Source organism: Peromyscus maniculatus, chromosome 23, assembly GCF_049852395.1.
Source record: "Peromyscus maniculatus bairdii isolate BWxNUB_F1_BW_parent chromosome 23, HU_Pman_BW_mat_3.1, whole genome shotgun sequence".
NCBI classification, from domain to species: Eukaryota; Metazoa; Chordata; class Mammalia; order Rodentia; family Cricetidae; genus Peromyscus; species Peromyscus maniculatus.
In genome coordinates this window covers 3,791,089-3,861,196 of record NC_134874.1, presented here as the reverse complement: position 1 = coordinate 3,861,196, position 70,108 = coordinate 3,791,089, and the positions used below count along the sequence as shown (strand labels likewise).

Sequence of the window (70,108 nt, the reverse complement as noted above, 5' to 3'; positions counted from 1 at the left end):
CAGGTCACAATGACCTTAGGGTTACTGTGGCTAAGGGCCCAGGTTCTGGACTCAGACAACCAGAACTTGGGCCAGAACTCCTCCTGACTGAGAGAACTCGACAGACTTTCACCTCGGTACCCTCCATTGTCCTCAGAGGAAGGGCAGTGCAGTTGGGCCCCGCCCCTGGGTTTCTTGTGGGAACTTGGAATCGGTACCCGGGAAAGGTCTAGAATCAGGTCAGGCACACAGGCATTGCCCACTAGATATTGTCTATTGTTTGTTTCTGACTTGTGCTTCCAGCCTCACGTCGCTATTAAAACTGTATTCATTGTCGGTGAGATGGGGTTGGTAAGGTGGCTCGGTGGTTAGGGTGCCTCCCACCAAGCCTGAGCTTGGTTTCTGGGACTCACATGGTAGAAGGAGAGAACTGATTCCCACAGCTTGTCCTCTGACCTCCATATGAGCATGGGTGAGCGTGTACACACACACACACACACACACACACACACACACACACACTATGAATATGGCATTTTAAAGACGATCAGTGCAGTTGAAAGCTGAGCGTCTCACACTATCCCCTCCCTTATCAGGTCCCCCGGGCAGTGTTTTGGAGAGTGCGCATGGTCTCTCTGTCTCTGTGCCATCACACACAGTTCCATAGCAGGCTGCCAGAGGGAAGTGCATGAGAAAGCTGCAATCATGTTCCCATTGAGGAGGAGACACAGGACGGGGAAGGGACACAGTGTGGACCTCTCTACTCTCTCTTTCTCTGTCCCCCAGCGCGTGTGTGTGTAGGTCAGAGGAGGATGCTGTCCTGCCTCTGTCCATCACTGCCTCACTCTCTTGAGACAGGGTCTCACTGAGCCCACATTTGCGCTTATCGGCGGAGTGGCCAGCAGCTCCTTCAGTCCTTCACCCCACACAGGACTGGGGCCGTGGGCTCCCACAGCTGGGCTTGGCTTCCTACCTGGGTGTTGGGATCTGATCCTCTGCTTGCCCGGCAAGGGCTCTGTCCCGCTGGGCATGCCCCGGCCCCTGATATGTGGGTGACATTTTAGGGGATTTTTCTATTGGACGGTTTAGGAGAGATGGAGCCAAGTGTGAGGAAGGAGGTCCAGGGGTCCCGCCCTTGAAGGGGACATGGGACTGTGGCCTGTTCCTGTCTTCTCTTTTGGCTCTCTCGCTGCCTGGAGGAGAACAGGCCTCCTCTGTGTTCCTGACACAGCGCTGTCTAGTCACAGACCCGAAGCAACAGAATCAGCTAACCAGGGACTCAGCCTGCGCCAAGCGCAAACCAACATTTCTTCCTTTTAACGTTGTTTACCTTAGGCGTTTGGTTGCAGTAACAGAAGGCTGGCTAACACAGAGGGACATTTGCCTTTTAGAAAATGATGGAGCCGGGTGGTGGTGGTGGTGGTGGTGCACGCCTTTAATCCCAACACTCGGGAGGCAGAGGCAGGCGGATCTCCGTGAGTCTGAGGCTAGCCTGGTCTACATAGAGTTCCAGGACAGGCTCCAAAGCTACACAAAGAAACCCTGTCTCGAAAAACCAAAAAAAAAAAAAAAAAAAAAAATTAAAATAAAATAAAAAAATAAAAGAAAGAAAGAAAGAAAGAAAGAAAGAAAGAAAGAAAGAAAGAAAGAAAGAAAGAAAATGGTGGTGAGAATTGAACCTAGGGCCTTACTAGGGGAGTGATCTACCACTGAGCTTTATTGCCAGCTATTGTGAGGCCCTCTTCCTGGGGAGACAAGAGCAAATGACTACTTACCCCAGAGAGGGAGCCCACGATAGACCAAAGTGTAGATACCACCAAAGTCCAACTTGGTGAACCACTGAGTTTTATTGGGGTTACTTACAGGAATATGGGTGAGGGACTCAAAGTCAGCTGCGTCACCAAAGGCCACCCCAGTGTGGGGTGACAGCTCACAAAGCTGGGAACCTGGCACAGTGTGCAGGTAGTGCACCAGGGCGGGAACGCCCTTTCCAGGCAGCTTGCTGGTCTGAAGGGGTCTCTTGGCAGACCTTACAGCTTAGGTAGCTTGGGGAAGGAGGAGAGGCCTAGCAAACCTGGTCAGTTCTGGGAACTTGTTAACCTCCTGATCTTAACCTCCTGTCATGTCTGAAGGTGCTTCCCTCCAAGATGGAAGGTTCTACTCTCAGAGGAAACCACTGAACCACTGCACCAGGGCCAGCTTTCTTTTTCTTAACTTCTTACTTTGAGGTCTTGTCTCACTAAATTGCCCAGGCTGACTTCTGAACTTCAGCTCACTCTGTAACCCAGGCTGCCCTTGAACTGTGATCCTCTTGCCTTGGCTTCCTGAGGGGCTGGGGTTACAGGCCTGCGGCACCATGTCTGTGGGAGGTTTCTCTTTTCTTTCTTTCTTTCTTTCTTTCTTTCTTTCTTTCTTTCTTTCTTTCTTTCTTTCTTTCTTTCTTTCTTTCTTTCTTTCTTTCTTTCTTTCTTCTCTTTCTTCTCTCTCTCTCTCTCTCTCTCTCTCTCTCTCTCTCTCTCTTCCTTCCTTCCTCCCTCCCTCCCTCCCTCTCTCCCTCCCTCCTTCCCTTCCTTCTTTCTCAATCTCTCCATCTCTCTCTTTCTTCTTCTTCTTCTTCTTTTTTTTTGAGACAGGATTTTTTGTGTGACTTTGGAGCCTGTTGGAACTCACTCTGTAGCCCAGGCTGGCCTCGAACTCACAGAGATCCGCTTGCCTCTGCCTCCTGAGTGCTGGGATTAAAGGCGTGCTCCACCACCGCTGCCGCCGCCACCACCCAGCAATTTTTTCCTTTTTTTGTTTTTGAGACAGAGTTTCTCTGGGTAGCCCTGGCTGTCCTAGAACTCTCTCTTCAGCCTAAGCCGGCCTTGAACTCACAGAGATCCACCTGCCTCTGCCTCCCCAGTGCTGGGATTAAAGGTGTATGCCACTGCTGCTGGGCTTCTGTGTGGGTGTGGGTTTTAAATTGTGAGCATTTTTTACTTAGTAGAACATAAAAACAAGGGTAGGATGGTTTGACAGGGATGACGGAAGTTCAGAAGGCTCCAAACTCAGAGCTGAGGGGTAGAGAGGCCAAGGCCAGAACAGAGGGCTTGAACAGAAGTGGGGAGTCCCTAGACAGGACGTTTATAGAGTTCATCCCGGGAGGTTCCCTAGAGCCGGAGTCTTTCTCTTTGCTCTGTCCAGGGGTCACCGTGTGACTCCCCCCTTCAGGGGACGGGGTGTAAAATTTCCGGTGTGAAAGCGCTCCAGCTTCAGAAGCCGGACTCCTCCAGTCGGTTGTGAGTGGCTCCGCCCCCTCCGGCCACGCCCCCCAAACCGCACCTCAGTTCTCTCTTTTGCACAGTGGAGAGAGAACTGAGCTTGAGGGTTGATGCCAGAACAGGAGAACGGGTGCAGCGTTAGATTGTGTGTGTGTGTGTGTGTGTGTGTGTGTGTGTGTGTGTGTGTGTGTGTGTACTTAACCACATATGTGGAGGCCAGAGGCTGACACTGGGTGTCTCCCTCTGCCATGGTTCATTTTATTATTTTTCAGTATGTAGCTCTCGTTGTGCTGGAACTCACTATGTAGACCAGACTGGCCTTGAGCTCACAGGCTGCCTCTGCCTCCTGACTGGTGGGATTAAAAGTGTGCACCACCACACCTGGCCTATTTTATTTAACGTTTTTGAAAGATTTAATTTTATTTCCTATGTATGTGTATGTGCAATATCTACAGAGGCCTGAAGAGGGCACCAACGCCCCCTACCCCCCCACGCCACCCCAGAACTGGAGTTCTAGGTGGTTGTGAGCTGCCATGTGGGGGCTGGGTCCTCTGAAGATCAGCTGGTGCTTTTAAGCGCCGAGTCTCTCTCAAGCCCCTCCACTTTATTAGATGTATTTTGAAAGATTTATTTTCATATGTGTGAGCATCTGCCTGTGTGCTCGTGTGATGTGAAGCATGAGTGTGTCTGGTGTCCAGAGGGGCCAGAGCAGGGCACTGCATCCTTCGTAACTGAAGATGCAGTGGTGAACCACCAAGCGGGTGCTAGGAACGGAAGGCAGGTCCTATGCAAGAGGCGCTGGTGGTCTTTTTTTTTTTTTTTTTTTTGGTGTAGCTGAGGATCGAACCCAGGGCCTTGCGCTTACTAGGCAAGCGCCCTACCACTGAGCTAAATCCCCAACCCCGGCACAAGTGGTCTTAACCACCGGGCCTCCTCCTCAGTGTCCCACCTCGGGGTTTTGTTTTTGTTTTGTTTTTTTCTTGTCTCTGCCCTAGCCGGTACGGGGTTACAGACACTGCTGCTCCCTGCCTTTTTATGTGGGGCCCGGGAGTCCCCACACTTCTACAGCAAGCCTGAACCCATGCCGCCCTTTCTGTGACCCTAACTGTTGAAGGAGTGAGCAGGAAGGAAGCTGGAGAAGGGTGAATAGTGAAGCCCGCAGGGAGGAGGGGATCAAGTTCCCCTCCACCTCGGAACCAGGCCCATCTCCCACTCTGTCTCCCAGTCTTTGCAAGGCTGTGCGGAAAAACTTGAGGTTCCTACAAGCCGCTGACAGAGGGTGCGGCGGATGGCTGGTGTGGCCTTAAGGAATATTTATTGAGCTCTTCCATGGGATCCTCCAGATTTCCTGGTCTCAAGGCGAAGAAGGAATTTTGTACCAGCCATTAATTTTGCAAACAAATACTCAGAACTGGTCAAAGCTCCAGGGACGGGGCTGGGATCTGAGGTTCTGTCTGGGCTCATGAGGCTCCTGCAGTTGGCATCTGGGACACCAAGCGGGAGGGAACTGAGGCTGTGGGGCTGGAGAAGGCAGGCTGGGGAGGCCCTAGAGTGGCCTGAACACCTAGTGGTCCAGGTTGAGAAAGGATGCAGTGCTCAGGCTTCGGGTTGGAGGCTGGAGTCACTGTCTGCCCCCCACCCCACACACACACCAGAACGGAGGCCTGCCCTCTTTGAATCAGAAGTCCTCACCTTTGACATGGAGGTCGAGTCAATGCTCAGAGCTGAGGTCTCTGGGTTGGTTAAGATGTGCTGGGCAGGGGAATGTGAAGACTGGGCCCTACAGGGACTCTCTCCTAGAAACTGGGTTCTATCTGCTATAGGATGTTGTGTGCATGCTAAGGTACACACGTCTGCTCACCAAGGCACACATGTGCACCCCCCTACACACACACACACACACACACACACACACACACACACACACACACACCTAGTTGCTGCCTGGTACACTCTGACAAAGTGTGGGAGAGCAGGGCTGTTTGGGCGGAAGAGGAAAAAAATGAGTTGCTGGACTCCTGGGTAGGGGAGTGGGGTCCCAGATGGCACGGTGTATAGAAGGCTCCCAGCCATTGGTTCACCTGCCAGTCCCATTCCAGGAGCTGGTGGAAGGCTCTGATGACTTGGTAACGTCGGTGGACTCTCAGTCCATGCTGTCTGCTCAGTGCCCTTTCCATCGTGGGTCCAAGTCTCAGAGTCTTCTCCAGAGCCCACACAGGCAACCTCACACCCATCTGCCCATTCACCCCCTCATACACTGATTCACCTTCCCACTCACCCATCTGCCCATGACCCTACTCACACACCTATGACCGTTCACCTGCCTCTGCACTAATTCATCCACTTGCTCACCTGTCCATTTACTCCTTACTCGCTATTTCCTTTTTCTTTCTTTCTTTCTTTCTTTCTTTCTTTCTTTCTTTCTTTCTTTCTTTCTTTCTTTCTTTCTTTCTTTCTTTCTTTCTTTCCCTTCCTTCCTTTCTTTCTTTCCCTCCCTCCCTCCCTCCCTCCCTCCCTCCCTCCCTCCCTCCCTCCCTCCCTCCCTCTTTCTTTCTTTCTTTCTTTCTTTCTTTCTTTCTTTCTTTCTTTCTTTCTTTTTGGCTTTTTTTGAGACAGGGTTTCTCTGTGTAGTTTTGGAGCCTGTCCTGGAACTCACTTTGTAGCCCAGGCTGGCCTCGAACTCATAGAGATCCGCCTGCCTCTGCCTCCCAAGTGCTGGGATTAAGGGCGTGCACCACCACCGCCCGGCTGAGGCAGTGGTTTATAAAGTGGATTCTTTGGGGTTCTGGGGGTGCTTTGGGAGGTGAGGACAGTGAGCATGGGCTGGGGTTTTCACTCTGTTTCTTTCCTCTGTATTGCATATTGGGATTTTGAGGGAGATTTGGTTGGGGAATGATTTTGATGCCTTTAAGAACCACTGAGGTTAAGTTGGAGGGGCAGCTCAGTGTGTAGAGCGCTTGTCCAGCATGGGTGGAGCTCAGGTTGTGCATAACCAGATGTGATGGTGCACATCTGGAATCCCAGCATTGGGAGTTCAAGGTCACCACCAACTATGGATGGAGTTCAAGTTCAAGGTGTTGTTCATTAACAGCGCTGTTTCCTGTGTGAGAAAAGCCACGAGGTACAACAAAAACCACTATAGGAGTTTATTAAGGGAAGGGAACAGAAGGGATGTGCTTAGGCCTATGGAAAGACCGTGCAGGAAGAGGAGGAGGGATATGAGGAACCTGATTTTATAGATTCCCTCCCCCCCCCACCCCCCACCCCCGCACATGCGCATATGGGCTTACGTAGCTATGCCACGCATGTGTAAAGATTACGTGATCACACAGGGAATGGATTACATAGGATGTAAGACCCTGGGATAACTAAGCATCTTGCCAGCACATGCGTGGTCGTGGGGGAGTGGCTAGGGATCCTAACACAGGAGCCAGTCTGGGTTACAAGAAAACACAAAAATAAAATACAACGACGCTCATTAAGGCAGGCCTCTGTGATGGTTTGGATGGAAAATGTCTGTGGGTTCATGTGTTTGGACACTTGGTCCCCGGCTGGTGACACCGTTTGGGAGGCTGTGGGACTTTTAGGAGCTGCTGCCTGCCTGGCGGAGGTCGGTCCCTGGGGTGGGCACTGAAGGGGGTTTCTGTTTGAGTCCTTGTCTGTCTTTGTCTGATGAACCAAGCACCTGGTGCTCAGGGCATCTTGGACTGAGTCCTTCCGGCTGACCTGCCACCATGACTGGCTGAAATGAACCTTCCCTCTTTATCAGTTGTTTCTGTCAGATGTGTGGTCAGAGTGACCAGAAGATAAGGGATGCAGCTTCCCTCCAGGTTGTGGTGGCCACGGCTCTCCCTGTGGGGGTGGGGGAGGGGAGCGGGGGTGGGGGGATGGGACACGTGTAGGACCTGGAGTTTCTGGGGAGCATAAAGTAATGAGGGCCGGGGCTCAGCAGGGATGTTTATGTCTGGCTGGGACACGGGGTCGGGTGGGGGTGGGGGACCGTGTCCTGAGGTGGGCTGTGGGAACACATGCTCTCAGAGGCCCTGGGGACTGCTGTGCCTGGGATGCCTCAAGAAAGGCAAGCTCAGTTGTATCTCATTGCTGGCTCCCAGGCGGAGCTTCCAGCTTGCTCCTTGGAGGCAGGCCCGGCTGGAGCCTCCAACCGGCCCTTGGCAGGTCTTTGGATGTACTTGGACACGGCACCCACCAGGCACTGCCCGTGAGGGATCATCCAGCTGGGCCTGCCTAATTGCCTGTTCCTGGAATCTCAGGACAGAAACAGAACCTGGGCACACACAGGAAGACTGTGTGACTCACACATTCGCAGGCGCTCAGCCCACAGAAGGCCTGGGCGGGGCGGGCGGGCGCCCGGGACTTCCTCTGCAGTTCCTTAGCGTGGTGGTTGCGTAGCCAACAGGACGCAGGGGTCACCCTGGGGAGGGAAAGCGGTGCTGGTGTCCTGCACTGCTGGCCTTAACGTCTCTGCGAGCCTCCGTCCACCTTGGAGATGGAGCTGCCGGTGGTCTCTATTGGGACGTGGGAGGCTTCAAGCAGGAAACCCCTTTGAATCTCTACTTTACAAAGGGAGAAAAGGGGCCCAAAGGGGAATTGTTAAAGATGTCGGGATTATAATTGAGGTCTCTGAATCAATATTTATTTGTTTTTTAGCTCTGTGGACTTGACGTGGACATGCTCCCACCCCTACCCCAAAGGAGCACGGGTCTGATTCTGTCCGAATCTCTGGGCCTCTCTCTGCCTCTCAGTTCCCTGTTTCCACCCCCAGCAGGAGTGGGTTTCACTCTCTCCCAGGGTACACTAAATATCTTACAGCCAGCCTGCCCACTGATGTGAGCAGCCATCATTTATTCCAAGTGTCTCTGGGAGTTCTTGATTTATTGGCGATGGGTCAGCCATGTTCTTTAGGCAGCTGACGGTTGTGCTATTACATTTTCAGAGATTAGGAATGTGATGGGGAGGTAAATTCAGTGCTTCAGCAGATTCTGGGAGAGGATTTCCGGGGGGGTGGGGTGGGGTGTCTCAGAACACATTCACACTCACCTGGCAGGCAGCAAGTCCCCACACTGGACTCTTGTGTCGGTTACTGTGTGAGTTCCTACAGTAACCTGGAGAGGAACCCTGCTCCCAGAACGGGGAATGCTAAGGGTGTCCCCATGCTAGGAAGATCGAGGGGTTGGGGTTGTCGCAATGGCTTATGGGTAAAGGTGCTTGCTCCAGACCCGATCATGTAAGATCCATGTCCTATTTCACATGGTAGAGAGAGCTGTTTCTTGCAAGCTGTCTTCGGACCTCCACATGCATGCTGTGGCATGCTTGTGTGTGCGCGCATATATACATACATAGGTAAAACAATCATTTAGGAAACGATTGTTGGATTGAGAGTTGGTTTGGAGAGTGCTAGAAGATGAATTTACCCATTGATCTACCCATTGACAAACTGAAGGCCAGACTGTGTTAAAACAAACCCTAATGGTAGGGATGCTCAGCGGGCAGTCGTGCGGCTCTCCTTACAGAGTAACCCTGGGGTATCACCATATCCAGTCTCAAGTCATACTTCAGAGCATAGTAACAAAGCAGCATGGCACTAACACCCAAGGAGACGTGTAGCTCATGGAATAAAATAGAAGATCTAACTTTAACTCCATGCCATTCCGGGCACCTAGACTTTTTACAGACACCAAAAATACACGCCAGAGATGAAACAGCTCCCTCAGTCAATGACATCAAAAACTAGATCTCTACACATGCAAGAACAAACCCAGATCTTTATCTTTTACCCCCCCCCCCCACAAATCAAACCACAAAGCATCGAAGACCTCACCATTAAACTGGAAATTCTGAAACCACCGGAGGATGTGGGGAGTGCTCCCACACAGGCATTGTTAAGATCTTCTACAACAGGACTCCAGCTGTCCAAGAAATAAGGTCAACAACTTACAAACAGGCCCTTAAGAGACTAAACAGCTCATGTACAGCCGAGGGAACAGTCAACGGAGTGAGGCAGCCCAGAGAGTGGGAGAGAATCTGCGCTGGCTACACATCTGAGCAGGGATTAATATCTAGAATACACAAAGTCCAAAAAAAAAAAAGCAAGAAAACAGTTTAATTAAAAAAAAAAAAATGGTTTCAACCAAAAGTTCTCAGAAGAAGAAATACAAATGGCTAATTGACATTTTTTGAAATGTTCAACATTCGCCATCAGAGAAATGGAAATCTTAACTTACATTGAGCTACCATGTCACCCCAGTCAGAATGTGTAGTGGGCAGCCATTCCAGCTTTGGTCTGGAAGTTCCAACCCCCACTGGGGCTTTGGTAACTATCTCGCCTACAAGGTGGGGCCAAGGGAGGGCCCTGAAGACCCGAGATCGGGAAGCACCATGCTCTCTTGTTTTCCTGGACCTGGACGCTAAGGGTAGACGGAGGAGAGTTCTCCAGAGAACACCACCGGACTGCGCAGCATCTTTCCCAGAACCCGCCACCTACCTATCCCTTCATTTGTAAGTTACCCACTAAATAAATCTCCCTTTTAACTGCGTTGAGTGGCCTTAATAATTTCCCTAAATAGAATGTCTACAGTCGACAACTGATGGAGAGGATGTGGGGAAACGAAACCCAGTCACTGTTGTTGGGATTGCAGGCTGGTGCGGCCACTGTGGAAATCAGTGTGGAGAATTCTCAGAAAGCCACAAACAGTGCTGCTGTGTGACCTAGTGATTCCACTCCTGGGTACACACCCCAAGGATGTGACGGCAACAGCTATTGCTCATCCACGTTGACTACTGTTCCATTCACAGTAGCAAGGCAATGGAAGCCACCCAGACGTCCACCAGCTGACGAATGGATGATGGAAATGAGGTGTACGTACGCAATGGGTTTTTATTTGGTTAAAAAGAAAAGTAAAATCATGAAATTCGCAGGTAAATAAATAGAACTGGAAAAAATCAAATCGAGTTGCCCAGAGAGACAAAGGCCACATGATCTCCCTCTCAGGTGGGTTCTGGGCATTGTGTCTCTTTGTATGAGCTCAATCTAGAGAACCACAGAAGCCAGAAAACTATAAAGGGGCCACGGGGCGGGGGTGTGCTGGGAGGGAGGATGCCAGAATGTAGGGAATATGACAGTAGAGAGGGTGAACATTGGGGGTGGACAGGTTTAAGCAGAGCGGGGTGGAGGCAGGAAGTGAGGGTTAGCCAAAGAGAAAGAAATGTGAAGAAGTCATATGGAAACCTACCACCTTGTAACCGAGTTAAAGACGTAGCTCTATCTCTATCTGTCAATCAGTCAATCATCTCTCTTCCTGTCTATCTATCATCTGTGTATCTACCTTCTATCTCTCTATCATTTATCTCTCTATCTGTCTATCATCTATCTGTCTACCTATCTATCCATCTATTATCTGTTAATCTATTTGTCTATATCTATCTATCTATCTATCTATCTATCTATCTATCTATCTATCTATCTATCTAACTAACTATCATATATTTATTATTATCTGTCTATTATCTATCTTCTATCTATCATCTATCTCTATTATATATTTTCTATCTATCTATCTATCTATCTATCTATCTATCTATCTATCTATCTATCTATCTATCATACCTCCCCACAAGTGTACAATACTCTCTCTTACAGAGAAAAGCATGTGCATACATGCACACACACAAGTGCAAACACACACACTCATGTAGACATAACACATATATGCAAACAAATAAGTAATATCTAACATATAAATTGTCAAAAATTTCAGAGAATGGCTGAATGGCTGGATCCTGGAGGTCCTTGAGGGTTCTCCATCTCAGGGTGGATGCCTCTTTGCTGAGTCCTCTACACAGATGTGGTTTATTGACTCATGGTGAGGGTTTTGGGTAACCTTCAGTGAAGCATAGCCGTGTTTCTCAGGTCTATGATTTTTCCAAAAATTAGACATTCTTGCACATGTGGCTGCCACTTGGTTCAGTGTTACCCTTGCTGCCAAATTAACAGCCTACGCAAGTCCTCAGAAATCCTTCTCAATAGTGCACAGGCCTGCAGGAAAGCTGCCTCTCTAGATGACTCACTAGCTGCATTGAGGACAACGTAATTCCACGGCTGGGTTATTTTTAATTTCACGGGGCAGCGTGGTTCAGGCCTCTGTTCTCCCAGTACCACCTTGTGATTCTCGTCCTGCAAAGATCTCCCTTCTGTGATGTCACAAATTTAATATTTCCCTTAAAACCTACTCATCTAAAATAATAGTAAAAATACATTTTAAAAAGCTAGGGTAGCTCCCAAGGTCAATGTATACAGTCACATAAAACAGAGAATTGCCATGGAAAGATGACTCTTCTAGAGGACTTGTGTTAGGTTCCTGGCTCCCAACCACCTGAAACTCCGGCTCCAGGAGATCCAACACCTCTGGTCTCCATTGGCCCCTATACCCACATGCACATGCTCACACATATAAACATGACTAAAAAAAACCCACCGAGTCTTTAAAGAACCAGGTGTTCCTTAAACAAAAAGTAGACACGGAACACCCACCAAACAATGGGCTTAGAACGATCTATCAAATGGCTGGGGCATGCTCAGTGGGCTAGGGTGCAGCAGGCATGAGCCTGGACCCCAGCACCCACGTAAAAAGTCAGGTGTTTCTGCCCACGTCCCACGAACCCTAGCGCTGTGTGGGGTGGAGACAGGGTATCATGGGGTGTCACTGGAGTTTGCTGGCTGCCAGCCTGGCTCCAGATTCAGCAACAGACCTCGTCTCAAGGCAATCAGGTGGAGTGTGGTCCACCTCTGGCCTCCACAGGCGTGTTCATGTACGCCGGTGCACATCCACCATATGTACAAAGTGTGCTGCATTCTGCTCTGATGCAGCCAGGTTCAAAGGCCTGAGAAAGTATTAAAAACCCACTAGCAAATCAGGAGTCGAAAGACTGAATGAAGAGTCGGGAAGAATGGCTTCTGCCTGTGGTGACATCATATTTGTTTACTGTCTTGTCCTTGTGGCTGTTTGGTCACACAGACCCAAGTGTGAGCAGCGGCAAGCGTGAGGCTCAGGCACTGGGCTTTCTGCAGTTTTCTCTCCAGAGTTTATGATTTATTTCTAATCGCCCAATCCAAAGGACGGAGACGGGTGTCTTCGGCTGTCTTACCGCGGCCTAATTGTGAGGGTAAGAGGTACCTGTAAGGATGAGGCAGAGCCTGGAAAGGCTTCAGGCCTGTCTCAGTCCTAGCCTGGGAAGCTCAGCGAGAGCTTGCCTAGGACTAAGAAAGCGACTGACTGACTGAATGATGTATGTGGCTCAGGGGCAGAGCTAGCCTGTGTGGCTTTGGATTCAATGTCTTGTTCTGTAAAACAAACAAATCAAGAAACAAAACCACACCAAGAGCCAGAGACAACCCCAGCTGTCTTTGTGGGGAGCCTGGCCGGAGCTGGGCGAGTCTGGTTTGACCCCTTTGTTTGATTTTTTGACCCTGTACATAGTAGTTTTCACCACTAAGCCAACATCTAAGACAGACTATGAGCAAGTGGCCACCTCGCAGGGTGGGCGTGAGGCTTAGGAAAGGGCTGTGTGTGTTTCGGCTCTGCTTCTAGGGGGGTGGGGTACACAGGTCGGGCCTCCCTCTGAGGACAGGAAGCTGCTTCATTCCCATTTCCCATAGTCCCAGGCGCCTGGCTGAGGCCCAGTAAGGTTCTTGCCATGGTGCTCAGGGGTGGGAGTGGATGGGGAGCTGCTACCCATACTGCCTTGCTGTTCAGGTTGTAGACCATCTCACCACACGGTCCAGGTTGACTTTGAACTTTTCACGCTCCTGTTTTAGCCTTCTGAGGGTAGGGTTCGCAGGTGTGCATGGCCATTCCTGGCTCATGCTACCTTCTTGAGAAATCTCCTGTCCTTCGAGGGGATTAGCATCTTGCCAACGTGGAGACTGCCTTAGGGGCAGTATGGCCACGGAAAGTATAAAGAGTGTTCCAGCAGTCAGTACCAAGGGCTTCAGACTTCTCTGCGGAGCGTGCTGAAGCAGCAGGTTTAATCCAGAGGATCATAGACATTACAGCAAGAGAATGGCAGGGCCTCCGTAGAGGGGAAACTGAGGCCGGGAGAGTCAGCTGACCTGACTGAGTCCATCCCGCCGGCTCGAAGCAGAGCAGAGGCTTGTAAACCAGCACTTCTGGGCCCTGTTCCCCAGTTCTACCTCGTCCCTCACACTGGGCTCTTGGCCTCCTGCAGCTGTGCTCAGTCACATCTGTATGGCTCCCTTCCCTGAACTTTGCGAAGGCTCTGGCTTCGTCTCCCCGAGCACCTGCCGGAAGCAGGAGAGCCAGAGGCTCCCCAGGGGTGGAGTAGGGGGTGGCATGAGACCAGAAGACTGTGCCAAGCTATCTCCCCAAAGACAGGGAGGGCCCGATTCTCCCTCTAGGGTTTCCAGCTGCAAAAAGCCATGTTTATTTTTTAGTTTTTTTTTTTTAAAAATGTTATGCAATGTTCGTGAGGGGTTTGGCAGAGGGAAACCTCAGCTAGAGGAAACCTGGGACCCGAGACAGCAACTGCATCTTTCTTACCACAGTTCCTTCCAGACTCTTTTCTCTGAGTATGTGTGCTCCTGGTGTCTGCATTAAGAGCTCCTCTATCTCCCTCTCTCGCCCCCTGGTCAACTTGCATTCTGTTCACAGGCTTTATGCGTGGCTTCTCCATTTGTCATCGCATGGCGGCGATTACTTACTCGCTTCACTAAATATTTCCTCTTTTTTCCCTAGAGCATCAATTTTATTCATAGGTTTCGAGAGAAAAAAAAAAAAAAACCAATCAATTTTCAGGTGCCAGGGATCGAGCCCATGGTCTCTGTGGGTCATGTAAACATGCTAATTACTGAGTCACAACCTTAACCTGATGTCATTTTTTTATATATTAAGATGAACATGGCCACACTTTGAAGTAGAAGGTCAATGCACCTGGATTATGTAAATGAGCTACAAGGCTTCAAAGAAAAATGTACCAGTGGTGTGGGCTGCACCTCAGACCCCAAATCTGAGAGAAAAATCTCCTCCTACCACAGGGTGTCTCCTTTTATAATGCTCACTAGGTGATGGGCACAGGAGAAAAGTCCACCTGCATGTTTATTAAAGATCTACTTTATTTCGAATTGTGTGTGCAAGCACACGGGTGTAGTGCCTGTGGAGGCCAGAAGAGGGCATCTGATTCCCTGGAGTTACAATTGGTTGTGAGCTGCTGTGTGTGGTTGCTGGGAACGGAACTCGGGTCCTTTGGAAGAGCAGCCAGTGCTCTTAATTGCTAAGCCATCTCCCCAGCCCCTGTCTATATGCTTTCTAATAGGTAAATACTTTATACATCGAGTAATAGCTTTACTGTGATATGATTGATGTGTCACACAATTTGCCCAAGGAAAGTACACAATTCAATTGTTTTTATCAAGTTCTCAAGATTGTACAACCAACCCTGCAATCAATTTGACAACATTTTCATTGTCTCAGAGAGAAACCTTGACTATAGATAAGCAGTCCTTCCCCAGTTCTCCCTAATCCCAGGCAGCCATTAACCTGCTTTCTTCCTCTAGAAACTCATAATTTCATCTAATTCACCTGCCCTTGACTCTTCGCATAAATAGAGCTACACACTGCATGGCCCGTTGGTTTATTCATGTTACAGAATGCATCTGTGCTCTGTTCCCTTTGAAGCCCAAATAATACTCTACTGTATAGATATGTTATCTATTCATCTATTGATGGACATTTGCGTCATTCCTCCCTTGGGGCTATCATAAATAATTCACCCGGGAACATTTGTGTACAAGTTTTTGCCTGAACATACAGTTTCATTAAAGAGTGCAGTTGGGGGTCATTGTTGTTTTGTTTTTATTTTTACCCGCCGGAGGGACCACACCGTTTTCCAGTCCCGTTGACAGTGTGTGGGAGTTCCTGAAGCATCTTGGTGAGGCTGAGGTGGTACCTTACTCTGATGCTGATTGGGGTTTCCCTGGTGATCTGTGATGGCAATGCCCATATGCTAATGAGCTGTGAATCCTTGCTGAACGTTCCCTGAAGCCTCTGTTTAGATTCTTTGCCCACTCAAAAGCTGAGCTATTGGCTTACTTGCTTTTCCCCTGCTGAGCTATAAAAGGCCTTCATAGTCTCCACACGAGCCCCCTTAACAGACATACAAACTGCAAATACGCCCTTCAAGTCTATGGGTTGTCCTTTCTGGTTTTTTTTTTTTTAATGCATCCTTGGGAGTCTTACTTTTATTTATTTATTTATTTATTTGAATTCTACAGAGTATTTTCAGGCCATGGTTTTGAGATCTGATTTTACATTTCCCATAGGAATGCAGGTGGGACACAAATGACGATGCAGCGGTGGCTTTACTAACATCTGCCCTAACATCTGTCATTTACCAAATTGTTTCTGGCATCTTTGCTATTATTAGTATATTGGATAATAGAGCAGTAACCTTTTCTACTATGATAACAGAATTCTATTATGAATGCATCTCCATGAACCAACCTTTTAGGGTCGGGTGGAGGACGCAGTGGGGATCAAGCCCAGGGTCTGCGCATGCTAGGCGAGCACTCCGTTAATAAACAACACTCCAGCCCTCCGTAAACAAATCTGGTGGGTTCCTCAGAATAAAGTCCTGGAAGTGCCACTGCATTAAGCTAGTGCTGGAAGACTCCCAGCCTCAGAGCCTCCTCCATTGCCCACCTCTACTGCAGTAGGGACCCGTGGCTACTGTTCACAAAAAAACAAAACAAAGAAAACAAAAACAAAAAACCCTTTATCTTCCATGATTCTTCCTTCAGAGCTTGGATTTTTTATATTTTCTGCCTGGACTGGGCTCAGCTGTGCTACAGTATGGTGCAGAGGAGAAAAAGTAGGCTAATCAAGGCAGAGGAGCTGGCCAAGTTAAAGTCCAGAATTGCTTTTGAGAGAGAACAGTTTTATTCTTTTCTGTTCAGGTAGGAATCCCTGGGCATGCACAGCGTCATGTTGCGCATGCCGAGGGAGCCTGCTCATCCCCACCCCCCACCCCCTCACGGTGCCGATGCTGCTTGCTCGCTCTTGCTGACAGTGGCCCCTTCAGAACGGGGCTGTCACTCATTCTGGTTTGCAGCAGTTGTCTGCTTCTTCCATTCTAGTGACAAGAAGTGCTTTGACAAAAGCTTACCCCCAAATGCTAGATTAATGAGGGCTGACCACACAGGAAATGTCCTGATCACCACACGGGCTGATGTCTCATGCTGTCATTGATGCAGCCACTTACTGATTTACTCGTTCATCTACCCATCCATTACCTTTTCATTCCATCCATCCATCCATCCATCCATCCATCCATCCATCCATCCATCCATCCATCCACTCACCCTCTACCCATCCATCCATCCCAGCACCCACTCGTTTATCCACCCATCTATCCACGCATCCATCTCTCTATCCACCCACCCATCTATCCTTACACACATACACTCACCCATCTACCCACCCATCATCCATCTACTCACCCACACATCTATCTGTATACATCCGCTGTCTTGGGGTTTCTATTACTGCAATAAAAACCATGGCCAAAATCAACCTATGGAGAAAAGGGTTTATTTCACTTATCATAGTTCACCAAAGGTGGATCAGGAACTCAAATAGAGCAGGATCCTGGAGGCATGGCCTGCAGAGGCCCTGGAGGGGTGCTGCTTACTGGCTTGCTCCTCATGGCTTGCTCAGCCTGCTTTCTTATAGAACCCAGGACCACCAGCCCAGGGATGGCCCCACCCACCATGGGCTGGGCCCTCTCATATCAATCATTAATTAAGAAAATGCCCTGCAGGTTTGCCTACAGCCCAATCTTATGGAGGCATTTTCTCTATTGAGATTCTCTCCTCTCAGATGACTCCAACTTATGTCAAGCTGACATAAAACCAGCCAGCAGACCTATGTATTCATCCATCTACCCATTCGCCCACCCTCCCACCTGTCTATCCATCCACTCACCCTTCCATTCACCCATCTACCCAAACATCCAACCATCAAACCAACCAACCAACCAACCAACCAACCAACCAAACAAACAAACAAACAAACAAACAAACAAAACCCAACCAATCAGCCAACTATGCCTACATACAGCAAAGATCCCACAAGCATGTATCATGTGCCAGCTCTACTACTAGGGGTGAGGGGCTCAGATATGAATCAGATTCATGGTTTCATACTTGAAATCATCTGAAACTCTGGAGCTCTTTGGAAAATCTGATGAAACTTTTGGATCTCCTTCCTAGAAAGTCTTGTGTCCCCACAAGCACACACACAATTTTGTGTGTTTATGACTCCCCTTAAGACCAGCCATAGCTTTTCCAGTGGGTCGTTAATAGCTTAGCATGTTCAGAATCATTGTTATTCCAGTAAGTGGAAAAGAGGTAGGGCTGGGAGATGGTTCAGCGGGTGAAATGCTTGGTGACCTGAGTTCAGATCCCCAGGACCTGTGTAAAAGGCTGGGCACGGCAGCAGGCATGCGGGACCCCAGCGCCGAGAGGCAGAGGCAGAAGAAGGGCAGTCTTAGCTGGGAACCTAGATTCTTTGAGTGGGTCTGTCTGGAAACAAGTGTGCCCGGGAAATCTGAGTGTACGGTTCATTGCATCAAGACAGAGCCTCACCAGGTAGCCCAGGCTAACCCATGAACTCCTGATCCTTCTGACTCGGCTTCCAGGGTGCTGGGGTTACGGGCACGTGCCACCATCCCCCTCAGTGAATGCTCCTCACCTGTCTGAGTTCTTAGTGTTCTAGCTCTCCCACACTGGTCCCAGCAATTTGGGGAAGGCCACACAGCCCAATCATGGCTGGGTGGGCTTCTTATGAGGCAAGCCTAAATTAGTGTTGCACATAAGGGGAACTTTTGGGGATGAGTAGGTCATAAGGCTGGAGTCCTGAAAACCGGGATTAGTGATGTTTAAAAGAGACCCCCCCCCCACCTCACCAGAGAGTTCCTTTAATACTAAGTCACATGAAGCCACAGAGAGAAATTAGACATCAATGGGAAGGCGGTCCTCAGAGGACGCAGCATGCGCCAGCACTTGGTCTGGGGCCTCCTGGCCTCCAGGGCTGTGACAAGAGAGGTGTACAGTGTGTAAATCCTTCAGCTCATGACTCAACATCGTGTTGGTCAATACAGCCCAAGGCTCACTTGCTTCTGCTATTACCTTCACAAAGGCACTCAAGCCCAGAGACGTAAAGTCATTTGCCTAAGTCACACAGCTAGCAAAGAGGTGGGGCAGGATTTGAACCTGTGCTGTACCCAGTACCTCCCCCAATTTCCCCCAACTGCTGTCTTGAGGCTGCAGAGACATCCCTGGGCCTTGACAGATTAGAATACAGCTCTGAGTTAGGATTCTGTGTTGCCGGCTCCCAGCTTTGCCTCCCAGGTTTCCACCAAAAGGAAGGGGTGCTGCTGGGAGTGAGTTTTCTCAATGGCTAGACCATCTTCTCCTCACTTCTCCCAGCAGCCCACAGGCAGGGCTTTATGCTGAGGCCACCTGGGTGGGGTGGGTGAGGATGAACATCAGAAGTTTGGGGGTCACCAGCAATGCTAGGGGCTCAGGTTTGTGGGAGTGATGCCGGTCAGGGTCCCGGGGCATGCTCTCCCGGGCTGGGGCCAGGGTGCTGACAGGCCCAACTCTCCTGAGCTCTGTGCCTGCCCAAGGTAAGAAAATAAGCTCTGAACCAAGGGAAGGAGTAGGCTGCCCGGGTTTCAAAAACAGGAACAGCAGTCTGTTGCTATGAAGATACTTGGTGTTTTCAAAGTTTTTTTTTTTTTTTTAAAAATGTTTTTAATGACTCACATAAGAGGCACACACAGCCTCCTTGTAAAAACACATGGAAAATCCTGGACCAGAGGGCTAGGGCCAGGACAACTAACTGGTCTGTAGCTTTTGAAGGCTCTGGAGTGCCTGGCGCTCGGGAACCACACAGCACGTCACGGTATAAATGTGGTTGCAAAACCTCCAAATGTCTCTTACGTCTGCAGCAAAGGTGTGTTCCTACGCAAGTATGGGAAAGGGCTTTAAAAGCATCCATGGCCCTGTGTTCTCTCTGATGAGACCTGAATTATCCGCCATGTCCCTGTGATTTCGCGCCATTCTGTTTCTGAGGACATGAGTCGATGTTGACTCATAAGTAGACACCCAATGGGACCTCGATTAACCTGGTCTTGCCATTTCCTCTTGCATTCTGGCCTCAGTTCGATCATGATTTCTGTTTTTTTTTTTTTTTTTTTTTTTTGGTTTTTTTTCGAGACAGGGTTTCTCCGTGTAGCTTTGCGCCTTTCCTGGAACTCACTTGGTAGCCCAGGCTGGCCTCGAACTCACAAAGATCCTCCTGCCTCTGCCTCCCGAGTGCTGGGATTAAAGGCGTGCGCCACCACCGCCCGGCATGATTTCTGTTTTTAAGTAGCTTTGTAGGGTCCGGGTCCAGCTTGTGGACTGCATTCTGGGCTTCCCGGAGCGGGGCTTAGGGTGGTCTCAGCCTTTGCAGGATCATTCATGCAGGGGAAGCAGAGGCAGCTCTGCCCACATGGCTGTGTGCCACTGGGGAACTGACTCCACCTCTCTGGGCTTCTTCTAGAAATGGTACCTGCCAGATGGATGCCAAATAGCAACACCAGGGACGACTCTGCCTGTCTCAGCGGCTCCAACTCCTCACAGCTTCTACCAGCTACAGCCAGGCTTCCAGGGTGAGGACTCTGCAAAGGCCTCAGACCACTCATTAGCCTCAGGCTCTCCATATTGTGCTCTTGTCTTTATTTGAAGAATAAAGACAGTAAATGAATACCTGGGCGTAGGGCCATGAGGGCAGACTGGCATGATAAAGGACATGGAATGGGGCCGCCCCTCTGGTACCCTCTCGGCCTCCGTGGAACACAGCCCAAAGGGCCCTGTTGTCACCTGCAAGTGCCTCTGCCCCCTTGGGCATGGTAGGACACGCCTCCCTATAGCTCCAGGGGACTCCCACCTCCCCATTGGTCCTCACGGGGCCATCCCCACTGTGATCACCTTCTCTATCCACCTCTGAAGATTTTTCCCAAACCAACTCCCGTTTGCATGTGGGAAAATTGAATGCCTAGAAAGCACCTGAGGCCACACCCAGATCATTCCAGACTCTGCCCTAGGTCCCAAGTTCCACTCCCAGACTGTGTCCAGGCCCTGTCTCTGCCCAGCCGGCCTCAGCGGGTTGCTGGCTTTTCCCATCTAACAGGCCTTAGACTCTAAAATCCCACTTAAAATGAGAGCAAAACCAAACCCCCAAAACATCCATGGTGATTTTAATGAGAATGTCCCCCTAGACTCACACGCATTTGAACGCTGGGTCCCCAGTTGGTAGAACTGTTTGGAAAGGATTAAGAGGTGTGGCCTTGTTGGAGGAGGTGTCATTGGGGATGGGCTTTGAGGGTCAAAAATCTACACCATTCCTGGTCAGTCCCCCCTCCCTCTCTGCCTCATGGTTATTGTCCCAGGATGCGAACTCTCAGCTAGTGCTCAGCACCTCGCCAGAGCCTGCCGCCATGTTCCCCACCCTCATGGTCATGGACTCTGACCCTTTGGAACCGTGAGTCCCACTTTAAACGCTTTCTTTTGTAACCTGCCTTGGTCACGGTGCCTCTTCACGGCAATAGAAAAGTAGCTGAGACACAAGGCGATACCAGGGGATGAACTATTGCCCGACGATGTGCGTTCACGGAGGAATGTGGACACCACTGAGACTTTGGACTCAGAAAGCGTTTGGGAGCTGGGAACCGAGCTCAGCAGATCATCCTGTCAGAACACGGACAATCACAGCGTTGAGAGCGATGTGGAAGCTCACGGCTCCAGAGGTTTCAGAGGGAAGCAACATCAGCCACTGGGTTAGAGGTCATCCTTGTGATATTTTGGCAATGAACATGTGACTGTTTTTTTTTTTTTTTTTCTCTTATCCTAAGAATCTGTCTGAGGCTAAACTGAAGAGTTCTGGAGTAATTTTCTTGGCAGAGGAGGTTTTTAAGACAGCCTAGTGTTCTGACTGTGTTATGTGGTTATTAGGGGTCACTCTTAGGCAGAGCTACATACAATGAAAAGGAGCAAGCAGGGCAGACACAAATACGAAATGTGCAGTTTGATGAGAAAAAACAAAACAGTGCAGAGTGTAATATTGGAGCCACGTCCCCTGCTCAAGGTTTAAAGACAGGCCTGGTGCTAAACGGTATAAAGGGAGAGGTGACCTCAGGGCAAGACCCCGCCCAGCCAAGCTTCCAACGTGTAAACCGGTAATTCCTAAGGAATCTTAGGCTCCTAAAGCAAAGGAACATGGATTCAATAAAGGGAAGTATCAACAAATCAAAGTTTATGAAATGTAATTCCAGGAGGGGCCCAGGCTCCACCCCAAGCATGCCTCAGAACGGGGCAGCGTCAGGCACACGGTTCTGACTGTAGAGTCCTGAGAATGTAGGCGTAGAGAAGGCCTTGGGTAAAGGGCGTGTGTCAGGGCTGTTCCTGCGTGCAGGCTCAGAGGGACCATTGTCTGAAGCTGTGAAGGTGAAGCCTTGGACCCCCAAGATGCTGGAGATGCCAGAGCCGTGGGACACCTGCTGAGGAGAGCTGCTAACAGGGAGTCGGGCCAGCAGAAGAGAAAGAAGTGGGTTGTAGTCAACAAAGCATGAAGGGTGGAGACATCTAAGATCTTGGACATTTGGGGTTTGGGTCTCGGTCTCGCTTTGGTTCAGTATTTCCTCACTGTGCCCTCTTTCCTCTCTTTTGGAATGGACGTATCATCTTCTGTGCCATTGTATACAATTGTATACATTGGAAGTATGTGGTCTGCTCTTTGAATTTACAGGAGGTTATAGTTAAGAGATTGCCTTGAGTCTCAGAAGACACTTTGGACTTTTTTTTTTTGAGACAGGGTTTCTCTGTGTAGCCCTGGCTGTCCTGGAACTCACTCTGTAGACCAGGCTGGGCTCGAATTCACAGAGATCTGTCTGGCTTTGCCTCCTGAGTGCTGGACTTTTACACAATATTAAGACGGAAAGGGGAAAGGCAGTGCGGTGGTGGTGCACGCCTTTAATCCCAGCACTCGGGAGGCAGAACCAGGTGGATCTCTGTGAGTTCGAGGCCAGCCTGGGCTACAGAGGAAGATCCAGGACAGGCACCAAAGCTACACAGAGAAACCCTGTCTTGAAAAACAAAACAAAACAACAACAAAAAGACTATGGGGACTTTTGAGGTTGGAATGAATGTGTTTTGCATAAAAGTATGGCTACAAGCCTGTGGGACCAGGGAGTGGGGTGTGCTGTTTGAATGAGAATGGCCAGTCCTTTGCTGTCTCTGGGTCCAGTTACTCTCTGTAAAGGAAGGGTTTGGACTGAGACCTAGCAGAGGGGAGGAGAGAGGTGTGCCGTCAGACCGGCTGGTCCTGTACTGTGTGACCTTGGGGAAATAACTTGACCACTCTGGTTCAGGAAGTTATCTGTGAAACGGGAAGGTTAGAACTGCTGCCTTCGACACTCGAATGTCACTCGCTTGGCAATTGGGACTGGCAGGTGGTGTTCTGAGGTGTCAGGCTGTGCCGAGGTTTGCGCGTGTTCCCGTTGTGGAGTTGTGGAGGCGCTGGGTCCCACCGTTAGAGTGAGGAAGGGTGGGGCCTTTAGGGGATAATTCTGCCTGGAGTGTTCCTGCAGACTAACGCAGCCGCCACTGCTGACAGGCCGAGCTCAGCTGCCTCTCGGCTCCTGTGGCCTCACCTCCTGTTCCCACCACGGGCAGCAGGAAGCCCACCAGACACCAGCTTCCGGCCCTCTTCCCGCCTCCAGAACCCAGAGCCACATGAACTTCTCCTGCTTTTGAGTGTCCCGCTCTAGCTGTGAAGACAGACAGGTGACGACGAGAGATACGTCCAGTTGTCCAAGACTGTGAGGCTGGGTTCCCCGCCTGCCTTTGTCTTCCCTGCTTCTCCCCCCTCCTCCCCTCCCTCCCTCCATTGTTCTCTCTCCTCCCCTTCTCCTCTCCATTACCTTTCCCTGTTCTCTTCCCCTTTCCTTCCTCTCCTCTCTCCTCGTCTCTCCGTAGTTTTAGGCACCATGACTTCCGACCCCGGCAAACTTCAGCTCTGTCTCAGCTGTCCGCCGCACGCTGGCAGCCTCGGCACAACTTCCTGCCGATGGCCTTAGCATCCTCATCTGTCACCACGGGCGAGCTGTTCTTCTAGCCACCACATTCTCAGTGGAAGCACTGAATATGCGTCACACACACACACACACACACACACACACACACACACACACACACACACACACACACACCCCAGGGACTGCTATGTCATCTGGAGACCAAGGACTGGGGTCCAGCCTTGGTTGGACTCCAGCTCTGCCATCCACCAGCTGGGTGGCGTCGGGCAAGAGCCTCAACCTTTCTGTGCCCCAATTTCCTTACCAATAAACAAAGATAATACAAATACCTGTCTCTGCTGTGAGGAGGACTAAGTACAGAGTGCCTAGCACTGTGGAGATTATGCATGGAGTGCCTAGTACCCTGCCTGGTCCTTGGCTACTTAAATAATTCAGCTGCTGTTGGTGATGATGTAGCCAACAAATTAGGCACTATGTGAGGTGCTGGGGACAGACTAGCAAAGAAAGCTGCTCTGGGAGTTCCCGGTCTGAATGAGAGACACCCAGCAGGTGGGATGGCAAGGTACCGGTCAGAGCCTGCTGTGATGTGGGAACAGTCTGCTTCTAGCCTGCGGAGGCTTCCTTGGGTGAGGAATCAGCCACGAAGAAGGAGCTGGAAGTCATCTGGACACAAGAGGGGCAGGAATAGCATTCAGTGATAAGGAACAGCAGACGCGAGGGCGGGCGGGCGTGGAGTTTGAGACAGCCCCTAGAGGGGGCAGAGATAACCAGCTGCAGGTCTTCAGGGTGGTCAGCACTTACCCCTCAGCAGCCTGGTTTCAAGGTTCCATTTGCCGCTCCAACTGTGCTCCTGGCCAAGGGGCGGGTCATCCCTAGTAGGCTGCTGCCACCCGGGAGCGGAGCGCAGGCTGCCCGGCAGGCGCAGCCTCCTCTAGCGCCCCCACTCCACACAGCTGGCGCCCCCGCCCTCCGCACGCGGTTTCCTGCTCCTCCCTCCCCTCCCAGCTCCAGCTGTTTCTCTGTCTGAGTTCTGTCCCTGTCCCACACAGAACTCTGGGCAGAGTGAGGCTGTCAGGATGTTGCTGGGGGTGCTGTGCTCCGCGGGGCTCAGAGGAAATCTTGCATGAATGGATGAAATGCTTCCAAGCAAACAGACTCTAACAGCACAGCTGTGTGACCCCGAGAAAGAGGCCAGGGCGCGAGCGGCCTGAAGCCACCGGACCCCGAGGGGGAGACCCGGGAGAAGGTACTGCGCTTGGCTTGGAGTCCTGCAGGGGCCAGGAAGGGGCACACCGGCGGGGACCCGGGCTCTTCTCCTAAGGTGGTGTGTATCCAAGTTTCTAGGGTTGAATCGGACCTGAGGAGCGACGCTGGTGCTTGTGAGAACCAGCGAGGCAGTCGCAGGTCCATCCTTCCCCGAAACCAGCTTGAAGCCAACTTGTGCTACAGGCTATCTACTTCAGGGTCTCCGGGTTCTCTCCAGCGGGGACGGTTTGGTGGCTGCCGGCAAAGGTTGCCCTGGGACAGATGTAACTGCTGTCGGGTCTGCTTCTGATTTTGTTTTTATTATTGCGAGCGAGTGAGCGGCTCTGCCGTGGATGCTTTATGGAATAGTTGTGCTTTGTGTATTGGCCCTGTGGGTGTATTTCCATAGGTAGAGAGGCCTCGTGTGTGTGTGTGTGTGTGTGTGTGTGTGTGTGCGTGTGCGTGTGTGTGTGTGTGTGTGTGTGTGTGTGTGTGTGTGTGTGCTCATTGTCCAGATGTGCATACAGAGGGAGTAGAACGTGGGATCCTTGAGGCAAGGTCCCTTATAGACCCAGAAACTGGCCATTTTAGGTAGCCTGGTCACTAGGGAGCTCCAGGCATCTACTTGTCTCTGTCCCCTAGTGCAGGGGTCACAGGCACCTGTGGCCATTCCCAGCTTCTTACACTGGTGGTGGAGATTCGAACTCAGGTCTCATGCTCACACAGCAAATGCCCTTACCCAAGGAGTCATCTCTCTATGCCTTCACTAGCTACTTTAAAAATAACAGGTTTACACTGGATGTGGTGGCACACACACTTACACCCAGCACTCAGGAGGCAGAGGCAGGCGGATCTCTGTGAGTTCAAGGCCAGCCTGGTCTACAGAGCGAGTTCCAGGATAGCCAGGGCTACATAGTGAGACACCGTCTCAAAATAAAAAAGGTTTATTTTATTTTTAATTATGTATACATGTGTCAGTCTCCATGTGGGCTTGTGCATAGGGATGCAGGTGCCTGGGGAGACGAGGGCCGTCAACTTCCCCTGGAGCTGGGGTCACAGATGGTTGTGAGCTGCCATGTGGGTGTGGGGAATTGAACTTGGGTTTTCTGGAAGAACAGCTGGTACTTGCAACTGCTGAGCCCCTCACTACCCACTTTAAGACGTGTGAGCTGTCTGTTGTGGCAGTTTCTGCCCGCCGACACTCCCTGTGGCATGACATGAAGCCCCCATCCCCCCATGGCTATCTGCCCTTCCCTGAGACACTTCCACTTACGCCTCTTTATTTTTTGATGCAGGGTCTCTCGTTGGAATCCTGGGCTCACTGATTAGGCTAGACTGACTGGCCAGGGAGCCCTGTGGATCCTCCTGCCTCTGCCTCCTCAGCACTGGGATTACACATATGCATCACCGTGTCTAACTATTTATGTGGGTTCTGGGTATTTGAACTCAAAGTTCTCATGCTGACAGAGCAGGCTGTCTCTCACCCACGGAGCCATCCCCCAGCCTCCGGTTTTCTAGAGTGGGTCTGTGACTCACTTGTTATCTCTCAGACTCTCTTGTGTAAATCTGTTCCCCTTCCCGCCCCCATGCCATGTTTTCCTATTGATAGCTAAAAGTTCTTTGCGTGTGGAAGACAGGAGCCCTCGGGCCAAGCTCTGCCTTGAAAGCATCACATCCTTCTGCTTCCAATCTAGGTGTTTACAGCAAGGGAGCCCTCGTACAGACGCAGGAGCGTTACTTGAGAGCTTGATGTCCTGTGCATGTGGCTGAGAAAGGGCAGGTCTCGGGTCTGAGGCCACACAGTGAGGAAGTGGCGGAGGAGCTCTTGTGTTTGCTCTGTGTCTTAAGAAAGGCCCGATTCCCCTTTGCCTCCCCCTCCTTCCCCTTTCCAAGGGGATCTGCGGTTCTTGCTTCTGTCAAGAGAAAGGCGTGATCATCTCTGTGCCTCGCTGCTGTGGCCTGCAGGGTTCAGTCAGGCTGTGGAAGAGGCTGACTCAGCATTCTCCTCTGAAGGGTTTGGCTTAAACTTCTGAAATGTCAACCATGTGGAAGGTCGAGGCGTTATCTCCGAGAGCCAGGGGTGGTGACTCTGGACTCCCCCAGCTCTTTGAGGAGTAGATGAACCCCACCCTGGCCCCTTTCTAGCTCAACCCTTCTGGTGGAGAAGCCTCTGCACCCCACCCCTTCACAACTCCTCCCATACTGTCGTGTAACTATCAATCATTTTGTCTGTCTCCTAGCAACCTGGGACTCCCTAGGCCACAGCTCAGTGTTATATCCCCTGGGTCCTCCATCCCCTGCATAAGAGCTTATGTGCAAGATAGTGTCCGCTGGGTCCACTGAGAAGCTGGGCCACAGTTTTACCCTCTGCAGAATGGGCTGGGAGAATGAACTGTTGTCCTGTCTCTTAGATGTTTGAGTACGAATGACATCTTGAGATGGTTTTCTGGACTCTACCATGGCCACGTGATGAGGGTTCCAGTAATACCCCTAGTTTGCCGATTAGAAATCTGAGGTCCAAGGATTCCAAGGATAGACTGCCATAGATCCCACAACCACAGAGGTGGGTTTATGCTTCAGTTTCCACATCTGTAAAATGGGCTTCTGAATAGGAGCTACCCCGTAGGATTTTCACAGAGGTGAAATAAGACCTGAAATGCTTAGCAGACGGTGATCCTCTAGGCTCTGAATGCCGCTTCATATGTCCATGGTACTCAGCCTCTGCCTGTGTCATCCATCCATCCATCCATCTGAGCCACATAGAGGCCAATATGGTGTGTGTGTGTGTGTGTGTGTGTGTGTGTGTGTGTGTGTGTGTGTGTGTATGTATGTGGAAGCCGGGGACTGACCTCATGTGTCACTCTCTAGGAATCATCCACCTTACTCTTACTGCAAGCTGGAGCATGGTGAGTAGACTGGACCAGTGGCCACCGAGCCCCGGGGACCCTCCTGTCACCGCCTCTCCAGCACTGGGATTACTAGTGTACACCTGCCACGTCTGGCTTTCATGTGGGTGCTGCTGGGGTTCAAACTCAGGTCCTTATGCTGACTTGGCAAGTGCTTTGCCTGCTGAGCCGTCTCCCGAGACTCTAACATGGGTTTCCTCACAGATTATTAATGCCCAGGTCACATTAGTGTGAAGGCAAAGAAGATCTAGGTCCTCTTCCCTGAGTCTCAGATACTAGTGCCATTGTGACCATTGTGACCAACTACAAGGTTCTGGGTATGTCCTGAGCTTGGACTGGAATAATGGTGGAGACCTTCTTCTTCTTCTTCTTCTTCTTCTTCTTCTTCTTCTTCTTCTTCTTCTTCTTCTTCTTCCTCCTCCTCCTCCTCCTCCTCCTCCTCCTCTTCCTCTCCTCTCCTCTCCTCTCTCTCTCTCTGTCTCTCTCTTTCTGTGTGTGTGTGTGAAAGAGAAAGAGAGAGAGAGAGAGAGAGAGAGAGAGAGAGAGAGAGAGAGAGAGACCAGAGCAGGATGCTGGATCCCCTCCTCTACCACTGTCCCCTGTATCGCTGTGAGACAGGGTTTCTGACTGAACTGGCAGCTCACTGTTTTGGCTAGACAGGCTGGCCGTCAAGCTCCCAGAATACACGTCTTCGCCCCCCAGTACTGGGGTTGCAGGCACACACAGTCATGCCCAGCTTTTCATGTGGGTTCCTGGGATTTGAACTCGGGTCCCTAAGCTTGCAGAACAAGCTTTCTCACCCTCTTAGCCACCTCCCCAGCCCGCATGGTTATTTCTTAGAGCGTCAGTGTCTATGAATCAGGCTCTCCGAGGAGGAGCCTAGGGCATCTGCGTGCCAAACGGACGCCTCAGAGGCTTTGGTGCTCTTCATACTTCAGAATGGCTGACCAGAGCACTCGCGTGTTTTTCTGTTTCGTCCTCTGCCCAGGTTTCTGATGCTTTGCTGTGCGTTTGAGTTTCCTTTTCCTTCCTAAGCAAATGTCCACAGACCTCTGTGAAGCCACATGGTCTGTGTCAGCAGCTGAGGCCAGGAGGCTGCGTGGAGAAGTGAAACTCTGTCTTATGGGACACAGCATGTCTGATCACACCGGTTCCCCCTGGGTGGGGGCTTCGCAGTTACTCTAAGCTATAGAGAATCCCTTTAACAAGCAGGCAGAAAGATGCAACCTGAAAACCAATAACAACACCATTCCTCCCTCAGACAGAAGGGCGGCCCACCAGAGAGGCCCCACGGCTCTGCAGGGTGGTCTGCAAATGGCAGACCTACTCCCAGGGATCAAGAGATACGTGTTGTAGATGTTTGCTGGACTGGTGTGGTCACAGGAGAGGCATTCCCATTATCCAGTTATCACTGTTTCCCCTGCAGGAGGAGACACACGCTGTATAAGTTTGTGTGAGCTTCAGGAACAAATAGACCCAAGCACACTTACTGTCCCAAACACAAAAAGGAGACAACACAAGGCAGGCACTTCTTTTTATCTTCTGGTTCTCTCTCTCTCTCAGACTTTTTTTTTTCTCATACATTTTATCATATTTCCCAGGCCGTCTCTAAACTCTCGGGCTCAAGTAATTCTCCTGCCTCGGCCACCCGAGTGCCTGAGATGGCAGGTGAACTAACTGCACAATGTCTGGCTTCAAGAAGGTATTTCTGAGTGGAGGCCCCCTGCCCTAGTGAGCCAGTGACCCAGCTTGCAGCTCCACTGTCCCCTCTGGGCCCAGTGGAAGATGGGGAAGTGTGAAGGTGTCTGATGGTCTTGGCCGGGAGGCACTGTGCATTGCTTCTGGCACATTGCTTCCAGCCAGGTGCGTTGCAAAGGATGCTGGGATTTGTAGTCTGGTGTGTTGCAAAGGATGCTGGGATTTGGCATTTTGGTAAGGGCCTTTCTTGCCCAGCCACAGCTATGTCTGGGTCAGGAGAAGGGGCCTTTATGGACAGCTAACTGTCCTTGACATGAATATGGTGGCCCCCTAGGCTCTCTTCCCATCTTTATTTGTTCTCACAGGGATGTCAGGCCACTACGCTCACGGCAACTCCCAGGTTCTCAACTTCTAAACTCGGATCCCTCTGGAATGTAGGCAATGGCCATTCTCGCTCCCCTTTGGAACACAAACTTACTCTGTACTGCGTTTAAGAGGGCACCGTTTTCACACTCATGCTCTCATCGTCTCCTCCCACACCCTGTGACAAAAGGCCTCGGGTTCGGACAACACCTTGTAGATGGGGAAGAGAAGTTCAGAGAGGGGAAGGGTCTCACTCAAGGTCACACAGTTTATAAGAACTGCAGTTGGAACTCAGAAAGCCTTGCTCGTGCCTGAGGATCCCATTGCATGTTGGAGCATTCATAGCGCATACATGCCTGTACGGGTGTGAGTGTGGTTAGGGTGGGAATTTTCTTGGCTGGACTTCCTTGGGGCTCGGCATAATGAAGTGTTAGTTCAGGATCATTGTCCAAGTGCCCAGGATGGCAAATCCCAGATGCTGGCCACGCAGAGAAGGGACAGTGCATGGAAGTGTCGTGGCTGAGGCTGTAACCGGACTGGGCTCATGGTGCTGCTGTGGGTGAAGTGAGAAGCCAGAGTGAGTCAGGTGTGAGTTCCTGTCCTTCGGTCCCTGGAGGGGGGCAACTTGAAACAGACTTTTGTTCATTCACTCAACAAACGTTTATTAGGACCAACTCTGTGTCCGATGGAGCAAAGCTAGACTCTTCCTCCTAGGAACCTGCGTGAGGCAGTTACATTGTTCCCATTGAAGTGAGCAAAGGTAGTTACATTGTTCCCATTGAAGTGAGCAAAGGCAGTTACATTGTTCCCATTGAAGTGAGCAAAGGTAGTTACATTGTTCCCATTGAAGTGAGCAAAGGTAGTTACATTGTTCCCATTGAAGTGAGCAAAGGTAGTTACATTGTTCCCATTGGAGTGAGCAAAGGCAGTTACATTGTTCCCATTGAAGTGAGCAAAGGTAGTTACATTGTTCCCATTGAAGTGAGCAAAAGTAATTACATTGTTCCCATTGAAGTGAGCAAAAGTAGTTACATTGTTCCCATTGAAGTGAACAAGGCAAGTCTTCCTCCTAGAAACCCCCAGGAGGTAGTTCCATTGCTCCCATTGAAGTGTGGTGCTGATTGGCTGGGTGACATTCCAGGCGTTCCTGATGGGGTTAGGATTTGGGTTCTTGTTTCCCACAGGAGAATCTTTCTATGCTACCTCTAAGAGGGAGGCACTAAGCCATGCCTGGGATGCAGGGAAAGGGCCTGTTGGTGAGAGCCACTTGGTGCTGCTTCTGGACTCGGGGCCCTGTGTTGTTTCTGGTTTCGGGCAATAGTGGGACACCAGATGATTTATTTCTCTTGGGGTCTCAGCATTTTTTGCAGCAAGGGTCACAAGTGAGCCTGGGAAAGGGTGGTGCTGCTCGATGGGACTGAGATGCCATGGGTTTATACGGTGCTGTTGAAGAAAGAAGTCAGCAGTTGGCAGTGGCCAGGGACCCCAGAGTCACCTGATCCAGGAGTCAGCTCCCAGCCTTACCCCTTGGCCTCCTCATCCCAGCTGTGGGACCTAATACGCACCGAGGGGCAGAGCACAGCATGTGCCACTCTGAGGAAGCATGGGCTTTGAAATGCTCTTGGGCAGATCTGAGCAGCCTTTGGCTCCAGTCTGGGCTCTGGTGGGGGCGCCTGGGTGTCCTCTGTGCTCAAGCTGTGGAAATGCTGGAAGTACCCATAGCTGAGTCAGCAGGGCTCAGGATCACTTCTGCTTTCTCGGGGTACAGGTTCTGAGATCTCAGCCCGGGCTGGTGACGGGACAGTTCTTGTGCAAGGTGGAGGGTGGTCAGGGAGGTGGATGCAGAGAACGGCGGACACACCCAGCGTTCCCCTGCGGCTCAAGGATGACAGAGGGTAGTGAGTGCATGGGGGAGAGGCTGCTGAGCACTGGCGGGAGCAGGCCCCGATGCCGCGGGCCTGTATACTGGCTCCGTCTCTCCCTGTCAGAGTTGCTCAGGTTGCCCTGCTCTTTGGCCTGTAGTCCATGCTCAGTGAGTGGCCCAGGGTCGCGGGGAAAGACAGATGCTCATCCCTGTTGCATGAACTTGTCTGAACAGTCTACAGAGTCTGAGGCCCTTTGTGAGAGAGGGACGAGTCCTGTTTCCTTTCCGTTACTGTGACAGACACCCTGACCAAAAGCAACGTAGGAGAAGAAATGGTTTATTCAGCTCCCAATTCCAGGTCACAGTCCATCGTTGAGGGGAAGTCAAGGCAGGAACTCAAGCAGCTGGTCACATCACAGCCATAGTCAGGAGCAAAGAATAAAGCAGTCCTTGCTTTCTGCATGCTCTCACAATGGGCTGGATTAATTAACCACCAGGGGTCAATTAACTATCAGGACAATGGCCCACAGAGGCACTCACAGGCCAGCCTGGCGTAGGTAATTCCTCATGAAAATTCTCTTCTCAGGGCTGAAGAGATAGCTCAGCAGTTCAGAGCGCATCCCACTTTCTCAGAGGACCTCATATGATCCCCAGCCCTCACACCGGATGGCTCTCAACCACCTGTAACTCCAGCCCCTCTGGCCTTGGGAGGTGCTGTACATGCACATGTAATTAAAATTTTAAAACAAACAAAACACCCCAAACTTTCTTCCCAAGTGAGTCGAGGTCGTGTCAAGTTAACAGTTAAACTAACCAGCTGGTAGCAAGTGGATCAGCTTCGGGATCACACCCCCACCCTGTAGGTGGAGTTTCTCTGTGTCAGCTGCTCCCAAATAACCATTCAGAGACTTACTATTAATTGTAAATGATCGGCCGATAGCTCAGGCTTGCTACTAGCTAACTCCCACATTTTAAATTAACCCTCATTACTCATCTACCCTCTGCCACATAGCAGTATCTTCTTTCAATATGGCACACTCACCTTCTTCTTTCTGCATCTCTGGAGACTCCTGAGACTTTACCCTTCTTCCTTCCAGCATCCTGTGTCTTGTTGTTTCACCTATACCTCCTGCCTAGCTACTGGCCAGTCAGTTCTTTTATTAAACCAATCAGAAGGCGACTTAGCAAAGATATATCTTCACAGTCTACAAAAAGATTGCTCCATAACACCCCCCCCCCATATTCTTGTAATTTCCCCATTAATCACAATTGTCAATTGACTTTCTGCTGTGAGAACAGGTGTGTCGATTCTGGGGACCAGGATGTGGACCTCTTTGAGGGACTGTCTATCATTGCAGGCCACCCTGAGGGCAACCCAAATGTTGAGAGGTCTGGGCCATTGGCTCTGAGGATGCACCATCCACCCATTTGGCAAAGCAAGTGTGTGCTTTTCTGACCAAGAACAAATTGTTAACTGCATTCACGCTGATGTCCGCCAGAGACACTTGGTGGCCAAGGGTTGTCGGAGCAAAGAGGAGTTGGCTTTCATGGGAACAGCAGGAAATAAGTCCCCAGACAGGAAGCCTGCCTTTGAGCTGGGTTCAAAGCATGAGCCGGCCTCAAGTTGCCCGGAGGAAAGTTGGCAGGAATGGGAGACTCGAAGCAGAGCAGAGCACAGAGCACAGATGAAGAGTGTAAGGCGTGTGGTAAAGTGGGCAGGGAGCAGGGGGAGTCTGCAGGGCCTTGAGGGCCCCACTCAGTCTCCTGGGTAGCCTGGCATGCTCCATTTTACCAGCATAGTATACCCACCCTTTGCAAACTCGGTGCTTAAATTTCAAGTTGCGGAAATGGAAGATTCCAGACAACCAGAACTAATTGAGTTTAAAATTTGAAGTCTGGGGCTTTATGTCCTGGGTTGTTCTGCCATAAACTGGGTGGTCAACTCCTACTGGGGGTGGGGCTGCAGGATGTATGTGTGAGGACACAGGCACAGAGGCGGGAGGTGCTGGGATGGTGTTAGAGAGGAGGTTAGGGTATGAGCCCTGATCTGCCTGTTGTATTCAGTGATTCCCTCCTGGCAGATACACGCTGTGCCACACATGCTGTGGCCACACCGGCCTGGCTGGCATTGCAGGGTCCTGTGGAAGGGAAGGAGACCAAACCAGAGCAGGAGCTGCTCTGGAGGGAACGTGGGCACATTCAGAATCTTTCATGACAACCCCGGACTCCCAGGATCATGGAGAAAAGGGAGTCAGTCTTTCCAGTATTGTCTGAAGGGACAGCTGCCTCACGGCCCAATCTCCACCCAACCCCACTTCCTTCTGCCAAGGTCACACCTTGGGACTGTTCCTACAGTGTCTTTAAGGCACACTTATAAGAAGAGGGGGGGAGCAGCACATGGTCCTGCTTTACAGCCAGGGAAACTGAGGCCCACGTAGGATGTGTGCTTATTCCTTCCTCTGCCCTCTAACTCACAACATCTTGATGATGGAAACACAGGGCATCCTCATGTCTACACCGCCAGCCACCACTGGCCTCTCAGACAGAGCCTGGGGGCCGCGGTGGTTCTTCCTCAGCACCCTCTCTTCTTCAGCAGGAGGGACAGTGGGTGCTGGGAGGGGAAGGGTGTTAGCTGGGCTGGCATGGGAGGTGTGAACTTTACCCTGCCCTGGAGTGTGTGACAAGATGGACGAGATCGTCAGCATCCATTGAGGGAGCCTCTGTTTCCCCATCGGAGAGACATTTGTGACAATGGCTTGGCAAGATTTGTGGAGAAAAAAAAAATCATCTTTTAAAAATAACGAATGAATGAATTTTATTTTCTATAGTCCATTCAAAGAGGTTGTAACTGGGCAAGTGGGGTTCGGCCAATCACATCATTTGGGAAGCAGGCTGCTGCCCCCGAGGTCTTTGCTTCGGTTACTCGTTGGCTCGGCATCGATGTTTTCATCTTTGTTACTGGCTGGTCCTTAGCCACATGGGTTTGGGTAGGCAGGATGCAGTAGGCAAACTGAACCCCCTTTCAAAAGGAGAATTTTCTAGAAGCTGAGGCCGTGGCTCTGTGTTCTTAGGTGTTTGGAGGGCCCTGGTAAGGCAGCAGGTGGCTGGTCCTCTAGATGCTTCTGGAAGCACCTGTATGGGCATCTGGCTTGCCCCTGCGGAGGGGAGGGCCTGCTTGTTCTCCCTGGTGTGAACAAACTGGGGACCCCTCTCGATCTTGGACTCCTTAAGGCTAGGGTTCTGGGCTACTTCTCCAGAGCAGGATGCAGAGGCACGGAGTGTGTGCATCACCTATCTTGGCGACTCCACGGCTACCTATCCCTTTTTATTCTCCCTCTGCCCCACTTCCTCCCCTCAGGCACATGTCTGCCTCAGAGGAAGGGGTCTGGGTGGTCCCTCCCCTTAGCAGCTGGCTGTGGTGAGACCCCACTACCAGACTGTGGGAGGGAGTGTGTCTCCTGCCTAGTACACAGGCCCAGCAGCCCCACCCTGTATCCACCACATCCTGGTGCTCGGTAGACACTGAGCGGCTGAGCGAGCCAGCAAGCCTGACTGTAGAGGGACCCTCAGGGAATAGGATCTGGGGCATCACTGAAGCCTCCCCTCTCCCTCAGGGAAGAACAAACCTTAACCACAATTGTTGTGAGGGCATGTGGTGTTTTATTTTGAAAACATATAACATTATTTTAAGTGTGTGTGTGTGTGTGTGTGTGTGTGTGTGTGTGTGTGTGTGTGCAGGCATGCATTGAACAACTTGAGAATTCTGCATTCTTCAGGACAAGTCCATGTGTTTTAAACATCAGTATGGCTTTTAGGCTGCACATGATATGGTACATTCATGTCATCCCAGCACTTAGGAGGCTGAGGCAGGAGGATGGGGAGTTTATTTGAGGTCAACTGAGCTCCATGGTAAAAGTCTACCTCCAAAAATGAACAAATAACACCCCCCTTTCAGAAAAAAAGGAAAATACCTTGAGGCCTCCATAAGCCTTTGGGCCAGCTCTGGGGGGTGGGGGGTGGAGACTCAGGCTGGCCTCCTGTCACATGATGAAGGAGAAACTTGAAGGAGAGTTGCCCTGTGGTCTGAAGGAGTCCCCAGCAGGTAATAAGCCTTCTTCCTCTTGCCTCGTCTGCGGCAATAAGGAGAGAGAGAGGCTAGGTGATTTGCTCAAGACACACAGGGAGTGAATGGCCTGAGTCAGGGTTCAAAACAGCCTTAACCACAGGGCTCACAAAGGTGTCACTTTGGCAGGTTCCGTTTGTATCTGTCACCTCACATCTGTGGTAAGGCAGATGAGATCAGTTTCCTGGACAGCGAAGAATTCTTCCTTCAAGAGCCGGGAGCCTGATAAGGGACAGAAATAAGTAAAAGAACATTCTTAGAAGTTTGACGAAGGACCGTGGCTAAGACACCCATCTTGGATGGTCCCAGAGGTAAAGACTGAGATGGGATTTGGGTGGCCTCTATGTGTTGAGGGGGTATCTCAGTCAAGGTCCTGGTCAAGATGAGCTAATTTTTATTTAAAAGTGGACCCCTTTTCCATTGTAATTTTTTTCTTTTAAATTTAAAGCTATCCTGGGAAATCATTATGTTTGATTAGTGAGTTGTTTGGGGGGCACTCCTGAGTTTGGGGGCACCCCTCTCTCCTAAATTTGTACGCCAGGCTAGCATCTCACTCACCCAGCTCGGTGTTTGAGTGGATGTCTTAGGGCATTTTCTGTTGCTGATTACTCCTTACTGAGGTCTGGTGAGTGGAAGGAGAGGAGATTTTAGGGGTTCATCCTCAGCCAAGGCAGAGAACATTGAGATCCATAACCCTGCTCAACAGTAACAGTGATAGGTCTCGGAGGTGGCTGGGTGGGTAAGAATGCTTCCTCTGCAAACACGAGAATCTGAGTTCACATACCCAGCACCCCTGTAGGAAGCTGGGCATGGTTGCTGTGCCTGTAACTCCAACACTGGGGAGGGGGGGCAGAGACAGGTGGGTCCCGAGAGCGCACTGGCTGGCCCTGCCTGTACAAACCAGTAACCCTCTAATTTGGTGAGAGACCCTCCTCTCAAGGAAATAAAGTGGAAGGTGATAGAAGAAGAAACTTGGGGTCCCGCTCAGGCTTTCTCACGCGCATGTGCAGGGTTGCACACCACACAGTGTGATCGCTCGGAGACTAGTGGACTTGCTGGGGCTCGGCCACGGGCTGTGCACTATTGCTCTGAGGTCTGTTTTCCTCCTCTTACGTCCTAACATCCACCCTGTGGAGGATGTGCTGTCACTGCTTCAGTTGGGGACACTGGCACAGAATCCAAGCTCTCCCAGGGGCTATGCGGCAGAACCGGCCCTGATACCATCTGGTGTCACCGTGCTCTGAGTCTGGCTTTGGGGCTCTGTTCCTGCCTTCTTCATCTTTTAGCTGTGTGCTGTTGGGCAGCTTGGTTGGCCCTCCCAGGCTTCAGTTTTCTCTCCTGACGGGCTTTGGGGAGGCTGAGGAGGAGTGAGGGGTGGGGAGCAGCGTGAGGGTCCAGCAGTGAGGGTCCCAGTGTTTCAAGGGTTTTCCTTTCTGGCTCCAGACCCGAGAGGCCTTGGAAACCTGAACCAAGAGAGAAGTCACAGCCAGGACTCTTGGCAGGGGGACAAGGGAACAGTGAGAGGGACAAAGGTTTCTCTGTCAGCCACTCGGGGCCTGTGGGGAGGCCTGATGGAAGAACCGTGAGTGTTCCAAAGAACAAGACTCCTGCCCAGAGGCGGCCTGGCAGTGTGGCCTGCCAGGGACCGCTCCTGGGCCAGGCTGGAAGATTCCTCTGGACTCTTCTTGGAGGGCATGGGAAGTGGCTCCTTCCTCCCTCCACCCCACACCCAGGGTTATCGCTGTTTTATTTTAGAACCAAATAAGAGTGGAATGCAACTTGAAGTTGGCAGCTGCTAGGAAGTCCTCGGTACAGCAGGTCACCTCAGGCCCAGGAACGACACTGGTCACCTGCCCTCTGCAGAGGCTGCCTCTCTAGCCCCCATGATACTCTCTGAACCCCCACCATCCAGCTGTCTCCAGAGGGTTGCCTAGGGCCCAGGGGTCCATCGTCAATGCACTGCAGCTCTCCTGCTCTCTGAGGCAGCTCAAGACGCAGTGGAAAACTGTGGAGACCGAGGGCCAGGGGTGGACTAGCTCTCACAAACAGAAAGAGAACAGATATTTCCGTGACTGGTGCTGTAGGTGTGGCCGGGCTGGGTGAGGACCACTTGGCACTGGAGGATGCTCTTCGCATGGTTTAAAACAGCATGGCTCTACCAAGGAGGGCCAGCCCTGTTTCCTCATTATAAAAGCTCCTCAGGGACCGGGAGGAGAGCTCAGTGGCAGAATGCTTACCTAGCAGGCTCCGGGCCCTGAGTTCCATCTCAGCCACCATATATCAACAAAAATGAAAAAAAAAAGGCAGGGGGGAGTAACATAAAAGAAAGCTTAAAGCAACCAACAAACTCTGGTTAGACCGAGTGGAAGGCTAAGGATTCAATTGTAACATTGTAACACACATGGCAAGACTGCTTACAACACGGTGACACTAAGAGGCTAGATCAACTGCCCATCCAGGGTCACATCCCCAAGAGCCCATCCCCAAGGCACTGGTTATCGAGAAGCCGGTAAACCTAACAGTGAAATGCTATGCCGCTATCTAGAAGGAGGGGCTGTGTTTTATTATCTCCCAAATCTGCTATTGGGTAAGGAAGGTGCTTGTATCTTCTCTTTTATACAAACTGTGTGTGGGGGTGGTGGTGGTGGTGGTGGTGGAGGAGGAGGAGGAATTGGGAAAAACCTTTGTAATTACTCTGAGGCTTCAGAATGACACCCAGTAACCTAATCCGGGAGCTGGGTGCTCTGGGATGAGATGGACGGTGCTGTGAAGGGGTAGGACCGTTTGTCCTAACTCTTTACAGTTTTACATGGTTTGAGCATCTCTAATTGGGTCGAGTAGTGAGGTCGAGCTTGAGTTGTGAATGGAGACCGTCTCAGGGAACATCGGTAGCAAATGTTTCTCTTTGAGTACGTGTAGCAAACCCCCAGACCCGTGGTCTCTGCTACCTGCCGGGACAAGCCTGGGATTTCGAATGACCTCCACTCGGTCCCAGCTCTCTTTGGTGTCACAGGGGAAGGGTCCTTGTGGGCTTATGTAGGGGTCACTCCTTCGTCTAGTTCCCCATCCTCCTGGTAGCTGTGATGGGCGTCTGGTGGCCTCCTGTGGGCCAAGCTGGCGTCTCAGCACAGATCTGCTGCCTCCTTCCCACGGCAATCTTGAGACCTGAGCTCTTGGTAAGTGCTTTCAGGAGAACGATGTGTCCTCCTGGCCCTCCTCAGTGCTCACTTCCAACGGGCGGGCGGTGGAGGCTTCTAGAGAAGTCGGTGACCCTGAAGCTCAGTCCAGAAAAGCCTGGTGTGTCTTAACCCTCGTTGTCTCCGCCAGGACTTTCCCAAACACCGTCCCCACTCTGTCACCGCACGGCTTGCGTTGAGTAATCCCTCTTCTGAAAGAGGCTGCAGGTCAGGGCAGAGCCCCGGCCTTATGTGCAAAAGGCCCCGGGTCCATCTCCAACATTGCGTAAGTGAATGAATAACAAACAAACCACAGCTTTTCTGTGACATCACCCAAAGCCCTAGATGAGTTCCCAAGGGCTCCTCCTCTGGCCAGCACAGGGGCGGCTACCCTGTTACCGGTGGCTCTATCCCCCCAGACCAAAGCCCAGGCCACTCCTGCCTGGGTCCTGGCTCTCTTCTCTGATCTCGCAGCCTGCCCCTTATCCCCTCTCCCTCTGGTATCTCTCTCTGCCTTCGTCTTTCTTGTCTTGGTGTCTTGCCTTTTACCCCTAATTTTTCTCCATCACTTCTTCCCCCCTTCGTCTTTCTGTCCCTATAGCGGCGTCACTGGCCACACCCTTGCTCCACACCTCATTTCGCTCCTTGGTGCCTGCTCCTGACTGTGGTCTCCAGTTCCACCAGGCCCCCGCCCTGCAGGAGTCTGAAGCAGGGAGGACTGGTTCTCCACTTCCCTGGAGCCAAGGGCAGGCCAGCCCTGAGGACAGTGGCCAGTGCGGGCACCAGGCCGGGGCACACCTGAGGCTCTGCAACAGTCTATCCTGCGTACCGTGATGCCTTAGGGCTGCGTTTTCTTGTTGCAGTGGGCCCGTCCGTGACTCAGCGGGCGGTGTGGAGGTTGGGACTTTCTTCTGACTCCCCATTGAGACAGAAGAGGAGCCAGACTGGGCAGCCCCCTCACACCAGGGGGCTAACTGAACTCCTCCCAGTGACACGGATGAAATAAGTGTAGGTCCAGAGAGGCCAAGTCACTTGCCCAAGGGCCCACAGCTTGTGGGCCCAGGTGGAATAAAGCCGATTCTGAAGGGCAGGGGATTTGGCGGCACCTGCCAGAACGGTCATAGGAGCCCGCGAGGTCATCTGCCTGCCTGTGAGCCAGAGTCTGGTCTTCACCGCTAGAACACAGAGGCAAGGAGGAGGGAGCTCTCTCTGTGCAGAGTCAACTACCACGAGGGGCCTGGGTGTCTCCTCACCAGGTGCCCAGCATGTGGCTGCCTTGGTGAGCAGCTCTCCGGGTCTGGTTTCCCTGTCAGGTGTGGATCACAGTGCCTGCCTCTCGGATTATTGCTGGAACGTTAATGACTCAGGATGAGAGCTTGGCTGGAAAATGAGGCTAGAGAGACCAAGCCTGGGCGCCGTGAGAGGGAATGAAGTACACAGCGTGGCTGGGGGAACAACAGGTCGGGACTGTCCGTGGCAAGCAGGTGCTCTGCAGGGAAGCCACAAGCCTTGTTAAGTTCGTATGGTGAACCATATTAATCACCAAGGAGAGCAGAGACCACAGGGTTGGCCCAGGCTGTCCCCCACCAGCGCAGGCTGTCAATAGTGTGCCACCCGTGGATGCTGACATTATCAGGGCATCAGCACCGAGAAGCAGAGGGATGCAGTTCTTGACACTCTTGAGAATATTCTAGAAGTTTCAAGCCAGCCACACATATTCCTGCTGGACTGAACATTTCCCTGGTACACCCAGGGGAAATGATTTTGTTGAGCTGATGTTTGGAACCTTGTCACTAATTCAGTATGGTCAGTCTCTCCTGAGATTACCCCAGGCTGGGTGTGGTTAGGTCTCCAAGAGCCCCGTCCCACAGCCCGGGCAAAAAATGTTCTCATCTTAACGGCAGGAATCCGCCTCACTGTGGTTTGGACTGCTCAGGGCCGGGACCATGTGACCTGGAAGCTGGCATCTCTTCCCTGGCCAGGAGCCTCGGAGGTGGAGGCAAGGCCTTTGTGAGTTCTGGTATTGCTGTCTGGTCTGTTTCCTCCTCAGACCTGGCTCATAGTCCGTTCCTTCCAGGTCCTCTTCCTCCTTTCACTCTTACTTTTAATTTATGTTCCTCCTACACACACTTCTCTTCTGAACGCTCACCCTCTTCCGAACGGAGCCAGCACCCAAGCAAACCGACCCATGGGAGCCCGCCACCCCAACCCTGCTGGGCGGGTCGCCCCTCCCTCACCCTGCCTCCAGAGGGCTCCGGGTGGGCCAGCTGGCCGGGGGTGGGGGTGGGGGTTAAGAAGGGTGCTGAGGAAGTGCTAGCTAAGGTCAAAGGGAGGAAGTGGTCAGTGCCAGGATGGGGAGGTGACGGGTGTGTTCTGGGTATCTCCAGGGACCCTAACCAGGCCATTCAAGTTCAGATAGTAAACAGAGAAGAGTTTTCAATGACTCAGGAGTCTTTACTACAAGTTCTGCTGGTTGGGACTCAAACTGCTAACTGACCCCCAGATCACCTCTCTGCAAGCTACCAGCCAAAGGCTGTGTGTTAAACTGACCCATTCCAAAGATGGGGTGACCTGCAGGGACACTGAATCCTGTGTCCTGAGAGACCCTGCAGTCCTTGCAAGGGAAGGAACAGGTCATACCATACTCTCTGTATGTGAGGATGCACGGAGTCCTAAATAGACTCACTCTGCAGATGTGGGGGTTGGTTCTATGACACAGAATCATGGCGACTGAAGGCCAGGTTGCCTCTAGATAAGGTGGTTTGTGTGTGTGTGTGTGTGTGTGTGTGTGTGTGTGTGTGGTTGTTTTGTTTTTATTACTCTTTTTGGAGCTATGATCCCTCTTTAGCAAGGCTTGGATGACCATGCATGGCTTGTGAGATGCTAGAGGTGAGGTCTGGGGATTCATACATGGTTGGCAAGCGCTCTGCCAGCTGAACTGCACCCCCAACCCTGGGTCAGGTTTGCTGCCATCAAATGAAGCTAGAGCTCATGACACTGAGCCTGGTGACCCCCTTCTCCAGCATAAAGGTGGCAGGCTTTCACCCCAACGCTCTTTGACGATGACTCTTGGGAGTCTTGAATTCCCTCTGGTCCACAGCCAGCATTTTGTTCTCTGACGGTGTCAGGACAGGGTGAGGGGGCCATTTCCCCGGGCAGAGCCCTCCCAGGTCAATGTGTGGGCTTTCCCTTGGAAGAGGTAACGGAGTGGTGATGGGAGGGGGTGGCAGACTGCCCCTGTCCCTCCTCCCCAGAGCCTGGGAACAGGGTGGGACCTCACACTCCACCACCCTGGCAGCAGTGACAGCCCATTTGTCACTGCCTGGGCCAAGGCCAGGGAATTCTCATGAGCTGGACTGGAGCTGGGGTGCCTGGGGCAGGTCAGAGCCCTGGTTTCTCTCGTGTTCCATCAGGCTGTAGAGGCTTCTGCAGCCCTCTTGGAGGGCTGTTTGGAGCCTGTTTGGAGACAGCCCTATGAAGAGGTGGGTAAGCCAGGGTCACTGGAGGTTCTTGAGGTGTTGCAGGCATAATGAGATGGCAGATAGACCAAGGCCAGCCTGGGGACAGGGCAGCACCCAACAGATGAGCCACAGAGCAGGGCTAGTGGACTGTTGTCGCTGATTTTGTAGGGTCTTCAGAGTCAGGCTGCCCTCATTCAAATCCCACTGCTGGCCCTTCCCAGCTCTGTGGGCTCGGGCCAGAGCCATTTCTGCTTGGTGCCTCAGTTTCCCCTCCAGCCTCCTTTCTTCTAGTGTGGACCCCACCATCCACCCAGGCATGCATTTTTAGAAAGATAGACACCCTCTATCTGTGAGTATCCATGGCTCCCTACTGCCCGCGTGATACAGTGGGAGGTCTTGTGGGGGGCATTGTAATGTGAGTCTCTACCATCTCCCTCACGCTGACCACATTCCCAGGCCTCTGTGACATGTACACTGCACCCTCCCCTGGGGTATCTTCTCCATCCACCTGGTGAGTGATTAACACCCTCTAGAGATTCCTGCTCCTTACTTTGGGCAGAGCCAGGACTCACAAACCTGGTGGCCAGTGGGTTCAGACAGGAGTCATGGAGAACCAGCGTGTAGACATTTTTTCACTCCTACAGAGCCCCACACCTGCTTGGGACAGAGGCAGGCGGGCAGGACTCGGTTCTTCTCTCTTACCCTCCCTCGGTCTTCCTTCCACCGTGGTGGAGATGCAGAGCACACGGTGTCGTAAATTGCAGCTTACTTATGGCCCCTGAGTTGAACAATAAGAAGGAGTGGGGACTGCAGCCAGCTCCACCCCAACAGTAGAGGCCAGAGATGGCAGTTGGCTGGAGGTCTGGACTTGGGACAGCATCTTGTGACCCTGACCATGCCATTTGTCTCTGAGGGTAGAGACTGGGTCATCCCACCCCAAAGCATCCAGCAGGGTGGTGACCAGGTGCTCACTTGCAGCTTCTCCAGGGGTGCTGGACCTGTTCATGCCCCTAGGCCTTAACCCTTCCTGTCCCCACTTCCCAGAATGCTCTTCTACCACATGGCTCCCCATCCCGGAGCTCATGTCTCCACTCCAACGTCAGCTCCTCAGAGAAGCTTTCCTGAAGACACTGTCTGAGCCAGCGTTAGACCCTGAGTTCCTCTCTCAGTCTGTTCACAGCACTTCGAGCATGATTATTCTTACTTAAATATGCAGCGTCTGTGCGTCGCTTCCAGGGGTCAGTACAACGTCCTCCTGCCGGATGCCCCACGGGGCAGGAACTTCCCTCTCTCTTGGTCTTCGGGTGCAGAAACTGAGCCTCTGAGAGGCGTGGGGCTGGCCCAGGTGACACAGCAGACCTGGGACTCAAGCCCAGGCAGTGTGCCTCTGAGGCGTTTGTCCTGTCGTGTATTACCTCCGGTGTCTGTCACTCATACCCCGTCCCAAGGGTAGCCACGTTCTATTCTGTTCTCTGCTGTGCCCCAGCACCCCAGTCCAGCCTGGTGCGCAACAGGTGCTTGGTGAAGTGGGTGAAGGGAGCAAGAGGTGCAGAAGGTCCTCAGAGCCCGGCCCAAGGTCAATGCCCTTGCGTTGGAAGTGTCTTCATCTTTTGGAGGCTTGAGCTTGACTGGGTGAGGCTCACTCTGGCCCCCAGGAGGACCTCTGTCCCCTGACCCCTCCCTGGCAGAGGTGCCGAATGGAGCATTGTGCTTTACCGCCACCACCTGGGGTCCTACCCAGCCCACTGCCTGCCCAGCAGGAGCCAGGCGTCCCTGGAACACAGTGGCCACTGTTGTGCAGCCGACCAGGGCCCCAAGCGAGTGTTTGACCAGACTGCTCAGGCAGCTGGAGAGGACCGGGTGGGGCCCCTAACGCAGTGAGCTCCCAAGGAGCTGGTAGGAAGTATGTGGCAGCGGCCCCACGGGTGACACCCCTTTGCTGTCAAAGCTGGACAGCGCTGGGACACAGCTGTCCTTGTCTCATTGTCCACGGCCTGTTGAGATGAGCAATAGAGAGGAGGAGCCCGAGGCCCAGAGAGGTGAAGCAACCTATCACACTGTCACACAGCCCACCTGAAAGGGCTAAGGCTGGAATGCTTCGGGAAACGGGGGAGGAGTCAACCACAGGGTGGGAACCCCCATTCTGCCCATTCACCCATTGCTGGACAACTCACGGAAGCTCGTTCTGTGTGAATCTTCGTTTTTCAACTGTGAAGTGGGGATAAAGGGCTAGTGATGTTGACGGAGACCCACAGAGGTGGCCTGCTTTGCTGAACCACTACCTGGCTATTTTCCCTCACTGAGCTGAAAGGGGAAGCCGAGGCACAGGTTCAGGATGGGTAGCCTGGTCATCCTCCCCTCATCACTATGGAGGGCAGACTTGCAGCCAGCACGTCGGCCCAGTCTGCGTTCTGTGTGCTGAGCATCCACTGCCCACTCTTTCCTGCTGTACTCACGGGCACCCTCAGAGGGATGGGGGGTGGGGGACACGAACCCCCGTCTACAGAGTCAGCTCTGACAGCAGAGGTGGCCAGTCCACACCGAGAGGTACAGATGACCTCTGACCTACCTGGTGTGGCTGGCTCCCAGCCGCTGCAGACTCTTGGCCACTCCTGCAGCTAGGAATGCACATTCTAGTTACCCGGAGCCAAGTCTTGTACTCGGCAAATTAATTTTGAACTTCACTGGCCTAAAGCCATTGTCACCTCAGAGGATCGCCCCCAATCCTTTCCTCTGCACCCCCTCATTGCTTGCAAACGTTTTATTATTATTTATCTCATGAATGACTGACTAACATTTCTGAGAGGCAAAGTAACTTGCCTAGGATCACACAGCCCGGAGGGAGCCATAGGCTCTTTTTAGGAGCCATAGCACTTTATAGCAATTTATTGGGGATAGACACTTGGCCCAAATATGGTATCAAGCTGGACAAGAGCCTATGAAATCATTGTGACTCGAAGGAGTCAGGCATATTTGTGGGTTTGTTTATTTTTGGGTGGGTTTTTTTTTTTGAGCCAGGGTCTTGTTAAGCAGCCCACACTCTACCACACCCAGCTAAGCTATTTCTAAGGACATTTACTAAGTAAGGCCAAGCATAGAGAAGAGAAAGCATTAACTGCAACTGTAAAGTGGCTGCAGTCTGGGCTAGACGCTTGGACGGTGCCTCTCAGCATTCCAGCACATAGTAGGCATGCAATAAGATGGACCTAGTAGGCTGGCTGGTATTCATATTGAATCCTGACTTTCTGGACTCCAGTGAGTGGCCTGGTTCGGCGGGAGGGGGGGGGGTAGTAGGCTCTGAGCAGGGCTAAGGGGCTTGATAAGGTGTCCTTATCATATGATAGATAGGAGAGGAAAGCATGGGGTTAAACCTTGGGACCCTGGAAGAGCCCAGCCTGCTGCGGGCTCACTCTCCTGTCTCCTGCTGGAGGGTTGTGGGAACTTCCTGCTAGGTTCAGGGAATTCTGCCCCCAGCCCAGACTGAGCGGCCCCCACCATGAGTATCCTGTGCATGATGCTTTGCAGTCACACTGTGTGCCCCACTCAGGGAGGCTTTTGTTTAGATGGGGGTCCTTGGCTAGTCTAGAGCTCACTATACAGCCTGGGCTGGGCCTTGAACATGCGGTGATCCTCCTACCTCTCTGCCTCTTGAACTGGGATTACAGCTGTGCACATCCATGCCTCTATGGGGATTCTCCAGGACACCCTTGGGGGTAAATGAAGGAGGGTAATGGGCCAAAGACCCAGCACTCTAAGAAAGAAAGGCTTTGGGGCTCGTAGAGGGAGTCACAGATAATCTGGTGGAAAGCCAGGCAGTGGTGTGGTGTTTGGGGGATCTCCCTTCTTCTGTGTCCACCAGACACAAGAGGTGGTCTGGGGTCTGCTGGCCCTCTGAGTGTGTGGGCTTCTCCTGCCAATCCTCACGGAGTCCTGGGCTCAGGCATAGTACCCCCCAGGGAGAGACGCCTGTCTCCAGGCTCTGCTGTGGTGACTCAGAGCTAGTGCGTTGGTGTGGGACCAGAGAGGAAACTCTCCCTGACAGAACTAATTCTGGCCAGGGCTGGGAGCCAGGCCTGTGGCTGGAACATCTGTGTGATTTCCAGACACCTGGGGCCCGATGCACCGTAGCCCTGAAGTGATGCTAGAACCATGCACAAGAGCTGGGAGGCCCCCTTCTCTGCTCTGAGTAAATGGGACTAACCATCAAAGACAATCCAGTCTGGGGTTGTTCAGGCTGGGGAGCCCGGGAAGGAAATGGTGTGTGTGCCTGTGCTGGTCACGTGGCCTCTCTGAACCTGTGTGGGCAAATCTGTGACATAAGGGTAGGGCTTCCCACTAAAGCATAAGATGTAAGAGGTTCTAGGTCCCAGGCTCTGGGCATATGGTGCACATGATAGCCTGACTCTCAGGGCTTAGAGAGAGTCACTCGCCTTCCCTGGACCTCAGTTCCCAGCCCGGAACAACCTCCGAGGGACTTCTCAGTTCCTAAAAGCCCTTTGGAGGCTGAGATCGCTAGAGATGTGGCTGAGCCATCACCCAGCTGCACTGTCAGCTGGGGCAGTGGGAGATGGGGACAAGAGCCAGGCCAAACATACAGGCCATTTGGAGACGGGGAAGGGTGTCCAGTTTCCTCCTGGGCTCTCACGCCCACACCCACTGCCCTGATAAGGCCCTTGTGTTTGTCCAAGGGTTGCTGCTGGAGAGGTCAGCATCTATTCAGAGGTAGAGGGGAAGAGGGAGGGAAGGAGGAGAGAGGGAGGGAGGGGGAGAAGAGAGAGAGAGAGAGAGAGAGAGAGAGAGAGAGAGAGAGAGAGAGAGAGAGAGAGAGAGAAACAGCTGCCTGAAGAAAGGGCCAGGTGCACGCAGAGGTGAGAAATGTCGGTGAAAGGCCTTGGGCTGGCTGGGACTTGGGCCAGGGAGGGAGTGGGGAGGGTGGTTGGGACAGGGAGGGGGAATTGCAGAGAAAGAGACAAAAAGAGGCAGAGAGAGAGAGAGAGAGAGAGAGAGAGAGAGAGAGAGAGAGAGAGAGAGAGAGAGAGAGAGAGGCACAGAAGCCAGCAGGAGGGACAGGCAGAGAGTCGGAGCCCATGTGGCTCAGGGGTACAAGAAAGGACAGAAGCAGAGTGGAAGACAGACAGACATCTGCTGCCCAGATGTCTCTTGGCCCTGCCATCCTCCTCTCATGGGGGTGGGAGGGCACAGGACAGCAGATGTGGAGCCCTGGCTTCTTAGGCAGCACAGGCCTGTACTGCCACTCACCAGGTAAGGGGTGTGTGCGTGTGTGTGTGCGTGTGCGTGTGCGTGTGCGTGTGCGTGTGCGTGTGCGTGTGCGTGTGCGTGTGTGTGTGTGTGTGTGTGTGTGTGTGTGACGTTGGGCAAGCTGCTGGCCCCTGGCCCCAGCCTCAGGTGCCTCAGGTGAGGTGGGCACCACTAAGTGGGCCAAGAATGGAAGAGGCGTGTTCCCGTCTGCTGTGACTAGTCCTATCCCAGCGTCTACCCCGGTTTCGGGAAGCTGAGCCCTGCGTGCATCCTTGAAGGATGGGGGACAGTGAGCCCCCTCTAAAGGGCATGTCTGCAATGTGTGGCCAGAGGCGTCCCTCACGTGACTGCTTTAGAGGCAGAGCCACCGGAGGGAATCACAGGACCCGTGGCATCCATCCAGTGGGGGTTCTGGAAGGTTCTTCTAAGGCCAAAGACAAAGGGTCCTGGTGTATCTTGGGGAGGAGACATGGCTATTTTGCTGGCCTTGGGGTGAAGCTCCCACCCACCTCTTCATTTCCTCCCAAGCCAAGTGGTTGATTGAGTTTGGGCACATGACTTAGATTTCTTGTGCCTCAGTTGCCTTTTCCTGCTCCTGTGTGTGATGGTGGCCAGAATGTAGCAAGAACTGTGCTTGTGTTTAGTGTAACGAGGAAGAAGGCGATGACATCCGCCTTCGGGCTTTGTTCTCTGTGGCTGGTAAAACCAGATGTGGATGTGGGCAGGGACAGCCCACATCTGCCTGGGGGCCCTCCCGGTCCTGCAAGCCCTGGCTTGCTGAGGACACTCTGATGTGGGGACACCCATCAGCCGCCTCCCACTGAACTGTCCCTGCTACTTCCCTTGGGCCACCCCAGCCCGGCAGGGACGGCTGGTGGGCCTGGCCCCGACAAAGGCTTGTCTGGCTTTCTCTCTGCTAGCACAGCTTGGTTGTGGAATCAGTGACAGGGGCGTCACCCAGAACCCCAGACAAGGGTTTGGGGTGTATGTTCTTAGGAGGTTTTTCGGGCCCTCAAGAAAGATGAGGAAAGTGAAATCCTCGGCCTTCACGCCCATGCCTACAGCCTGCGGCCTCTGTTCTGGTCACGGTGTCCTTCTTCAGGCCTCTGGGCCTGGCTTCCCGTGACTGCTCCCCCCTGAGTGCTCTCCCTGAATTCTCCTTCCTGAGTGCTCCTATGCAAGTGCTCCCCTCTGAGTGCTCCTCCCTAAGTGCTCCTCCCACGCAGCTGGCCCAGGGTGGGTCTGTGGGTCACAGGGTCCCTGCTGTGCGCTGCTTCTTTGCATGAGTTTTTCTGTGGACTTTCCTGCTCCGTGGGGTTCAGTGGATCACAGCTCCTTTCAGTGGCTCAACATCCCAGGGTGGACACTAGGCCCCCCTTTCTCCTGTCCCCTCTCCCATGATGGGCATCCAGGACCTCCAGCACCCAGCCTTTGGCAGAGGCACCTGGGTCCCCCCCCACGTCCCCAGAGCCTTGACTGTTTTCAAGCACCGGTCTCCCGGTGGACTCTTACTCCCAGCACCTAGGACCCGGGGCTCTATTGGAGGACTGACAGGCGGGGAGCACCTGGGATGCCGGTGGTGGGAAGGGTGGACATAGGCAACCTTCTGGAGCATGGGGCGTGGCCTGCACGGTTCCCACAATGTGGTGGTTCCCACTGTGTGGGTGTGGGTGAGCCCGGGGAACCCTTTGTACGATGCCATACCTGGCCTCCTCTGGCTCCCAGCCCTCTGCCCCGCCCTCCAACCCAATTTTCCTGGACTGCCTGGCAGACATGGCCTTCTGCATAGGAATCCTCACCCAAGCGGCTGTGGAGGAAGACATGCCTCCTTGAGGAGCCGGTGGGCTCTGTGTGCCAGGCTGTGGAGGGCTGGCTGGGTGTTCATTCAGAAGCTGTCCCTGGCCACCTCAGCTCCTAGACGCTCGAGGCATCTCCAGCTCTCCAGGGCTTACCACTGTAACATGCCTGTCACGTCCTTTCCTTGGCGCTTCAGTGTGTGACTTAGGGACCTCCTTGTCTGAATGTCACCTGTTCCCATTCCTTGGCTGTTTTCCTGTCAGGGTTGCCCGTCCCAGGGTTCCTTGGCCATTCTAGATAGCCGCTCCTCTTTGGAGGTAGGATTCTTCTGATCATGCATTGGGGTGTGTGGGGTCTTCCGTAGTCACGTCTCATCACTGGAGATTTCCCATCCCTAGAAGCAACTTAAGCGATGAAGAGCCTACTTCAGTTTATGGTTTGAGGGGATATAGTCCTTGTCGGCAGGGAAGGCATGGCGTCCAGGGCTCCGTTGGAGACAGCAGAGGCTTGAGGCAGAACCTGGGCCCATGGAACATCTCAATTCTTGACATGTGACCTGGGAAAGGATCCAAACTCAAAACTGGAAGCCTGGTTGCTACTGGGCCATGCTGCTTCTGCAATCTTGTACAGAGTTGCAAAAACATCACGCGTCAGGCCATGGGAGGGCGGCCACATGGGCGGCAGCCGCTGGCGTCTCTAAAGCCTCAGTTTCCTCGTCTTTAAAATGGGCGGTGGGTACCATACTCACCGCAGAGCAGCATGGGGGTGGAGTGGTACAGCTAATGGGCTGGACACGCATGTAGAAAGCGTGCAGCAGATTCTGGTGCCATGAAAGGATGGGGCACATTTACTCAGTACCCACGGTGTGCCTGGCCAGAACAGGGCTGAGAGTCAGTGGACTTATGTCAAGTGGGGGCCCCCGGGGTGAGCAGTAATGGGATATGGTCAGCAATAGGAAAGGCCCAGGGATTGGAGACAGTGACATGGAAGAGATAAGGAGGTGGGAAACCTGGGGGTCCTCACTGGGTAAGAGCAACCCTCCATCAGCAAGAGTAAAGGGTTTCACACTGCAGAGTGATCGGAATGTTCTATGGAGCCCTCCAGCACCTCTGCCCGAAACTGGGGACGGGCGCAATCGTGCTGGGAGCCTCAGGACTGGGAGGGCTGCAAAGTGCTGCGTGCAGCGTCACTCTGAGCTTTTCTTAAGCTGGGCGGGCCCTGGGCCAACAGACACCATTTGTTTGTCGTTGTAGTTTCATTTACAAGGGCTTTTTTGATTGAACAGGCCGCAGTCCATCATTGACAGACATCAGGGCAGGGACTCCAGTGGGTTTCTTAAAAGAAGAAACCACGGAGGACACTGCTCATTTGCTCGCTCACAGTCTCGTTCTCAGCTGGCTGGCTTTCTTATATGGCCCAGGACCGCCTGTTAAGGGAATGGTGCTACCCGCGGTGGGCTGGACCTTCCTGTATCAATTAACCATTAAGACGACCCCCCATCCCCCCAGATGTGTCCTCGATCTGTCTGACCTGGGCACTCTCCCTCGTGAGACTCCCTTCTCAGGTGGCTATGTGGCGAGGTTGTGTCAAGGTCACAGTCCAAGCCTAAGTAGGACTTAACACCAGCCCTCACATCAGCCCCCCTTCACCTCCAGGCTGAACCTCAGATCGGCAGCAGGCACTAACAAGATTGAGCAGCAGGACATGAGAGTTCAGTGGCTGGTGGTTGTGAGGCCAGCATGATGCTGGAACGTGGTATCAACCTGTTATTACTACATTGCCATCGTCCAGATCAACCTCAAGAGTCTCGAAGAAGGCGTGTGTTCATTCACCGGATTGTCCACTTGGCCATGAATTCACGAGATGATGCTGCGGTCCCTACACCAGCGCTGTGTGTGAGGCGCCCTGGCGGAAACGGGAGAGAGCTGCTGCATGGGGTGTCTTTTTCACTGTGAGCCTGTAACTGTTTTAAACAGGCATATGTAAAGGGGGAAAGGCGGATGTGGTGCTAGGACTTGCTGGGTCCCAGAACCCAGGGCTGTGGTGTAGAGTCCACCATGCCGAGAGGTCACTACTCTGAGAGGACGCTCCTGTGCATCCTCGACACGTTCTGCTTGATCTCGTTAGGAAGGCAGAAGAGAACAGAGCAGAAGGAGCAAAGGTAGGTGTCCCAGTTTGCTCTCCCTGACCTGAGGAGGCAAAGCAGAACCAGACCCCACTGTCCTCGGGGAACCAGCCACCCCCACATTTCTATCAGGCAGCCATAGTCTTCTTCTACTGGACCACGGGCCCTCTGCCCATGTGAGCCGGCTACTGTGGGAGCTGGCGTGGAGTCCTGGTGCTTATCTCCTAAGGCGGAGAAAACAATAGAAAATGGTTTCTTTGCAGCTGTGCGGGGGTGGCGGGCAGAAGCCTGGATCCAAGGGGTCAGGTAGGATCACCCAGGGAGGTTCCTCTAGTTCCTCTTCTGGCTCCAGTTGGCCATCTTGGCTTCATCGTCATGTGACCTCATTTTCTAATGTCAAATTTTCTCTGTCATTTCTTCTCTCTCTCTGCCTTCCTCTCTCTGTCTCTGTCTCCCCCCATCTCCTCCTCTCTCTCTCTTCCTCTCCCTTCCACTCTCTCTGTCTTCCCCTCCTCTCTCTGTCTTCCTCTCTTCCTCTTTCTTTCACTCTCTCTGTCTTTCTCTCTGTCTCTGTCTCTCTTTCTGACAACCTCTCTCTCTCTAGCTCTGGCTGGTTTGGAATTCACAATGCTCCCTGCCTCCTTTCTCAGTGTGAGAATCACAGGCCTATGCCACCATACTCCTCCCCCCCCATCACTTTATTCAGGACCAGTTCTAAGCAGGACAGTCTTGACTACAGTTACTTTTACAAACACCTTTCTCCCCCAAGTAGCTCCACATTCACAGACTCCAGGGGCCGCACCTCTCCTGGAGAGTGGGAATCACTCCTGCTGGGGTAGAGGCCACCAAGGGAAGCTCCCCCTGTAAGGATGCTTGCACCTGGTTTTCAAGGATGGCTTTGAACTTAGAGAGGGAAATGTCCTTTTGCATCCTGGGGCCTTCATCTGCACTGGTCCAGAGCTGGCCTCCTGGGGCCTCGACTGGGCTTTTCTGGGTTTCCTCCTTTAAGCTCACTGGGACTGGGATGAGTTAGGGGGACCTGGGTCAGATGCATGCAGGGAATCTGGGGCCCCGGAGACGTCCACAGACTGTTGTTCTATCCTCGCTGTAGCAGCCCTTTAGAGCATCCAGGTCCTGGTAAGTTCCATCCAGCAGGGGTAGGTGTGGCCGTCTTTCCATCTCCCAGACCATACCGCTAAGGCCCAGGGAGGGAACTGATTTCAGAGACCTCTGCTGCCACCTCTGCCTTCTGTCTGCGTCTCTTCCTAGGGGTCCACAGGACTGTCCCAGGGAAAGGACGAGACAGGCTTTGTGGACCAGGCCGCTCTAGGCTCCTGTGTCAAATGTGTAGGAGCTCAGAGTCTCCGGCAGCCTGGAGCAGGCAGGATAACTCTCCTGTCTCTGGGCTCTGAGTGGAGGGGAGCTGAGGACAGGAGAGGCAGGCCGACATGCTGGCTTCATCTGTGACCCTGTGTGTTCCTGACCTCGGCCAGATGGTTCTGGAAATCGGGGAGGGTGAGCTCCTTGGCTAGGAGGTGCAGGGCTTAGGGAAGTGGGACAAGAGGAAGTGTCTGAGTCACTGTTCCATCGCTGCCGTGAGACTCCATGACCACGGCAACTCTTATAAAAATAGACATTTAATTGGACACTTGCTTACAGTTTCAGAGGTTTAGCCCATTAATATCACGGCAGTGAGCATGGCAGCATGCGGGCAGACGATGGAGCCGTAGCTGAGAGCCCCATCCTGGTGCATAGGCAGAGAGACTCTGGGCTTGGCATGGTTTTTGGAACCCCAAAGCCCCCCTCCCCCCCATGGCACACCTCCTCCATCAAGACCACACCTCCTAATCCTTTTAATCTTTTCAAGAAGTGCCACTCCCTGGTGACTAAGCGTTCAAACAGACGAGCCTATGGGGGCCATTCTTATTCAAACCACTAGAGGGAGGGTGTCTTGTTAGAGGGGAGGGCACCCTGGGGCATCAGGAAGGGTGTGGGCAGACTCAAAATAATGTGTCCTGTGTTCTAGAAGCCAGGGTGGAGATTGGATGATGGGCACAGAGGCTGGATATGAAGTGGTCCCTGGCTGAGCATGATGTTAGCTTGCATTCCCTCACCTTCATAGTGGGGTGGTGGTGGCAGTGCCCCTGGGCATGGTGGAGGCCTTCCAGCATGAAGTTGTAGGTGCTTAGCCCAATGTCTGGGTGACTGTCCACTCGGCTGTTGTTCATCTCAAGGAACTGAATCGGTACGGAGTAGGGTTAGATGATGCACGAGGGCCGGCTGAGCCGAGTGAGGACAGCTGCAGACCCACAGAGTTAAGGGAGTTACTGCTGGAATCTGCAGACAGGACCTCCAGCTTCCTTGTGGCCGTATGAAAAGGGGCAGATGGGACCATTACAGATCACGGGTTATCAAGACAGAGGAAGTAACAGTTCTTCCAGGGAAGCCATGTTGTTCTCCTCGAGGGTATTTCTCAGTGGGCGCCCGAGGAGAGCAGTATCACTGGACAGGAATTATTCAGCTCTGCGGGATCATTTTTGCAAGATTGTTGCTTGCAGGGACCTTAAGGGGACAAGGAAGGAGGGGAGGAAGCTTAGAGAAGGCAAAAAGGTCAGGGGGAGGAGTTGAGCTCTCAGGACTCAAGGCTAAAGCTTGGAGGCTAGGAGCAGGTGGGACTGGGGACCGCCCGCTCTTCCCAGGAGTAGAGGTGAGTGGAGCGCTTTCCTTCGAATCCTGGGAGTCAGGCTCTGCTCACACTTCCCAGCTGTGTGGCTACAGGCAAGAGGCTTCTCCTCTCTGAATCTGCTTCCTCATTCACAGAGTGAAATTTTCCCTGGAGGGCCATCTGAACATGGCAGAGGTGTTTGCACGCCGCCGCCGATGCTCTGGTCTGTGTTAGCTGCTTATGTAGACATGGGATGCATATAGGGATCACACCTCTTTATTCCGTGAGCTTCCCGGTAGTGGGCGGCATAAGGAATGTGAGTGACAGGGATGCTGTAGCTCTTTGCAGCTGGCAGAGGATGAACACCCATTGTCTTTTCACACAGTGTTCCCGGAAGTGGGAGGGAGGTGCTCTATGGCAGAGCTTAGGAACCAGGGGTGGCCAGCCCTGTGCCCATGTCCTGGCCCTGAATCCGGGCAGGAAAGACAGATGGACTGGGACATGCCATTCCTCAGGCCTCTCTGGCTGGCCTTTTCCCGTCTGCCTTGACAAAGGCCACCAGAAGGGGCACCAAGGGCAATAACACAGTGTGCCAGGCCAGTTCTCAGCATAGCCAGCCTTCCTGATTGATGGGTTTTCTATCGCTGGATTTGGCCAGCGGTAGATGAAAGGTATTTTGGAAAGCCGGATGTGGTAGCATACACCCATAATCCCAGGACTCAGAGCAGGAGGGTTACTAGTTTGAGATAGCCTAGCCTACATAACAAGATTCTCTCTTCTCTCTCTCTCTCTCTCTCTCTCTCTCTCTCTCTCTCTCTCTCTCAAAAACAAAAACAAAATATCATAACCAAAACCAAGAAGGGCGTGGGGGGAGAGAAGCAAAATAGAAAAAGGAAAAGAAAGAGAAAAAAGAAAGAAAGAAAGGAAACCATTTAGGTTGGAATTGGGTGTGTTCTGAGCATGTGTGGCCTTTTCTTCCCATTTCTTGTCAGAGAATGCCGTGGTCCAAAGGCTCCACACAGCATGTCCGTGACATTAGATATTTCCCCAGGAAAAAGCATTTGGCAGAATGCATGTGGTTTTATATACAAATAATGCTAATGTAGAAATGGAAGTGAGGATTTGGGTGTCCAAGAGGCCTCGGGGAGCCAGCTCTAGTTCGCATTGGAGTTAGTCCTTGGGACCTCCAACAGCGTAGGACCCGACACCCTATTTCCTTCACATCCACTTTGCAGACAAGGCATCTGAGGTGCTGAGATCCTGGACTCCCTCCAGGTCCCCAGGAAGTCCATGCAGCTCAGGTTATGGGGTCTAGAAGTATTGGTGGGGGGACAGACAGAGGCTGAGGGGCTTCCTCCACCTCCCCCACTTAGGAGGGTTGGGGGCAAGGAGGTGACAGCTACACCAACGGATGACCTGCTTCTAATAGGATGAACCACGACAGACCTGGCAGAGGGACATATATGCCTCCGGAGCCATCCCTGATGGCCCTGGCTCAGAGATAAAATGGCACAGCCTCTGACCCCAGCTGCTCCCAGCCCAGTCCAAGCCCCAGACATGACATCATCTGGGTCATCTTCCTATGGCCAGCAGCGTCTCTGAGTCCCTTGTGCCGTGAGGGAGGCTGCTGGGTGGAGCTCTCTCCTCCTCCTCTCAGCCTTCGCATCCTCATTTGTGCTCGCTCTTTGCTCCCACTCAGAGGCCCCTGGTCCCAGAAAGCCTACAGCTCCCAGGCTGAATGCCAGCCCCTCTTCCTTCTTGGGGCATTTAGGGGCTGCGCTGGCCCAGTGCAATTTCTCCGTCATACCGGTGAGTCCGCCATGGGAAGAGACTCAAAGGAAGCTGTTTCCCATCCCCGGTGCCTGGGAGGCCCAGCACAGGGAGAGTGGACACAAGCACACACATGGCAGCAGTGGTCGATGTGGCGTGGTAGTTAAGCCCTGGGTTCTGCAGGTTTCGGACAGCTTTCTCGCCCATCTGCTCCCCAGGTCCCATGGTAGCTTCTCCGGGGTTAAAGCAGGAGCCGGCTCACTGGGTGAAGAGCTTGCCTTTACATCACAGGGACTTACGTCCAATCCCAGCACTCTAAGAAAACAAAACAAACAACGGTGTAGCAGCACCAATCTGAAATATCTGTACAAAGGAGGCCGGGGCAGACGGATGCAAGGGCCTTGCTGGCTGGCCAAATCAGTAGAATGTGTGAGCTCCAGATTCAGTGAGAGACCCTGACTCCTCACCCCCCCCCCAAAGATGGAGAGTGATTAAGGATGACACTTGATATTTACCTGTGTAAATTTGGGTAATTAGCTATGGGGCTAATGCAGGACCAGCTGGCGGCCTGCCCTGGCAATGCTCAGAGGCTGCATGGGTCACTATCCCCACCCAAGGTCACCAGGCCAGGAAGGTCTGTATCTAATTCATGGTGACCACCAGGCCCAGAGAGGGCTTCCTGCACAAGCATGCTTACATATATGCATGCACACATATAAACACACACACACACACACACACACACACACACACACACACACACACAGTGGAACCACTGAGTGCTCAGTCTCTCAACACATAAGAGTTGAAAGTGGCACCTCATCTTGTCATTGACACTAAGCCTTCCCCAACAATAGCCTCTCTCTTTCCCTCCCTCCCTCCCTCCCTCCCCCTTCCTGCAGCTCCCCCTCCCCCCCAGCACTAGGGATGATGAGCCCACAGGTGCTGGGTGAGAGAGTGTTCTCCCACAGTACTGCATCCCTGCCCTGTGTTCATTCTAACCTCCTCATCCCTTGGATAGGCTCCAGTCTACAAAGCGTGGTGGCTCCCAAGCTCACGTCTGGCTCACATCTGGCTCCCTTGGGCTCAGAGCCCCAGCAAAATTTTCCAAGTGACTTTTATTTAACAAAAGCATTTTTTTTTTTTTCTGTAACGAGAGGTGAACTCAAGCCCCAGAGGAGCGGCCTTGAACCTGAACACAAGGGAGCTGGCTGGTTGGTAAAGGGGGCCTTTGATTGGCAGTCTTACCGGGGTTAGAGTTTATTTGTCAAGACCAGAGGGCTCTGACAGTGCTGGTCAGAGCCTTCAGTTCAAATCCCGCGCACCGCTGGGCAGTGATGCTTCGCCTCTAAGTACTGAGGACTTTCTGTGGTACCCTTGCCAAGCTAATTGCCCTGCATCCTGATGTCCGCTGCTCTCGCACGTGCTAACACGTTCTGTGATCTGAGTGCCCCTGTTTTGTTGATGGGGAGCCTTGAAGCTCAGACAGAAGTCATGTGCCAGCTAGGAGGCAACAAAAGTCAGATTTGAACTCTGCATCCAACCACGGCCTCTGGCACCTCCGAGTTCACAAACTCTCAGGACGCTGCACAGAAACCCAGCTGGGTTGCTATGGGGCTAATGCAGGACCAGCTGGCGGCCTGCCCTGGCAATGCTCAGAGGCTGTGTGGGTCACTATCCCCACCCAAGGTCACCAGGCCAGGAAGGTCTGTACCTAATTCATGGTGACCACCAGGCCCAGAGAAGGCTTTCTGAACCTCTGTTTTCGCGCTTCTTGGAGGCAGGCTTACTATGTAGCCCAAGCTAGCCTCAAACCCATGATCCTCCTGCTCCAGCCTCTCCAAGTGTCTGCATTATAAACGTGGGCCATTTCATTTTCCACGTTTCTAATTTTAAAAATCATTTGCTTATTTATTTGGCGTGTGTGTGTGTGTGTGTGTGTGTGTGTGTGTGTGTGTGTGACGGATGTATCCATGTTCATGTATGGAGGTCAAAGGGCAATTGTGAGGACTCACTTCTCTTCCACCGTGTGGGTCCTCAGGACTGAACTCGGGGTGTCAGACTTGGCCAGAAGGTGTCTTTACCTGCTGAGCCATCTCACTGGGTTAGTTTCCATACTTTGTAAAGCAACAGTAGCAATGCATGCTGGGAAGACTAGATCATATGAAGGGGTGTATCCTTGGTGTCCGGAAGGTTCTGAAGCAGTTCTTCCATCTTCTGTCCCCCGACTCGCTGCCTTGTGGGTTGATGTTTTCTGGGCTCTTCTCTGTTGCTGAGTGTCCAGGGAGCCACCCCACGGTCTGTGTGGCCCTTGCATTGCACACACTGTGTTGAGCCCCTTAGGCTGGTGCTGACAGTGTGACGGTTGTTCTGGGTAGAGCCAGTAGGTTCTGGGTTCAAGGCTCCGCCCTTCCCAGCAGGGAAACCTTGGCTGAGTGACTCTCACCTCTCTGAGTTGCCATGTCCTCCTTATTGGGCTCTGGGTCTACCCACTGCCTCTTCTTCCCTCCTTGCAGGTGTTTCCAGCTGTGCGTAGTGACCAGCTGGCTGGGGAATCACACTGGAGTTCTATTCTGCAACAGTGAACCGTGAAGGTCTCCAAAGGTAGGGACTCAGGCCTCCAAAGGGGACTAGTGGCCATCAGCAGGGTGGGATCGGGGGAGGATTCGAGGATGGCTGTCCCCAGGGTTTGGGATATGTGAGTGGAACCATGGTCACAGCAACAGGCTCCCTTCTTCACACACAGCATGTAGAGCTGGTGTGATAGTCCATACCCTAGGGTATGAATTGAATGACTAATTGCCTCAGACACAGACTATGGAGGAAGGAAGGGTCCTTAAGAGGCCGGTGAGACTTGGTTTAGGACCCTCGTCTTTTCTGGTGGTGGGGGTCCTCATGAGATTTGTATTAGTATTGTATTGGTATTAGTATTTGTATTGGACATGTGGGGTCCAGCTGTTATCACCTCTGTCTATATGCTAACCCTCACAATAGTGCTGGGCTTGCAGGGTGGCTGGAGATGTTTGTAAAAGAGATAAAGTAGGCCGGGGGGTGGTGGCCCACCCCTTTGATCCCAGCACTCAGGGGGCAGAGGCAGGTGGATCTCTGTGAGTTCAAGGCCATCCTGGTCTACAGAGTGAGTTCCAGGTCAACCAGGGCTACATAGTAAGATCCTGTCTCAGAAGAAGGTGGGGGAGAAGTAGGAGGAGAAAGAGGAGGAGGAGGAGCAGGAAGAGGAGGAAGAAGAGGAGAAGTAGGAGGAGGGGGAGGAAGGGGCGTGGCAGGGGAGGAAGAGGAAGAGGAATAGCGGGAGGAGTGGGATGAGGAGTAGAAGGAGGAGGGGGAGGAAGAGGGGGAGGAGGAGGGGGAGGAGGGAGAAGAGGAGGGGAAGGAGGAAAGGGAAGGGGGAGGAGGAAGGAGGAGGAGGAAGGGGGAGGAGAAAGGGGAAGGAGGAGGAAGGGGGAGGAGGAAGGGGGAGGAGGAGGAAGGGGAAGGAGGAAGGTGAAGGAGGAGGAAAGGGAGGAGGAGGAAGGAGAGGAGGAAGGGGAAGGAGGAGGAGGGGAAGGGGGGATGAGGAAGAGGAGGAGAAGTGAGGCTGGGGAGATGGTTGTCAGGCCTAAATGAACTAATGAACTCTACGTTCAGTGAGAGACGTCTCCTCTGACATTGCCCCCTGCCCTCCACATGCACCTACCCATACAAGAACACAGGTACATGCACATGTGACAGGCAAACAAATACAAGGACGTGAAAAGACAAAGAGGAGATGGCTTAGGAGGAAGCGGCGGGTCTCGGGTCTCGCTGTTGCCAGGCAACGCCTCAGCGCCTGTCCGTCAAGGTCTTTAGCCTGTGACCCTGTCTTCCCTTGCAGAGATGGAGTACTTCGGCACTTACAACGATTCCAGCAGTTACGATGATGAGTACTCTGACGGCTTCGACACCATTATGGATGTGGAGGAGGTGAACCCGCTGGAGGCCAAGTTGGTGGCCCGCATCTTCCTGGCGGTGATCTACAGCGTGGTGTGCTTCCTTGGGATCCTAGGCAACGGCCTGGTGATTGTCATTGCCACGCTCAAGATGAAGAAGACAGTGAACACGGTGTGGTTCGTCAACCTGGCAGTGGCCGACTTCCTGTTCAACATCTTCCTGCCGATCCACATCACCTACACCGCCATGGACTACCACTGGGTGTTCGGGAAGGCCATGTGCAAGATCAGCAGCTTTTTGCTCAGCCACAACATGTACACCAGTGTGTTCCTGCTCACGGTCATCAGCTTTGACCGCTGCATCTCTGTGCTGCTTCCGGTCTGGTCGCAGAACCACCGCAGTGTCCGGCTGGCCTACATGACCTGTGTGGTCGTCTGGGTCCTGGCCTTCTTCTTGAGTTCCCCGTCTCTTATCTTCCGGGACACGAGCCATGTGCACGGGAAAACTACCTGCTTCAACAACTTCAGCTTGTCTGCCCCCGAGTCGTTCCCACACTCCGCTCACTCCCGAATCGATCCTGCAGGGTTCAGTAGACTCATGGTGGTCACCATCACCCGCTTCCTTTGTGGCTTCCTGGTCCCCGTCTGCATCATCACGGCCTGTTATCTCACTATCGTCTTCAAGCTCCAGCGCAACCGCCTCGCCAAGACCAAGAAGCCCTTCAAGATCATCATCACCATCATTGTCACCTTCTTCCTGTGCTGGTGCCCCTACCACACCCTCTACCTGCTGGAGCTCCACCACACAGCTGTGCCGGCCTCTGTCTTCAGCCTGGGACTGCCCCTGGCCACTGCCATCGCCATCGCCAACAGCTGCATGAATCCCATTCTCTATGTCTTCATGGGGCATGACTTCAAGAAGTTCAAAGTGACTCTCTTCTCCCGCTTGGTCAACGCCCTGAGTGAGGACACGGGACCCTCCTCTTACCCTAGTCACAGGAGCTTCACCAAGATGTCATCACTGAACGAGAAGCCCTCCGTGAATGAGAAGGAGACCAGCGCACTCTGAGCCTTACTTGGGAATGCCCCCATGGGTGCGGCGGCCCGGGGACAACCAGGGACTTGTCTCCTGAAGTGGGAGACGTGGTGGGAGCCTTTCTGGTATGCTCCGATGCCCAGTACATTTTGTACAAGGTGACTCATGTTTTGAGTGGGATTCCAGAGTGTGGACACTCTTCCAGCAAAGTGGAAGGCAGATCAATCTGAACCTCTGGAGCGGGAGGAGTAGGGGACCAGCTTTGACTGACTCAGAAGAGGGCAGAGTTCTCCAAAGCCAAGGCCTGAACTGGGATCAACATTTAGGCACAAGATTTCCCTATGTGTGCTGCATAATCTCTGGTGTGGGCAAGGAAGTCAGAGCAAACCATCGCAGACCTGCTACAGCCACACGACAGACAGCCACACGACAGACAGCCAAGCCAGCAAGCCAACCCTCTACCCCCACCCCGGCATCCTCCAAGACCTTGACTTGGGATTTGAGATGAGCTTGGAAGACCAGGACCTGAGGGGCTTCATGGAACCCTGCAAGGGCAAGGCGGGAGGGCTGTGGGTGGTGGTAAAGAAATGGAGGGGAGCAGAAACCCCAAAGGATATGGGCACAGAACATCTCAGCAGCGTGCCATGGGGAGACGGTGCTCTAGGTTGTGGGTGCCTGGGGTTCAGGTGGTGGCCGCCCTTTGCTTCATCGTCTATATGTACCTGGCATTGTAACCTGAGGCTGGGGTGGGGACTTCTTCACAGAAGTTGTTCACTCCATCCCAGGGTCTCTTCTCTCCCTCCCTAGTCCTCCCAACTCTGGCTGGAAGGTCTTAGAATACACCTTCCTGGGGGGAGGGGGGAGAGTGGGGGGGAGGGGTCATCTTCCCCATCCATCCCCTTTCAGCTTCAGGAATTTTGAGACCCCAGCCTCGGAGCATCTCCCGAAGGCTGTCTCTGGGGGCTCGGCTGTGAAGCGGACTAGCTAATCTGATTCCCCCTTGAATCACACTTCTTCCCAGGTGAGGCATCTCTGCTCTGTGGGCAGCCTATGGGCAGGCTTTCCTCCCCAAATCAGACACTTTCTCCTGGCAGAGAAGCCAAGGCTTGGGCAAAGAAAATGACTCACCCAACACCACACACTCCTAGTCAGGGACAAAGACCTGAGCCCGGCTCTGCCTGGCTAACTTCATTTCTTCTCTGAGGATTTGATAGCCTGCTTGATTTGACATTTCCCCATGCATGTGAAATGTTTCACATCTATCTTCTCATTTGTTCTTCACAGAAACCCCCCGAGTTAGGTCCTTATACATATGAGGAATCAGAGGCTCAGAGAGGTTGAGTAACCAGCCCAAGGGGACCCACTTAGATGCTGGCAGACTGGATTTGACCCTCAGTTTCCTTGGCTCAGAAGAGGACGTAGAGTTAGGAAGGACTAGTGGGTTTGGGGTTTTAGCCATAAATACTGGTTCTTCAGTGGATCTGTGTGAACATCTTGATAGTCTTTCTGAAGCTTTGCATGTTGGTTTCCGAGTAACCCAACAGGCCCAGAAAATGCACTTGATGTCCAGTCCCCACCTCCCCCTGGCTCTCGTCACACACACCCTGAAGTCTGCTGGGCAAGCACAGAGAGGAGCCTGGCAGGGGAAGGGTCCTTCTGGGGCCAAGGCCTCCTGGCCCAGGGTCTACTTCAGCTAGTTCTCTTCCAAGCCACTTCTCTGCCAGGGAGTAATACACAGATGCACGTCCTCTGGCCTGGCCAGTTCCTGAACGTTAGGCTGCTTGGACTCACACTTCATCAGAGGACAGGCTGCTCCTCCCTGGTTGGGTCTTGAGATGAGGCAGCGCTGAACTGATCCAAGCTGGAGCCTCGGATTGCTTCAGAGGGCCTGAACTTACAGGGATTGTGAGCAGAGAGGAAGGTTCAAAAATAGACTCGCGTTCCCACTGTCCTCCCAGTTCCACAGATGTGCCCTGGTATGGGATGCCCTGGTATGGGATCCATCATGTCACAGAGGCCCTTGTCTGTGACTGGGGCCTCATGGCCCCCCTGGACAGTACACTTCCGGGACATCAGGGTTGGCCAGGTCAGGCAAGGGCCCAGGAAATCTTGTTGCCATTGGAAAAGCTGACACTCATCAGAGTCCACCCTCTTCCTCCTGGCTATCATGACAGGCAAACACTAAGTGAAACCTTCAGTCTTGTCCTGGAGGCTTCTCACAGCAGCCCCTGCCTCCCAGGACCTATGTGTAATCCTTGCAGCTGGCAAACTGTGGTGGCCCCTCTGCATCCAGCCGAAGACGGACAGGGGCAGCACCTTCTCTGGGGCTGGGACCCAGCGAAGTGCCTCATTGATGCCTCCTGGGTGGGTGATGGACTGAGGGAACATGGGAACAAGACAAGATGCGGAGGGACAAGAAGGGAAGACCATTGGGGTGTGGGGGAGAGGAGCAGAGCGTGCTGGGGAGGAGAGGGCCCCATGCTTCTGAGCATCCAGATGCCAATGAGCATTCCAATCTGTGCCTGGACCGGGGGGTGGGGGTGGGGTGGAGGACACCGTGTCCCTTCAGGTCATGCAGAAAGTGAAGCCAGGGCCACACAGCTAGGTAGTAGTGATGTGGGGATGTGTATGGAGGCGGGTGGCGCTTGGAACCAACTCTGCTGCCTAAGACCCCACCTTTATCAGCCCATGGAAGTAAGATGGGAGGGAAGGAAAGGAAAGAGAGAGAGAGAGAGAGAGAGAGAGAGAGAGAGAGAGAGAGAGAGAGAGAAAAGGAGGAGGAGGAGCAGGAGGAGGAGCAGGAGGAGGAGGAACGGGAAAGAAGGGGAAAGGAAAATGGAGTAGTGCTACCTCAATCCCGGAACCCCCACTTCCGCTGAGCCCCCTCCTTCGCACTAGGCAGGCTCTCTTGGAACACACCTCTAGCTCATCCCCTGGGGTTCCCTGTTCAGAGAGGGACTTGAGAGGTCTGGGGTTCAGGCGGAGCAGTCTATTCTCGTGGAGAGAGCCACTGTGAAGTCTGATGCATGTCACAGAGGGGCTAGGGAAGAGACTTGTGTGGCCCTGGGGAGAGCAGGTCGGTGTTGAGATGGTGCCCGAGTGCTGTAGGCGGAACTGTGGGAACATCAGTGCTGAGCAGGGAGAGCAATGCAGGGGTCTGAGGGACAGACCACAGTACAGTGAGCAGGAGGTGGACAGAGGACCACAGTACAGTGAGCAGGAGGTGGACAGAGGACCAGGGCTGGGTGCCACGGACTGGCCCACCGGGAGTACCACGACTGTAGGAGAATCAGGGCTTGGGTAGTCAGGAAGGCAAGGATTCGGCGACTGACAGACAGACAACACACTCAAAAGTGGTTTGAATCTGCTGCAACTTTACTTCTGCAAATCAGTAGTTTATATACAGAAAAGAAAACTATCAAGTCATACAGGGAACAACAAGAGCTTGGCAATAATTCAATTACATCATCTTTAAAAAAAAAATCAAGCAAACAGTTACTAATCGGCACTAGACATATCCCTTCACTCACAAGAACTTTATGACCCAAAGAGCAGTCTGTGTTTTATAAACTTAGTACGGTCCCTAGACTTGTGAAGGCTTCTTTGCGGTTTCGGCTGTGTCCTTCATCTTTATCTCAGCTGCTCTCTAGTTTATTATGAACTTCTACGTTTCTGGTTCTCATGACCCTTTTAGCCAATTTGGATGCTGCAGATCCTCCCTAAGTCTTTCTTCAGTTCTTTACCATATATCTCTTCTAATATAAAACCTTTTTACCTGCTGGAATATGGACTCTTGTACTTTTACACCTGTAAGGGGAAGGGGTTCTGCTGTAGTCCTTAAGTTTTCCATGCTGAACTTCCTCAACAGAGGGGCCCACCATCTGCCTCCTATGAGATAATGTTTTCTGCCATAAATCACTTTAGTTGGGATTCCTAAAGGATTCCTAGTGGGTGAGTGTTCATTCCCTAGAAGTGCCTGAACTATTATACTTTCTATTATCTAGCGGCTTGAGGCTTGAGGTCTTTAAGGAATAGTTCATTCTGCTCTATCTAAATAAAGTCCAAGTCCAGTTTCCCCTTTCCTCCACAGTTCACAACCCAAGCATTCATTAATTTTGGCTGTGTTTTATAGATTAATTAGAACATTATCAGAAAAGCAGTTATACAGAACCCATAGCCCAGAGAGCTCATGATCTGTGAAGCACGTCTCCTTCCAGAAGGAGGCATAACATGGGCACTCTGCCAGGGACCTCCAGGGAGCTTAGTCCGCCTCAGCAGGAGCCCCAGAGGTCTCTGGACTGGGGAAGCTGGAGAATGTGGAGGGCTTGGGAGGTATTTAAAAGCTCTGCGCTTTCTCGGGGGAGTGGTTAGCGGGAAGCCAACCCTGGGCCCGTCGGTGCGGCACAGAGGTCCTGCTGCATTCGTTTGTTGATGGAAATTAATTGTAAATATTATTCACATGTACCTCCCAGTGCACAATTATACTTCTCAGGGGAGTTCTTTGAGTACATCGGGAAGCTTTGTAAATAATACATACATTAGCCCCGGTGCACAGCGGCAAGCTAATGCCGCGGTGGCGGTGGTGGTGGCGGTGGCTGTGGAAATTACTCCGAGCAGCACTTGGGCTGGAGGTTAGCCCTGGACAACCAGATCTGTCTCCCCCAGAGGGTGGGCACAACCCTAGGCATGCCACCCGGGTCACTGGCCAGGTGGGGACACAGCTGGTAGGGGAGGAAGACACACAGGTCTGGCGCAGACCCGCCTGGGCTGAGAGGCTCCGCAGCGGCTGCAGTCACAGTGTGATTACGTTGTTGGGTGTGTTCCAGTTTGGGGCAAACACTTCTGTCTCACGACCTCACTGAATCTTTACGGAAAGATCACGGACCTAGTGCCGTGTCCACAGATGGGTGAAGAAGTTGAGAGATTCCGACAGGGGAGGTCAATTGTGCAAGGCTTCACAGTTACTGAGAGCTGGGAGCCAAGCCCTGTCTGTCTGTCTGTCTGGAAAGCTCTTGCTATCCCCAGAAGTTACTTGGTCAGTCTCTGCCCCCGCCCCCATCAACTTTTGAGGTGGGGCGGTGGGGAGTCTGAGGGAGTGCCTTGTCCTGGGAGGGGAGGCCATGACGTTTACAGGACTTGTCGGTTCCTCTTGGCCTCGGGTTTAGGAGTTCAGAAGAGACACTACTTGAAGTCCATCCTTTCTCAGCCCCCCTAGTCTCCAGATCATGAAACTGAACAGGATACAAATAGTTTGGGGACCCCACCCCCTCACCCCCACCTCAATGAGAATGGTGTGAACATGCTCCTGAGAATCACTTTTAAATTGCCAGCTTGGATACCTGGGGGTTCATCCAGCTGCCCTCTTCATGGCTAAGCTTTGAGTACCAGCTTCGGTGACCACGTGCCCAGGGTTGAGCAGAATTCTGGCTGAAGTAGTCAGGTCTCGGCAAAACCTGCTTTGGAGCAGAAACAAGACAACAAGACACCTTCACTATTGCCCTGGATGTGACTGAGGGGTGTCTCTGGACCTGGGAAGTAATGGCAGGGGCACCTCCATATAATAAAATCCCGGTTTGTACACCTGAGGTGAATGTGTTCTGAAAAAAATGAAAAATCTTTCAGAAGTAATCCAGGGTGTCCTCAGGAGTGACCTTCCCTTCACACCCCTGCAGATGGCAGAGGAGGGAGGGAGGGAGAGGCAAGCATGGAGATTTGTAGACATCGGGGAATGGCCCCGGCAGACTCCACCCAGGGCCTGAGCCCTCACAGACAACCAGGCTTAAAGCCTCTGGTGGCGCTGACTTGGAAGAGAGGCTCCTTTCTCAGCCTGCGTGGGCTGGAATCCCACCAGCACTGTGCACAGCGATCAGGGGCCTTGGGAGAGGTTTTGAAACATCTCTGAAAAATCTTCCTTTCCCATATGGATGGTTTGTAGCTCTGAGGTGCTGCAAGGCTGTAGGAGACCCCTGTACAAGCACTTGGCCCTCATCGTACGGAAAACAAGCCCCTCACTGGCTCAGACCACTCGCTCACAATTTTCCATGGTAGAATACACTCAGCTAAAACCTTAGTTCCCATGGCTCACAGAGCCTTGGAGAGCCAGCCACCAACTTCTTCCCCATGACATCAGTTGCTGATCAGCCGGTTAGCCTCACTGGCCCTCAAAACCAAACCACAGCAGACAGGTAGCCGCCATCACCAATCCCCAGGCTGTTTCCTTTGGGGTGGCCCTGCCTCTGGTGCTGGCTTTACTTCTCCATCCCCTCAAATGTCACCTTCTGCTAGGCATGGCAGGCCCACTTGTAATCCAGGGATCCAAAAGCTGAGGCAGGAGGATTGCGAATTTGAAGCTTGCTCGACTACAGAATGAGACCTTACCTCAAAAGAGAAAAGCCCAAACCAAACCATCAAGTCACTCCCTCATCAGAGACGTCGCCTCCTCTGAGACAGCCTGACCCCTGTTCAGGGTCACAGATGAGATCTCATTTTTCTGTGGCATGGTCATCAAAATCACTTGATTTGTTTATGTATTTGGTTGTCTCCTGTCTGTTCCCTGTTGGGAGAGGAACTCCGTCAGGACAGGGACCCGTGGGTCCCACTCGCCCTCTGCTCCCACAGCAGAGCTCTGTTTGTGTGTTGCCGTCACTGAATAGTCCTAGGATGTGGTCCCTTCCCCTCGGTCCCCTGATGATGTAATCTTACAACACCCCCAAGGTGTGACTCCTGGAGAGGGTGGACCAGATCCCTGCATGAAACGGAGGAGCTGTGGCTCTTCCTGAGGCAGTCAGGAACCATCGAGGGGCAGAGGAGGTTTTCATTAATGGTTTCTGCTTCTCCCAGGCCTTCTTTCCTGGCTGATTTATTGCAGCTTGGGAAAAAAACAGATACTTCCACCCCAGTTCCACACCCTCTCTATTGTTTTCCATCTCCTCCAGACCAGCATTCTCTTAAAGGCTTGGCAGGCACGGCTGTGACCACAGACTTCCTGTGTTTATCCTTCCGCTTGGAAATCTCGAAAGAATATGTTGGGCATCGAGTCTGTGCTGGCCACAAATGGGGTCCCCTGACGCCCTGAGACTCTGCAGCCCAGATGTGCTGGGAGAGACAGGCATAGGCTTCTCAGTGTCCCAGTTTCCACTGCACAGATGTTTGGCAACTTTCGGCAAGCATCTGGATAGCTGAATGACTTTCTGATTTGACTCCAGATGTTGAAGGAGGCAGGAAAGGGGTACCGAGGGCCTGAGTGTTCGGATGTAAGCATGGATGGTTCTCAGTCAGCAGATGTTTCCAATATAAGGCTCTGGCCCTCCCTGACGCCTCACTGGGGAGGACTGTCTAGGTTTGGGCTTTCAGGTAGGATGAGAAGAGGCTGGACAATGGCACAGCATCCGCCCTAGGTCACCGTCTTTAGGAGCCTCTGCTTTAGGGGTGAGGAAGGTGACAGTCAGATCCACACAGACGCCCATCCGTGGGTTAGCGTTGAATACTTGCTAGGCTCTGGGGACTCAGCACAATCCTAGTTTCATGAGTCAGTTGTACCGGGCGTCCGCTGTAGTGGAGCTGGAATCCGAGCTGGTGTTCGCGGGGAGCTCAGACTTTTCCCTGTCACTACACGTTCTGCTTCCTGTGAAGTAAGTCAGATCCCAAGGAATCAAGGTCAGCTGGGGAGAAAGGCTCGGTGTTAAGTTGGAGAGAAAAGACTCAATTCTTACATGGGAGTGGAGTGGAGACTGATTCTGGAATCGAATACACACCAGCCAGCAACGCCTCTCTAGCCCTGAACCTCTGAGTAGGAAGGGTTCTGACCCATCAGCTCTTCCCTTCTCAAGCCCTGTGAGTGGCTGATAGAGGCAGGAACCTGGAAGAAAACAAGTGTGAACTCCCTGGGTCCCTCTCACCGTAGGGACCACCAGTTTCCCAGCCCATTGGAATCAAATGTTTCTATGGGCTGGAGAGATGGCTCAGTGGTTAAGAGCATTTGTTCTTGCAGAGGACCCAGGTTCAATTCTAGGCATCTTGGTAGTGGGTCACAACTGTCCATGTAGTTCTTGTTGAGGGTTGGGCAAATCCAAGGCTTTCCCCCAAGGCCCTCATGTGTGGAGAAGGAACCAGGAATATGCTTGGCAGAATTGGCAGTGGCCTGGGGCTAGAGCCTTGCAGGGGCTGCGACTTCAGACCCTGAGGATTCAACTCTTCCTGCCATATGGGGCTACGGTATCAGTCCCAAGGCTCCGTCTATAACGATCTTGAGATATTGTGTTCTGCTTGTGCAATATTGCTGGATTAGCTCCCTGCTGACTTCGTCCCACTGTGTGACAGTTTCTGATGACTCTGTCCCCTTTCTCCCCTGGAAATAGTATATGAGGTGCTGTACTTCTTAAATAAACTTGCTTGCATGAACCGCCAGCTTCTGTGAAACTTCTTGATCCCAAACTTTATCTTCTCATCTCCTGGCTAGCTCCATTTAGGACCCACTCTGTCGGTAAAGAATGGCCTACTTCCCTCTTTTGACTCCCACAGGCACCAGGCACACGGGGTGCACAGACGCACATGTGAGCAAAACCATTCATACCCACAGACTGGAAAACATCACTGGTTTCTTTCCCACCAGCAACCCTGTTATAAATCTCACGGTATTTCCCTAGACTCTTCCTGGGCATAAACATCTCTTCGAACAGTTTGTTCTCCAACCAATGTCAACTACGTGGAAGCTTTTATGGTCAGTGTGGTCCAGCCCTGCCTACATTCTCTATACTTAATTGGCCCTACAACTCCTCAGTACACCGTCTTATCTTCTTTCAACGTCTCTGCCTTGTCCCCGTATCTGGCTGCAATAGATGTGTGAGCGAATCCCCGTCAAGGAAGGAAGGTTCAGAGGCCCAGAGTGTGAGTCACCACAGCATCGAGTCACACTGCTTTCCAGTCAAGAAGCACAGGTACTCAGCCCAGCTCCACGTCTCCTTTTTATGAAGCCTGGGGCTTTGTCTCCAAGCTGATTCTAGACCCTGTCAAGCTGATTAACCATGACACACTCGTGTGAACTTAAGAAGCAGACGAAGATTATCAGTAGACTTTCTGTTTTTTTTTTTTGTTTGTTTGTTTTGTTTTGTTTTTTGAGACAGGGTTTCTCTGTGTAGCCCTGGCTGTCCTGTAACTTGCTCTATAGACCAGGCTGGGCTGGAACTCAGAGATCTGCCTGCCTCTGCCTCCTCAGTGCTAAGATTAAAGGCGTGCACCTCTACGTCCAGGGTGGGTTTTCCCTGGAAACTCCCTCACAGACATACCC

At 52.5% G+C, this 70,108-nt stretch overlaps 1 protein-coding gene and 1 long non-coding RNA gene across 7 annotated transcripts; one reads left to right on the top strand and one right to left on the bottom strand.

Annotated features, from left to right (window-relative positions):
* Positions 1-19,689: 19,689 nt before the first annotated feature.
* On the bottom strand, positions 19,690-24,347 carry LOC143270568 (uncharacterized). The gene is made up of 3 exons (XR_013047763.1): positions 24,210-24,347; positions 23,295-24,071; positions 19,690-23,141 (listed from the first exon to the last, which is right to left on the bottom strand). It is a non-coding gene; the product is annotated as an uncharacterized LOC143270568 (long non-coding RNA).
* Positions 24,326-69,228, top strand: Cmklr1 (chemerin chemokine-like receptor 1). Of its 6 annotated transcripts, none has more exons than XM_016009027.3 (4): positions 24,326-24,654; positions 35,737-35,918; positions 58,377-58,464; positions 59,732-69,228. In XM_016009027.3, the coding sequence occupies exon 4, from the start codon at positions 59,734-59,736 to the stop codon at positions 60,853-60,855; it is 1,122 nt and encodes a 373-aa protein (XP_015864513.1). In that variant the 5' UTR covers positions 24,326-24,654; positions 35,737-35,918; positions 58,377-58,464; positions 59,732-59,733; the 3' UTR covers positions 60,856-69,228. The 6 variants fall into 6 exon arrangements, 5 of the variants coding, with proteins under 5 accessions (XP_015864513.1, XP_042123676.1, XP_076417036.1 ...); XR_013047762.1 differs by lacking the exon at positions 35,737-35,918 and having other exon boundaries at positions 24,327-24,654; positions 59,732-64,012; positions 64,046-69,228; XM_042267742.2 differs by lacking the exon at positions 35,737-35,918 and having other exon boundaries at positions 24,327-24,654.
* Positions 69,229-70,108: the final 880 nt, after the last annotated feature.

Bases quoted from the DNA above. Each gene is read 5' to 3' on its own strand.
- Cmklr1 (XM_016009027.3), top strand. From the start codon at position 59,734: ATGGAGTACTTCGGCACTTACAACGATTCCAGCAGTTACGATGATGAG.